Below are 72,089 nucleotides of genomic sequence, written 5' to 3' on the forward strand. Positions count from 1 at the left end.
ATATATTGCAAATAGGGCCAAATAGAATAGCAAAAAGATTTACTTAGTATATTAAATTAAAGTACATATTACATAAATAATGCTTAATTATTATGCACATATATAAATGTGTGTCTATATGGAAATAAGAAAATATATCTTTATAAATATATAGATGTATATACACACTTAAATAGTTTTGCTATATTAATTGCCTTTAAAATTAATAATTTTTTATACTTTATAATTCCTGTTACTGAATTCCTTGACTATTCAAAACAAATGTGTATATGTATATTATATTCTGAAATTTTTAAATGCATGTTTTTATTTTATGTACTTTTCAACTGCAAAAGATTTTTCACCTTTGTTATATTCTTTTTACCGTTAACTTCATTTTTTTCACTATATATCTATTTACTACTTGCAATGTCATACACTGACAATATTTCACGTGATTTATTTTAGATGGTTTTTGCTATCCAAAATAATTTTGTCTTTCATTTTTATTGGGAGCAATCTGAGATCTGAGGTAAAATGACCTTCTCTGATTCCTCCAGCTCACTGCATCCCACAAACAATATGATCAGTTCTGTTGCTCTGATATACCAGCTCATCAATCTTAAGAAAGTATGAATTATGATGAACTAAAGAGTTCTTTAAGTCAAAATATGTAATTATTTTTATATAGCAGATAAAACATAATCTAAGGGGTAGAAGAGGAGTCTCACTAGAGACCATAGCTCTTCTGCATATATGCTGCTCCCAGCATCTAAACACTTTTATTTCTTCCCTTAGTTCTTCCTACTCTCTCTCACTCAACACTCAGTGTTGATTTTCAAACACTGATATTCAGAATTCCTTCACTATTAGCCATTTGCTTTCAAATAATGGTGTTCAACTATGGGAAAGTTAAAAAAAAGTGTTTATGGTGGTTAATTTTAGGTGTCAACCTGACTGTATTAAAAAATATCTAGATTATTGGTAAAGCATTATTTTGGTGGGGTGTGTCTGTGAGGGTGTTACCAGAAGATATTTTGTGTAAGTATGGGTGGATTACGTAGGGACCATCTGCCCTCAATGTGAGTGTGTAACATTCAATAGCTGGAGAGCCAAAAAGAGCAAAAACAGGGGAAAGGTGAACTGTGTTCTCTCTGTCTCCTGGAGCTTGAGTACTCTCTTCTCCTACCATTGGACATCAGAGATCTAGGCTCTCTGGCCTTTGGACTCCAGGACTAATATCAGTGTCCTGCCAGCTTCTCAGGCATTCAGCCTTAAACCGAGCCATGCTACCAGTGTCCTAGGGTCTCTGGCTTGCAGATGGCCTGTAGTGAAACTTCTCAGTCTCCATAATCGCATTAGTAATTCCCCTAAAAAAAACCCAGCTGTATCTCTACATCTATCTATCTATCTATCTATCTATCTATCTATCTATCTATCTATCTACCTACCTACCTATTTATCATCTATCATCTATCTATCTATGTCTATCTATCTATTTATCCTATTGGTTCTGTCTCTCTAGGGACCTCTGACTGATACAGTACTTAAGGAGAATATTTAGAGACATATTTGAGTTGATTCCTGACTTTTAATACTGAAATAAGTTTTGCAAGTTATTTTAGATAATTTATAAAAGGGATTAACACTGCCTATGATAAGGAGTAAATGCTATCATTATACTTATGTGTTTTTTTGTTTATTTTGTGTTTGATTATTGTATATTAAAGACAATCATTACATTTGAGGATAGTGTTGATTTAAAATATTTGTAACCATTTAATAATAAAGAGCAAGCCATAAATTACCAGATATTTCTAATTTTTAATTATTTTCTGAAATGAAAGAGTATAGAAGGTAGGTATAAAACATACATATGTCTACATTTTTAATAGTTTTAGGTGATTTTGAAGAAAATATTTTTCAAAACAAAAGCATTATATCAAATCTGCTATCTTCTACTTTACACATATTAGAGAGTAATGAAAGAAACAGAGAATAAACATGTGAGACTGAACAAATAGGGAACTGCTTATCATTGCAGTTTTAGTAGGATCATCAATGAAAATTTTTCTTCTATTTTTCAGTTCTGGCTGAGGCCACATACTGGAAAGAAAAGCCCAATTTTTAAAAACACTTAAAAAGGGAGAGAGAGAGAGATCCATTCCCTTTCTAAAAAGGAGATGAAATAAAGAATGCAAACTTTTCTCATCTTCGAACTCTTGGCATTGTAATAGTACAATAACTTAAATGTTACTTAATGCAAAGGGAAACTAGTTTAGATAAAAATTCACAGGTCTAAATAACACACTGGGAAAACTACACTTGATACATTGTGAATAAAGTGTCTCAGATCAATTCTTTCATGAAAGATAATTCTAAAAGTTGAGGAATTTATTATAAATATTTCTAAAGGTATCAAAATACTATCAAGAAAATTGATGATTCCAAAGAAAGAAGAGTTTTAGAATTTGAATCAAAGAGCAAAAGAGTTCCAGAGGGCAAGGCTGGTGTTCGGTATTGTATTTCTGTTGGAAATATTTGTCCATCTCAAAACTGTGAGACAGATACAGAGAAGTTGAGTAAACTCAACCTACACACAGAACTGGGGTGTGGGGGGGAATCATTCAAAAAACGTAAAGCTTAAAGCCAAGTAAAAATGAAGTGCTTTGATAACAACTCCAAGCTTTCCCAATGGAACTGATATTAAGATGAACCAAACATAGACCAGCTTTTTCAGGACTAAAGCCAGCTTCAAATTATTTCAATTATTGAGTAAGAAAATGTGATCTATAATTACTAGTGCTTTTTGACAAGAGCAAAACTAAATTTTCTCTTGAGAAATAAAACAGAGAAAGCCTCAAATTGTTTCAACACTTTTCTAAATAAAAAGATTTGGCCAAAAGTAAATACAGAAGATAGGCAGTGGAAACACAGTCATAGCATATTCAGAAAATAAATGTATTACATAATAAATTCAAAATAATGTTTAATACATTTAACATGAATTAAAGATAAGGTGGAGAAATTCAACAGAGTATATAAAATTATGAAAAAGTAATTAAATAAAAACTCTGCAACTTAGAGTAACTGAAACTTTGATCTCAATAAATGAGTTTAATAGCTGAATAGAAACAGATACAATCAAAACAAATGAATTAGAATAAAATCATTAATCTGCATTAATCCAGGATATAGTCAAAATGATACTAAGAAATTCTGTTGCTTAAAAAGAGAGGAATGAGAAAATGGAGTAGAAATTTAATTTTAAGACTCAAAATTCAATTTGATTTTTCAAAATTGAAAAATGAAATCAAGTCACAGATAAGAGAAGCACTATAAATGCTTTTAAGTTAGCTAAGTGGCAGTTTAAACAAAACAAAACAAAAGCTAGCCTAATCACAATAAAACTATGAGAACTAAACAACGTACTGAAATCTTAAAAGTAGAGATTTAAAAAAATAACCTTTAAAGTACAAGAAAAACTCAAGAGCTAATTCTTCCCCATAAATAATAAAAGTCAGGATACAAAGTAATAACATCTTCAATAGGTTAAAAAGCAACTGTCATGTACAAGAATAATAAAATAATACAGCTAATGATATAAATAAAAGAAAAATGAAGATAGATGTTGTAGCTAATTGTCAAGAATGACTCTAAGTAGTTCCTCACATCAAGAGACGAAGTCTTTTCCCCTTTTCCATGAATTGAAGCTATCTCTGAAGTTGCTTTAACCAATAGAATATAGTAGACACCATGGGTTGAAAATTCTCCCCGGGCACAGTGACTCATACCTGTAATACCAGCATTTTCAGAGGCTAAGGTGGGCATATCACTTGAGGTCAGAAGTTTGAGACCACTCTGGACAACATGGTGAAATCCTATCTCTACTAAAATACATAAATTAGCCAGGAGTGTTGTTGCGTGCCTGTAGTCCCAGCTACTTGGAAGGCTGAGGCAGGAAAATTGCTTAAGCCTGGGAGGTGGAGGTTGCAGTGATCTGAGATGGCACTACTCCACTCCAGCTTGGATGACACAGTGAGACTCCATCTCAAAAAATATTCTGAACCCAGACCTTAAGATGATTGTCATCTTTCACTGTCCTTCCTTTTGAATCAGTCACAACTGTGGTGCCTTCTCCTGGAACCTAGCCACAATATTGCAAGAAGCTCCAGCCATGTGGATGAGTAGTTTGTAGAAAACTACAGTGTTCCACTTAAAAGCCCTAGCTGAGTTACCAGGTGACATTGAATATCAACTCCCAGCCATGTGAGTGAACCATCATGGATATTCCAGGCCATACAAGACTTCACATGATTGGCACCAATGCTTCAGTTGACACCACAAAGAACCAGCTACTAGGCTTAGTTCACAGGCCTTGAAAATTCAAAGGAAAGATATGATGGTTGTTGCTTTACAATATTATTGTGTAGAATTACCTGTACTGCTGTAGGTAATTGAAACAGCAAGAGAGTAGAGGAAAAACTGGAGATTTACAGGGATAAATAGAAAAAAACAACTTTGTAGATTTGAATGCAAATGTGTCAGTAATAATATGAAATGCAGATAAACTAATTATTCCAATTAGAAGATAAACACTGTAAGATTGGATTAAAATAAAACAATATATGTTTCTTACAAGAGACACACTTTAAATAAAAGGATATAGAAAGGTTGAAAGTAAAATGATGAGAAAAAAGAGATTTAGTATGCAAAAACTAACAATAATGCTCATATAATTGTACCGATATTTGTCCATGTAGATGTTAAAGCAAGAAACATTAGTTAGTATGCAAACTAATACTGCATAATGACGAAGGCTGAGTCCACTAAGAAGATAAAAACAATTTTAAATGTGCATACTCCTTTGCTGCATGATAATCTGAAGCTTGATGGTCTCTAGGCCAGAGGAAATGAATTTGGTTAAAAGATGTAATGGGAATTTCAAGGGGTGGATACCTATGCTGTCAAAGATGATTGTTATAGAGATTTGCAGCAGAAAAAATAAAACCTAGTCTGTTTTAGGTTATGTGTTTCCTTAAAGTCTTAGCATGAGAGACTCCATTTTGGTTTGGTTTGGTTTGTTGGGGCCTAGGGCACAAGCCTAATCTAAAACAATGTCTTCCCATAAACTTGTTTGAAAAACATTCGCCTCTTCATTTAGGCTCTCACTTAGGTGAGAATGTAACCACAACTTAGGGCCTTAGTGCCACTCTCAGTTACCATCATTTTGTGGTTTCCAGTCTCAACACAACAATTATAGGTTATGATGTCCTCATGGTTGCACATTTATTTCAGCTTCTGTTATTCGAGTTGGAGAGAGACCATATGACAATCTAGTGATGGCTGCATGTAAGCATTTAAAACTTTTGAGAGAATACAGTGCACCAGGGAGACTATTATAATTACTATTGGGAGGATAATGCCAGAGTTCAGATTATGCCCTTTACCCAAGGTCCCCACAAACAAAACCTCCTAAAATCAAACAGATCAAAAAATGAGCTAGATAGAATTTACTCACTTAACTAGGTAATGTCTTTATTAATCCCTTACCACTACATTTCTGTAATCTTCATTTGATGTATTTTTCCACAGGCCACAAGTGCCAGCAGTGGCACGGATACTTCTTTCTTTAGCCAACTCTATCGTAATTTTCACAAGTGAATTTAGAGTCTGTGGTGTAACTGTAGCCTTTGCAGTATAATTTGCTATACAAGCTATTATGAGGGATGCATTTCTAATCATTGCTTCTTTTACTTTAACCCATGAAAAAAGGACCTAACAAATTATGTCCTTTTAGAAGAGAGAAGGCCTTCTGGCAGTGTGCTCTGTAGCCCATGATCTGGGTTAAAATGAGTGAACTAATGTTTTGTTTCAACTGCTTATGAGGTAACATATTTACCATTAAATTTTATTACCTACATTGAGCTTTCATCTTTTATCTATCAAATTATAAGGTTATCCATCTATAAGATTGGCTACACACTGCTTCACAAATACAACCACACCCCATTAGTATACATAAAAGACACCTCTTCCAATTCTGTTGTTCATAGAGGCATAAGCAAAAAAAAATGCAATGGTAAGAGTTTCATGACAATGAAAACTTTAATCTGTGATCTTGGGCTAGCTCTTCACACCAAGGATGCCACCTTCTTCTTGGGAGAAATTTCCCTGGTTAGCTTTATCTCAAGGGTTCCAATGGGTACAAAGTTCCAAATGTGTGGAGGGACCCTTCTCAGCTGCAAGACCATGAACCCAAAGCCCAAAGTCCTGAAGATTTGTTGTACTGTGGATGGCAAAGACAATATTTCTCTGATGTTTTCAGAACTTTCAAACCATAAAAAACTTTATTTATGTGATGAAAATATACCATAGCATAATAATCTACTGTTATATCATCAGCCCTTTGGCATGGGAAGCTTTTATATGACCAGAAAAGGCATTGAAAATAACAATCGAATGAAATCCCTTTATAAAATACTTACATGGCCCATCAGGTAATCAAATATACCTGAAGCTTTAATTGTTTTTCCAGGAATATAAGATCAAGCATTGGTTATAAACTATTTAAGTATTAGCTGGTTTAACATAAAAGTATATTTAATTTATTTTTTTCAGTTTTACTTGAGTTAGTAGCTTTATACAATGAAATTTGGTTATTTCTGTGGTTTACGATAACAACAAATAACTATAATTGTGATTGGTAGTATATACTTAGACATTAGAATTTTAGAGATTTCATACAATTTTGGAATCTATATTAGTATTATTCACAAAATATAACCTAAAGAAGATTGAACAAAATTTTTGCAATCCCATATACCTAAACACATCAAATCATCTGTTTACCTCTTTTCTGGATGTTTTCAGGGGCCCTCTCATCCATCCAGAAGACCGGGCATTAGGAAAGACAATTTTGAAACTGAAGCTTGATTTTGGAATTTCAGATTACTATATATTATTTATTTTGCCAAAATGATGACTCGAAAGTTGTAAAGAGGCAACAACCTGTTACAACCTTTAAAAAAGTTAAAAAACACATTCTGCTGTTTTTATATACCTTGCATGTAAAACTGTTTTCAGTATTCTTAATTGCATGTTACAGTGGTGACTGTTAGCAATTTTAATTTTAATGTAAAATCTGGTAAGTTATGTTCTGATAAGATTTGACTGTTTCCAGCATAGCTAGGACATAGCCAACTCCACATGTCCCCAGGCCTTACCTAGCTGGAAGGCAGGCAAGTTAAACAATTTTCAAAATCCAAAGATGAAGTTTATGACCTTAAAGCATTTAGCAAACCTAATATTTGAACATAATTTAGACCACATGTTTACAATTTGAAGACAATTGTATTTTACTAATAATCTTTAAAACTCCCCTATTTCCCAAAGATTGCCAAAGTCACATGAACAAAAGGCATTACACTTTCTACTTTACTGACAAAATATTTGATTAATCAGTTTACACAGAGAGAAAGAGGCCAGGGACTGACCGGTAGTGTTAGAAGCAAATTTTTGGTACCACAAAAGAAATAGCATTCAAAGATAAATTTTCTCAGCAAGGCAATTTTTACTTCTCTAGAAGGATGCATGTTGCAGATGGAGCAATGGCAAAAGGGCACACCTGACCAAGTGAGAAGAAAGGGTACTTATCCCTGATGCAGGTAGCCCCTACTGCTGTGTGGTTTCCCTATTGGTTAGGTTTGGACTGCCCAGTCTAAGCTGATTCCAATAGGCTATTTTAAAGAGAGCAGGGGTATGAGCCAGAAAGGCAGAATAAGCAGTTGGCAGGAAATATGTTTATGGAACAGGTGACTAAAGGTTTCTCAGGACAAAGCAGGTGACCAGGAGAACAGATACGAATTACTGATTAGAGCTAGTGGGAAGGTTGTGTACTGAAACTAGAGGCAAGGAAAGGAAGAGAATGAGGATGTTATACTTTATAATGGAGAACAAAGAACAAAGAAACTGAACATACTGGCATATTGATTCTTTGGAGAGAAACTTGGAGCTCACTGTACACAACAATTTCCTCCTCTTGAATTTCACAGTTCTTTCTCTTCAGGCTTCATTAACATGTCTTGGCTTAGTTGTTCTGCTTAATTCTCTAAAAGAAGAAGCTTCTCTGAATAAGGAGGAGGATAGTTAAGGGAGGTGTTAATAAGTGCTGCTTCTATGAGTCTTTGCACCAGCCCACAGATGAATGGTATGACACAACACCTGACAAGAATGAGTACACCTGCTATAGCTGCGAGAGAAGTAAGAATTGAGGGTATAATTTCTTTCCATTTTCCAAACCACTTTTTTAGCCAACCTGTGAAGGGATCATTGACCCCTGAGTTTTTGGCTATCTTAATGGACAGAGAAGTTAGACCTTGCAATGCCTTTGTTATACTTCCATCAGGGTCAGTATTGTTTGGGATGAAGGTACAACATTGAGTTTTAATCATGATACAAACCCCTCGTTGTACTGCTAATATCATGTCTAAGGCTATTCTATTTCCCAAGACATCTGGCAAGTAGCCCCTAATTGCTCAGCTATTCTGTTAACAGCATCTCTAATGTAGTTAATAAACTGCTGTTGATTGTAATAGGTGTAATTTATCCCATCTATGTTTTTGTTAACTGTCACCCACTAGAATATGACTCAAATCCTGAAGCTATTTGATCTCAGGCTTTAAATTCATCTGGTACTCCTCTGGGACTCCAATTGCATCTAAATAGATGTGAGAGTCTGAAGACCCATAAGGGGCTTTTCTTGCTTTATGATGTTGTATTTTTTCTTTCTCTGGTTGATAAAATGCCAGGGTGAAAGGGATAGCCAATTGGACTAGAGCACAAGTGCTGCTCCAGTCAGTTACTTGGAAAAGTGTCTAGTAAAGGTCCACCATAATACTACCACACATCTGGTTGGGAATGAACAAGCACTGACTAAAGCTCTTGAAAAGTCTTAAGCTCACTGAATCCATTCAGGTCTCCAGGAAACACTGTTTCCTCCTTGTCATGAGAGACACGAAGTGAACTTAGTGTTGGGAGATGAAGCTGGATGGCCCTCATCAGCTGACCCACAAGGTGTTGAACTTCAGGATACAGCAGAGAGAGAGCTTGGTCTGACTTGTTACCCCAGGCTGTAGAATCCTGGAAAGGAGCTACCATATAGCCCATGTCTGGTCGACTGGAGGGCCATCCCAGTGGAAAGGGGACAGTCTGAGCCTCTGGCTTGATGTGAACACAAGTATAACAATTTATTTGTTTAATGTGTGAACAGAATATTTGATCCATTCCAACCAGGCATTTGCATCTTGATATCCTGTCTCTATTGTTAAAGTTTTTAAAAATCATTTACTTTTACAATGTGTACTTTGGTCCTATCACTGAGTATGGAACGGATGATAGTGTGATCAGAATAAGGTCCAAAAAGAGAAGAGGGGGAAGTGAGCAAAGAGGATGAGGAATTAGGAGAATGCATTTTGAAAGACTCTATGATGTCGGTACTGATCAAGTTTGCTCCTATGCTATAGAAATGACCTAAGGTGGGGTCAGGATTGATAGAGGTAGAGGTAAGAATAGAGGGTTGCAGTGGATTACATTGGTGCTGTTGACAATTAGAAGGAAGACTTTCTTTGGTGAAATGGAGGTATGGCTTTAGAGAGGTGCAGCCCTTTGAGGAAGTCTGCCCTTTTTTCTCAGTGGTCCATAGGGCATCACCCCAGGAGGGACAGTACCATATCCTGAAAACTCATCCTTGTTTAGTTCCCCGAATTTGAGAAATGTGGGGGCTTGGTTTCTATGAAGCAAGGATTGTGGAGATCACAAGTTACTTTGGAAGGAGAGAGAGATTTTTCTGAGGAGGTCAGTTGCCTTTGGTTTTGGAGATCTCTGCAAGGTATGATGAGACAGGCATCAGCTGTGATTGTCTGAGGAAAAGGTGACCTGGTTACATTAATAACGAAGTAGTCATCAGTAGAACAAGGAAAGTAGGCGTAACAAAATAAATGAAGGAGGGTTAACTTTTTCTTATCTTTAGTTTGGTAGTTTGTCCTTCCCGGGCCAGTTAGAGCTTTTCCTCTTTCCAGCTTTTGAGGAAGACGTAATCCCCCAGGTTGATATTGATCCACCAGGAACTCCAGGGCAGTTCAGATTCTGAACCAGGCAATAGGAAGCCATTTGGCCTATGGTAACTAAATCTCTAAAACTACTTTGGTTAATTGGTTTTTTAAAGTCTTTCTACTCTCCCTACTGAGGGTGGATGCCAGGGAGTATGGTACTCACATCTAATGTCTAATGTTTAGGACAACTTTTTAATGATGTATGTGGTGAAATGGGTTCCATTGTCTGAGTCAATAATTTCTATTAGTCCAAACCTGGGTACCATATTTTAAATTAGGGCTTTGACTATATTATTAGCTGTTGCATTTGAAAAGAGGATGGGGGAGTTTGGAGAAAGCTAAAAAATAAAAATAAAAATAAATAAATAAAAGAAAAGGGAATATCTTCAACCCAGTGATTGAGGCGATCTACTTTCACTGGTAAATAGAAAACCTATTGGAGGCATTTCTGTGTAACCAGCTTGGATACTTTGGTATGGCCTTAAGCCTGGATTCCTTCTCCAGAGGGGTAATCATTTTATAGTTTATTGGTTTTCTTACATACTAAGCAACTATCTGTAACCTGTTTGGTCAGTGTATAAATTCCTATACATCCATAAACTCTTAGAACTGCATCATACATGGCCTGGGGCCCCCAGTTGGTACCTTGATCTAGCTGGGATAAGATTCCCTTATAAGGGGTTTAGACAGCATTTCTCTCTGGTCTGGCAATTTCCATTTTCCTTGTGAACTCTCTTTAGCACCTATTCATTAATTTTGTTTCAGTGGAAGAGAAAATGGGGATTATGATAAGAGGAGGAAGGTGGGGAGTTAAGTGAAAAATAGGGGTTTTAGAAAAAATGGCATCCTGTTTGGCTGTCTGATCTGCTGGGTTATATTCTCGACTTTCAAACGAAAGACTTTTCTGGTGTCTGGAAATATAGAGAATAGCTATTTCTTCCAGAAACTGAAGGTTATTCAATACTTGGGTGATTAGCTCCTTGTGAACAAGGTCTTGACTTTTACTATTAATGAGACCTCGTTCAGTCCAAATTTTTCCAAGTGTATTAGCCACTCCAAAGGTGTACTTGGAATCAGTATAGATAGTTCCTTCCTGGTTCTATAAGTACTTTAAGGCTTGTCTGAGTGCAAATAGCTCACGTTTGAGCAGACCAACTGTTAGGAAATTTTCCTGACTCTATTTCTACAAGGTTCCTTCATCAATTACTGAACACCCATTGTGTCTTTTTCCCTCCATCACCCAGGAGAAATCATCTATAAATAAGTGTTGTCCAGTCCGGAAGGGAGTTTCTCCTAGGTCTGGTCTAACCTTTGTACGATAACAAATTATATCTAAACATGTGTGCTCTCTTGTGATGAGTTAAGAATATTCATACATAGTTTATAAATTTTGGAGAAACTAAGCAGAGAGAGAAATATGACTTAAATTCTATTTGTGAGAGTATACTTAACACACGTAAAGAATCAGGAAGTCTAAAATCCAAAAGTTAGTTTAAGGATGAAAAGCTTGTGTGTTCCATTAATTCCTGTAGGCCAACAAAGGTAGCTTAGGAATTCCAGAAAAATGAAACAAATGACTCCTTACAAATGCATAGGGAAGAAAATAACTCTTTACAAAACCAAATAAAAGCCTTCCACTAGAAACTAAAAAGGATCATGGTGTTATATATATGCATACACAAGCAAAGCCAGGGGAAAATAAACAGCAAATGAATGAAAACTAGAAGTCAAACCAAATAAACAGAAAACCAATCCCAAATTTTTCTACTCAATTTACCCTAGAGGCTACAGTGTAAATATGAAATGTGTATCAGGTTTTTTCCCATAACCCTACATATTGAATATATTATCCCTGATACACAATTCAATATCTTTAAGTTTACCAATATCTTTATACATTATGTCCAATCAAGAAATTCACCTTAGGTGTATGACCAAGTACTTTAGCACTATCTACACAAAACACATAGTTTGAAGCAGTGCAAGCATGTATGCAAAATTTGACTCCACACTAAATCCAGTTCCATGCTTACCTATATTAAAAAATATTGTCAAACGGATGCATTTTTACAGTAGTTCTTACTTTAATTAAGACTAAGCTTTAACTGTGAAAATGTTAATTAAGCAAGTGTTTCCAATTCTTCATCAGTTTTTAATGAATATTTTATTTAAGCTTTTTCCACATCTTTCTCCCCTGCTTAATGATTCCTTACTACATTGTTTCATAAATAACCTTTTCAAATCTGGAATTTGAACTAATTTTAGATAATTTTTGAATTAGACAAAATTATTTTTTTCTACTAATAACATAACCCTTTCTGGCACATTTTGTATACAGAACCACGTGTTAACTAGGATTTTATCCTTACTAACTTAAAACTTTATTGAGACCCTAAAAAGCAAGAAATCCTGAACTATTAGATATGGGTATGTATAGATAAGAACAATTCCACAATTTTAGAAATATTTCCCCTGTCACAACCCTTTCTTAATTGGCAATGACCCAGATATTAAATAAGTATTAAAAATAACTAATATTTTAGTTTATAAGAAAGTTTACATAAAACATTTATCCCAATCACTGTACTTACTTTTTTTACTTTTAGCAAGGGAAACATGAGACATCAATCAACATATGTAAAATAAAAATTGGTTTGGCCCAGAAAGGTGGGATAACTTGAGGTGTGGAGGGGGCTTGGAGGCTCTCAGATCATAGGTGAGAGACAAACAGTTGTATTTCTTTGAGTTTCTGATGGGCCTTTCTTCAAAGGAAGCAATCAGATATGCATTTATCTCAGTGAGATTTTAAATAGCACAGGAGGCAAGCTCACCCCAAGCAGTACCCAGCTTGAATTAACACTGACATTTAAAAATATCTAGCAAAGACAAACATAAAATTCAGACAAAATGTATGCTGACAATATTAAAGGCCTTTCTATTTTACTTCCAACAATAATTTTAAAGCTAGCCTTGTTTAGTAAAGTTATACTTAGGCCACGTGACCTTGAAAATTGCTTAGACTTATTTGCTTAATTTATGAGTACTCTTATAAGTGAGTTTGGTAGACCAAACATATGACGTTAAATGTACATACAAATAAACACATTTAGACATTTATACACATCCGTAAATGAAGATCCAATAGTTTGAAACCTTAGCCGTGAGACAGCAATATAAGCTTGCTAGTTTTACTTTACCCCAATACATAATCCATGGAAGCCTGTAAACCGAAATTTCAGCTAGAGCAGTCTCCATGGCAGTTTAGTTAAAAGTTAAACCTCCCCAGACTCCTAGGAGCACTGGGTCCAAACAGTATCAAAGGAGGGCATCAAACATCAACCAGGTCCCAGGCTTACAACAGCAGCCCAAAAGCCTGGAAGCATGGAACACCATCCCATTAGACAGCAAACTTCAGAATATAAACAATTTGGGGGTCAAGCAGCATTGCTACTGAAAGAGAAAAATTCTAAGGAGAGCTTAATAGTAGACCTCAGAACCTCTGCCAAGGATGTCCCCTTTGGTCAGGTTGAGGTACGCAGGACCCACAGAGCATCCTCCTATTGCAGTCCAGTCTTAGAGCTCCAGATGTCTCTGGCCTTAGTTAGGTAGGCACCAGTGCCACTTTGCATGCATTTCCTCCATAGCCTGCTCTGAGCTTTCCTTCAGTACCTAGGTGTAGTCCTCAACTTTGAGCATCCTTATAATTTAATAAGGTCATGCTTTCCCATGCTTTCTGTTTGATGAATTTTAATGATAGGAACTGGAGGTTAGGTGGGCTTCCTTTGCCATTAGCCAGTTGAAAGGGGAAGTGAAGAATTTAGCATAAGAAAAAAAGGTTTATGTCACCTGAAACATGTGCAAATTTGCTTCAGCTGCATCACATGCCGAAAAGATTAAAATCAAAAAGGCCTTCCCATTTTGGGGCAGGGCAATTATTCCCATTCATTCCTAGGACTTCAGGTAGTACTGGGAAGTGGCCCCAGCCAGTTGTGCTCAATTTTCAAAGAGCTACTAGGAAACAGCTGCTGAAAGACTGAAAAAGAAAGAAAAAAAAAATGAAAAAGATCTGGGTTCCCTAAGTGAACAGGGTGGTAGTGGTCAGGCTTCTCCACATGGGAACCCCTGAGTTTCACTGGCTATGGCCAAAACCTGCAGTTGCTTCCATGTTTAGACACTGCTCACCAAGAGTTTGTTAGAGGCAAATCTTTGTTACTACAAAGGAAATAGCAATTGAACGTAAATTTTCTCAGCATGGAAATGTTTACTTCTATAGAAGGGTGCATCTCACGGATAGAGCAAAGGCAAGAAGACACCTGAATAGGGGAGAGGAAGGAGTTCTTATCCCTGATGCAGGTGGCCCCTACTGCAGTGTAACTGCCCAATTGGCTAGGATTGGACAGCACAGTCTAAGCTAATTCTGATAGGCTAAAGAGAGTAGGGGTATGAGCCAGAGTGGCAGAGTGAGTTTCTTTGGTAGGAAGGATGGTTACAGAGCAGGTGACTAAAGGTGACTCAGGTCAGAGCAGGTGACTAGTGGTGAGTCAGGACAGAACAGGTAACCAGAGGTACAAATATGAACTACTAATTAGAGCTGGTGGGGAAGTTGTTTACTGAAACTAGAGGCAAGGAGAGAAAGATTAAAGAAGTTATCTTTAAAATAGCAAACAAAGAACACAGAAACTGAACATACTGGCATACTGATTCTTTGAAGAGAAATTTGGAACTCACTGGATTCAACAGGTCTCAGGTTGGCAAGGGAAAGAGATTCCCTGTATGGAGAAGAATTAAAAAAAGAGATAGAAGAATAAATTTCAAATTTTGGGTTTACCTCATCCTCCTGTCTGGCTTGCCAAAATATGCTAACTGTAGAAGGGTGGCCAGTTCCTTGAAGAAAGAATTGGACAAAATGGACAAACAAAGGAAGGAAGGAAAAGGGATTTACTGAAAATAAAAGTGCCCTCCACGGTGTGGGGTTGGGCCTGAGCATAGAGGCCCCAAGCCCTTGTTCCAAAATTTTGGGGAGTTGAAATACTCTATAGAGGATTCCATTGGTTATTTGGGGTAGGCTTTATGTAAAAGGAGAGGATGAAGTAAAGTCACAAAGTCATTTACTTGGCCTACGCCCTATGGAGAGGATATTTCCTGTTATAGCTGACGTGTGAATCGGCTTTATGTTCTTTGCCTCCAGATCCTATTTTCCTGCCTCATTGGGAAATCATATTATAAAAAACAACTCAATTTGGTGAGGGAAAAAATGTGTTTATAATTCAGTTAAATTATGGTGCCATCTATTTGGGACTAGAGCCCAATTAGAGCTTGAAAAGAAATTAGAGAGTTTTGGTATTACCAATTATTCTATGTGATGACAATGTTTGAAAATTTTTCACTGTGATTTCATAGTCATCTAGAGAATATCTGCCATGAGTTGATCTTCTTTTTAATAAAATACTTACAATTCCTGGATACTTTATTAGGCTTCCCAAATCATTTGCTTTTTGCTTCTTATTTTAGCTATGGAACTCATTATTAAGAGACCCAAAGCCTCCTTGTGCTTTGGACTATTTGTGTTCAAACTCTACAGATTCTTATGCCTTAAATAAGTCTATGTTCCCTTATTTTTCAGTCAGAATAGATACTGCATATAAAGAAATAAAAACATGTCAGCATCTTTATGCCTTTTTGATGCATAATTAAATCTAAGCAATTTTAACTTCAATTAAAAAAATCAAGTTGCCACACTTTCAATCTGTGCTTTAATATTGGGAAAGAAATTCCAATTCTGCCCGTACTTTTGAATCAAATAAAGGGCCCTTGTGCTTGGACTCCACATAAACATGTTTTTGACACCTTTCATTGCACTGTGATTGTCTATAATTTATTATTCAGGCCAGTTATTTTGCTATCATTCCATGGGTTTCAATTAAGCCAGGTGTTTAAAAACATACAAATTTAATGTGTTATTTCAGTGAATGCAACACTAGACTGTAAAGATGACAAAGAACTCCTGAGCCCAAATTACCCAAGCTTTAGGTAATGTGTTCTGTATTAATAGAGCAGCTCTTGCAGCAATAATTTATTCTGAATAGTGTAATAAAAGGTAGCTGGCATCATCAACTAGCAAGTTATTGTGAATTTGAAAAGAGTTTTGGAACCTCGAGCTAGAGAGCAACCGCAATTTCATTAAAATAAGGCATTGAATCAGAGATGTTCCCATCACAAGTACATTGATATAACAGAATGAAACACTGTGCTATTTATTCCTATTAGTTCCATGATGAATGGCAAAACTGATATATTTCTAGAAACTAGAAACATGTACATCACATATGATTTAACCAAATAGACAATGTATATGGTTAAAAAGTTTTGCTTCAACTTTGAAACAAAATAATTTAGACAACAAACATACTGTATATACAGTATGCAGATGACATATTTGTATTCATAAATAATTATCTGTATTAGGGCTATTATTCAGAAAATATCTATGTCCTAGCACATATTGGTTGGCTGAATAATTATGAGTTTTGTAAGATAATTCAGAGCTTATGTTTTAAAATATCACACCAAACAAATGAATCCCTCTTCACTTCCTAAAACCCAACTGGAACCATACTAATTGGATACAAATTTAACAAGTGGAGATCCTCAATGACAAGAAAATGAGAAAGAGATGGCAACAATATTTGAAAGCTGGAAGAAAGATGGGCAAATGTTGTCTGCAATAGTAAATCTGAGAGACATGAAGGTTAAGGCACTAAAGACTAAAAATTTGATCTTGAGATCAAATCTTTGAAGGGCTTAGGAGTTGGTAACCATGGGAAGCTTTTAATGTGGGGGGTAGGGTACTGGAAGTAGGAATATTCAGATTTCTTTTCTCAGTCATCTAAGGTAGAGGAAAACTTGTCTTCTCCCGAAACAAGAGTGAAAGCTCATTCCGGAGAAAGTTAATCACAGTGACTGACAGTGCTGCAGGCACATCTGAAGATTTTGGAGTTGTGCTACAAAGTGCCCTTGCACACTTTATTGGGAGACTACATGAGGTTGTCTTTTGCTAACACAAAAATAAACCAAGTAATATAACACATGAGACATAAGAAGCACAAAATTCACCATAGAAGACAGAAAAAGGACATTCCAGGTTGATGTGAAAATGAAATGGTGGAATAGCATTTGTTCACTAACTCAGGAGGGAAGTCATTCTCTACTGGAGCATAAAGAGAAGGGCGCTAGGAGAGAGTCCCCCAGGTTTAGGTGTTTGAATACCTTGAGAGAAGGATTACGGGCCTAGCAATGAACTGTGTGATAATTAATCATAGGCACATGGATAACTAAACACTACAGAAAACGACATTAATAATTCATTTCAAGGGAAAAAAAATGTTGCACAAGAAAATGTAAATTTATAATGCAAAGTTTAGCTGCAACTTATATTTTAGCCATTATAGTGTAAAGAATTATATTAATACTAGTTTTCTATTGCCATAAAACAAATTATCACAAAACTTAGCATCTTAAAAACATACACATGTATGACTTACATTATTGTTGTCAGGATTCGGTTCTTTGTGTTTGTATTACTAAGAGTCCTGGCTTCTTACTGTGTGTTGTCATCTTCTAGAAGCCACCTGCAGTTCCCTGTCATGAGGTCCTCTCCACTTCCTGTAAAACATTCCTGAGTTCAAGAAAGAAGCACTAAAAACATTGGTTGTTTTCTTCTTCCAGGACAGAAGGAGTGTTTCTATCTCCAGTCTGCTAATAAAGTCTCATATACGGTAATCAAATCAAGGGGCTGACAGCCAATCACCTTTCTAAACATTGCTTTGGCTAGAAGTAACTTACAGGTTCTACTTACATTCAAGGGGAGATGATTTTACATGATGTAGCACTAGGGGGCAAACATCTTGGGGACCAACTTAAAATTTTGTTTAACACAATATTAAATAGGAATTTTAAAAATAGCTCAAAATGGGAATATTGGAAAATTAGAGGAAAATACTGAAATAATGAAATTTCTTTAAAATCTGCCCATCATGACAGGATAGGAGGATGAGAGCAGAGGAAGGGGAGAGAAAAAAAGAAATATAGAAATTGAGCTAGAAAGAATATTCATTCCATCCACTACTGTAGTAAAATTCAAAATTCTAAAAATAACCCATCAGAAATTATAAAATCCTGCACTGATGTCCTCAATAATTACAAGAGATAAGAAAATGGAGCTGAAAATACTGGTCTAAACAAAACAAACAAACACTGATACAATAAAAGAAAATAAAACTCATTTGGCTTTTCAGAAAAACAAAACAAAACAGGGACAATAACAATGGCAGTGTGGTCCAGTAAGTATGTGCCCAAGGCATGAAAGAGAAGGAGGAGCACAATTTCCTTGACAGAGCAGAGACTGTATTCTGCTTACTTCTGTGGGAATCCGGGGGTAGGAGTGCAACTGTTAAATGATACATGATATTTACTCTAATAAAATAAAATGTTATGCATTAAGACTACATTTCATATCAGCACTACATATAGACATCATCTAATGGTGAAATGAACCTAAGCAAGCAATGTATCTGCTTTTGTTTTTCTATATTTTAATAATAGAAAAATTTGTTAAACTGTGTTATAATTTATAATTATGTGACTTGAAAGTAGATATTTTCATTTCATGTTTTACACCTAACTTTCTTTTGTGTCTTTTTGGTCGATCATGCTTCTTCTTAACTTGAATGAATTCTAGTTTTCAAGCTTACTATAGTCTAAATTGTGACTATTCAAAATAAGATTAAGTTCTGTTAATAAATAATATTAAATATGAAAATAAAATTTTGTTATACACAGGAAAATATTACTGACCAATTCCAAGAGGGTTTTAATATAAAATAGAACAATCTTTGCTAGTCTGAATAGATTCAGATGATCATAAACTATGACACTCTGAGTAGCATGCTTTCATACACCACTAACGATCTATCAACAAACTAAATAGTATTATCCAGAACTTGAAGTATAGTAAAAAAAAAAAAAAAGCACAAATCATCTGAAGAAATCTTTCTTTGAAGATATACAAGTGGCAAAGAAAAAGAAAAAGAATATTTAAAGTAACTGAAAAGTTAGCAGACTCTGGTAATTTTGCAATTGATTTTATTTAAATGGTTTATAAGAAATAGCATAAGACTCCCATTACTTTCTGAGTTTAAAGACTAAAAGCAGAAGTGTAACAAAGAGAAGCGCTGAGGATGTTGGAGTTAAAATGGAACTCAGAAGTGGTTCCTCCAGAAGACAGTGGAGTTAAAGAATTCAGCCAATTGTGAACCCCTCAGCACAGAAGGCCAAAGCTACCTGAAGTTAATTCTGTATTCTGAAGTACTGCAATGTGAAGATGAAGACATGCTGCTCCCAAATGACTTAGGATCAGCAAGTATTTGTTTACTATCTTGTTTAATAAATGTTAAAGTTTTACCGCAGAACAGGCTTGAACATCATCATGATATCATGAACATAATCCATTAATATTAATATCAATTATTAATGCTATGCACAGGTTTGAAAGATGCACATTCATTATTTTCTGAGATGCTGGTCAGTTTCTAATAGTAAGGATGTACCACATAGGTTACTACTTTGAATAAAAATGTGATATTTATGAAACAGTGAGAAGACATCTTTAGTACTAAGAGTGATAAAAGCAAGTTTTCAGAATTTTTCATAAATTTTTATTACAACCCAATTAAACCCAATAAAATAGTTATTATAATCTCTGCAGCATGAAAGTATATCAAAGTTGGCATATTTGCAATATTTTCATTTAAACTTCAAAAATATGTTTTTTCTTTGTTGTTATAAACTAAGTAAAAATAAATCATCTAAATGCTTAATGTTCATATACCAATATATTAATTTTAAGTAAAACAAAGTGAGTGAAAGAACATTCATAATTAATAAAAATAACTGACTATCCAATTTTAGAGCAATTTAAAAATCCAACTCAAATATGGAATACCAACTCTATCAGTAACGTAGTAAACTAGTGAAACGTAAACAAGTGAAATTAACTTCATGAGTATTTTCAAAAATTAAGAAAACGATGAAATAAGAATAGATGTCTTTATGGCTACTCATTCCTGGGATGCATCAGCTTTTGATCATCATGAATATGCAATTAGAATCTTATTTGATTCCATGGAACTTAAAATGAGAGTTATTTCACTAAAATTGAAAGCATCTTAGGAGCTTTCACCATGTTTGTTACTTTAACTTGATTACAAAATTTTTCAGGTGAACACAAATATTTTTAAACCACATTGACAATAAAAAAACTAGAATTAAATTGTGTGTAAATTATATTAATCTAGCCTCTAAAATAAAAGATAATGCATTTTTATTTAGAAAAATTGGATTTTATATTTTCGTGAAATTTAACACTGTGATAAAAATAACTGTATATAATTTCTGATCATGAATTTACTTTATCCACTTTTACAATACTTGTTTTTTTATAATTCACAATGTCAGTAAATAAATTTTTTCATAAAAATAACTTCATATGAAATGACTACTAATAGTTAAATCAAGGAAGCATAAGTTGTCGTTTCAACTAACAGAGTATAATTAAAAAACCCATGTAAAATAAAAAGACTACTCCTTTGGAAAATGTGTTTGGAATTAGCAAAATAGCTTTACAAGCTGCGGGTGAACATACCATTCCCTGAGTTGTATCCTGTAGTGTGCTGCACTAGCTAACCGATCGATTTAAATTGACATTTTGCTACAACAGGAGTATTTGGGGAATAAAAGATGAACACCCTTTCATCCTTACTCATAAATCAGTTCTGTTCTGTGCACAAAATGTAGAAAATCTGTTAGCTCAAGTTATTAAAATACAATCCTAGTAAAATAGCTGCATTTTTTCTTGCCCAGTGTAAAGTAGTCATAAATAAGTGAGCATAAAGTATAAACCAAGAATGTTACTGTAATCACAATTGCTATAAAATACCAATTTATTACAAAAACCCCATAATTTTAATGTATGTCCTTTATGTTGTAAACAGAATGGGAGGTTGACTAGTAGGAAATTTACAATGAAAGCACATATAATTTTACTTGGCACTTATTTTAATCTTAAGGAATCTAACCAGTCCTTGTGAAAACAATCCAGGAAATATATTATATGGAGGGAAAGTGATAGGGTTTCCCTTATCTTGATAGTGATTGTGTCTGCTAAGAAGAAGGGTAATGCATGCTAAATCTTGACAAGCTATTTGTGTTTGGCCTTAAGTTTTGACCCATTTTCAGTAATTCATTCTGAGTACATCATTCCTTACTAAAAGACATTCTTGACCTTAAATAGCTTTAGCTGTGTCTGTAGATGACCTCTCATTTGGACTTTCTAGCGGGATGATGTGGTGGTTTTAAAAGATGCCCACAGCCGGGCAGGTTGGCTCATGCCAGTAATCTCAGCACTTTGGGAGGCCAAAGCGGGCAGATCACATGGTCAGGAGTTCGAGACCAGCCATGGCCAATATGGTGAAACTCCGTCTCCTCTAAAAGTACAAAGTTAGCCAGGCGTGGTGGTGGGCACCTGTAGTCCCAGCTACTCAGGAGCCTGAGGCAGGAGAATTGCTTGAACGTGGGAGGCAGAGTTTGCAGTGAGCTGAGATATCATCATTGCACTCCAATCTGGGTGACAGAGCAAGACCCTGTCTCAAAAAATAAAAAATAAAAAAACTGCCACTTAGGCTGGGTGTGGTGGCTCACGCCTGTAATCCCAGCACTTTGGGAAGCAGAAGTGGGCAAATCACAAGGTCAGGCATTCGAGACCAGCCTGGATAACATGGTGAAACCCTGTCTCTACAAAAAATACAAAAAAAAAAAAAAAAAATCAGCTGGGCGTGGTGCTGTGCATCTGTGGTCCCAGCTACTTAGAAGGCTGAGGCAGGAGAATCACTTCAACCTGGGAGGCGGAGGTTGAAGTGAGCCAAGATTGCTCCACTGCACTCCAGCCTGGGAGACAGAGCAAGACTCCATCTCAGAAAAAATAAAAAAATAAAAAAAAAAGATGTCCACATTTTTTATAGTAGCCTTCCCCTTCCAAAGGCGGAACCCAATTCCTCTTCCTATGATAGTATATGATTCACTTCTAACCAATACAATACAGTACAATATAGTAGAAATGACTATATGGTGTCTGAGATTCAAAAATAAAAGACATTCTTACTTCTCCCTTATGTTTTCTATTGGATTTTTTGTGTGTCCCAAGTAAGTATCTTCAGTGTACTGAGGACATCTAAGCAGTCCTATGGTCAGTCCTGCAGCCTGCAGCCACAGCCATATGAATGAGCCATCTTAGAAATTGAAAACTCCAGCCCCAGTTACACTTCCAGAGGTGCAGCCCAGCCATCCTCATGAAAGACCCAAATTCAGAACCACCCAGATGACCTCTTGGATTCTGAACTCTCATGTGAATTAGATATTTGTTGGTTTAAGTTTAGGGATCATTTGTTACACCCAAAATCACTTATTACAGCCATGCAACCCATAGGATATTTCAGTCAAGACTGACCACCTATATGACAGCATTCCCATAATAATATGATACTGTATTTTCAAGGTACTTTTTCTATGTTTAAATACACAAATACTTACCATTGTGTTACAACTGTAGACAGCAGTCAGTACAGTAATATACTGAAGAGGTTTGCAGCAGAGGCACAAAAGGCTGCACCATGCCGTCTCAGTGTGTAGTGGGTGACAGTATCTGGATCTGTGGAAGTACATGCTTTGATGTGGACAGAATGACAAAATTGCCTAACCACACATTTCCCAGAACATAGCTTCATCATTACAGAATGAATGACTGTATTTTATTCAATCAACACTTGGAGATGAAAAAATGAATTTTTCTTAGCTTATCAAAGTCGAATTCAAATAAGAATTATTAGATCTTCTCAGACAATAAAAAGACCATACATCATTTTAACTGGTTACTACTTTCTTGAATTGCTTGCTATTTTTTCTGTGTATTTTGGTTCTGTATATTTCTAAGTCTCACTAGATATTATTATTGTCTTTGTTGCTGTTGTTGGGTTGTTGCTATATACAATCAATATTTGTAAAGTCTCTCTCTTTCTTCCCCTGAAAATGCTTTCACTTCATCTTTATTCTTGCAAGGTACCTATATCAGGTATACAATTAATGATTGCCAATTGTTTGTGTTTAGTACTTCAGAACACCATTCCATTGTCATTTGTCTTCCTGTTTTTTGCTTCAGTCTATTATCATTCTAATTTTAGTTCCATTGCAAATAATAACCTTATTTCTTAGCTGTCCTAAATTTTTTCTCTTTGTTTGGATTCCATGTAGTTTTACTATAATATGTCTAATAAGAGTTTATTGCATTCGTCCTACTTTGGTTTCTTATGCTTTTTGAATTTCAGCCATTTTCTCTTCAAACATTACATCTGCTCAATCACATTATTTTCCTCTCCCCATACTTAACTCAGGTATTTTATTTAACTTGTCTTCCAGATTATTCATCGTCTCTACACCTGTCTTATCTACTATAAAATTTATCCATTGAATTTTTAACTTCAATTATGTTAACATGATTAGCTAACATAACTTCAATTATGTTAACTCTTCTCAAAAGTTATCATTTTACTTAGGGTGTCTTGAATTATTTTATGTTTAAGCAAACTCATCAAGTTTTATAATCCGAAGTGTTTCCATGGTGTTAAAAAAAAACACACTAGCATAAAGACATCAATATTATTTGAGATTTTGTGTGAATATTTAATTTCCTAATCTGTGTAGAATGTGTTTAATATATGAGGTGAAGTAGGGGATTGATTTCATTTTATATGAATAATTATGTTTTATTCCATAAACCCTTTTTGTGGTCAGTGATATGGCTTGCCAGTTATATTATGTATCAATATTTTGTCCATGCAGATATCCATTTCTGGACTCATTCTACTTCATTGATAATTTACTACACCATGTTTCAGAGAAACCCATTAAGAATTATGTACCCCAATACCTGATAGCTAACATTCCCAGCCCTTATTGTTCTTCAGAAGGCTTTTTCTTACTCTTAGCTTTTTAGATATTCATATGCACTTTAAAATTGCTTTACAATTATAGATCAATTTGGAGAGAATTTCAGCATGTACAATATTTTCCCTTTCCATAAACATGGCTGGCATATGTCTCCATTTACTTATTTAGGTTTTACCCAGTTCCTTTAAAATTATTTTTTAATTTACTCTCTTTGTAAAATAAATGTAAAAATTAAAAAAAATCATTGTAGAATAGCAGATGTACACAGATTTTTTTCATTTCATTACACTTATGTATACACTTAACATTTAAAACATATTTTTAGGGATATTCTGCTAAAAATTTACGACTAAATACAGTTTAGCAAAATATAGTTTCTGTCATAAATATGTTGTTCTCTAGTAGGGGAATTCCTGCCTGGAAATATATAATTGCAATTAACATTTACAGTTGCTTTATTTCTTCAAGGTAGTTTTTAATAATTATCAACTTTTTCTATATTGAGATCTTTAATTTAAACTTTTTTGGTTATTTGGAACAATTATTTTATATTTAATGAATAATAAGTTGGTAGATTGTGTATTTACTGACAATATTTCTTTAATGTCTTTATAAGTTACAAACAACTTCACTGGAAATCACACTTTGGAAATTATCTTTTCAATTTCCTCAATTTAATTTCATATGATTTTTATCCTGTTGCATGACTTTTCTCCTTGCTTCAACCCTTTTCAAAATATTTCACACCATATATCTTTACATTAATTTGTTTGACTATTCAATGCATTCTCTAACTCTAGATTTGCTTTTTTGTTTGTTTTATATTTGTTCAATGGCTGATGGATGCTTTCCGTATGTCTAAAATGCTTTTCGTTTAGTTTCCTTTTTAAAATCATGGCCTTATGCTTATTATCTCTTTTCTTCATGAAGATACTAATTATTCAACCAATATTGGTTGGCTCCAGGTGTACTCTATTCTATCTGTAACTATTTTTGATTTTTACAAATTTGATTAACTTCCTGTGCATTCTAGAAGCCTTTCTTAGTTTTTAAATTATTGTTTTATGCATTAGTAATTTAATCACCTTCCCTATTTTATGCCCACAATGAAGATTTTACACCCATAGCCATTTGCGTTTGGTTTTGTTGCTTTGCCTTCTCATGGTAGCCTTATGTTTGGTTAACGACAGCTGCCTCCTTGAAGATTTTCTAAAAATAAATACACCAGTTTCTAAAAATGGTCTTTGTAAGGCAGCATTCCTAATACACCTTAATTGTCACTCAGTTTTGTTTCTGTAGTAGTAGCAGTTGATTTTACCCATTTGGTATGGACCAAAGAATCTGACCTAAATTTAATGCTACATATGTGTTTCAGGTAATAAAATACCCTGGCTTCTTTCTGATAATGTTCTCCTACAGAATCCTTTAAAAACATGACTAGAACTTGTTTTGTAGTTGTCATTTAATCAGGAGATTGATATTGAAAAAAATCTATTTGAGTCCAACCTACACTTTTGTAGAAAGCTACTATTAGATCCAATTCTTATAGTATATACTCTTTCCACTAATCAAATTTGAAAATTCTCACATTTTTTACTGTACCTTGGTTAATACTGTTTCTTCTTAAGGTCTACTAAAAATTAGTAGGCTTTAAATAACAAATATTCATGCTCTGAGGACCAATTTTTTTTACTTCTTCTTGTTTGGTGATACTTTTTATCAGCTTATGCCTCTTTTTTAACTTCCTTAATGCTTTATGTCTTAATAAGACCTAAATCATCTTGGCTGCTACCATATCTTTGCAAATTAGTCAAAGAATTATGAGAACATACAGTATTAAATACTAAAAAACACTATGTAAGAGGATGACTGTCTTACCTCTATAAAATGCTAGGCTATGATAGCCTATGCTGAGCTTCTATGGCTTGAAATAATATAACATGCATTTATGCAAATTACATACATATTTTTAAAAATATTCATAGAAAACATATAATTTCCACTTAAAAGCCAAAATACAAAATTTTATAAATGCTTGTCATAAAATGTTGGCTAGTATAAATATAACTGTATAATAATTCCCTACTCTAAAATATAAGCATCAGTGAACTGTCCAGCTCTGTCTTATGGATGCATTTTTTTCAATTTAATTGGACATGACAAATTTTAACTCTGGTAAACCATGAAAACACAAATTATTTCATGCATTGTCAGTTAGAAAATTATAAAATTAAGGCAGTTGTTTTATCTTTTTCTCCCATCAAGTTTTAAAGTTAATTCTGGCATATCAACAAGAAGGCTTTCTTTTAAACATCTAAAATAATAAACATAGGGATTACTACTAATTATAACACCTTCTAGAGTCACTTAATCTGTTATATTTGCTATCATAAACTAAATATAATCTTTCTCACTTTTGTTTCTTTGGAAACCTTGTCATTTGAAGCAGATATTAAACTATAAATATTACTTTATTTCCTGGAAAAGTTGTACAGTCAATTTTACTACTTTGACCTTTTTAATATTCTCCATTTTTACTGGTTGTCTGTTCCAATCACACTTCCTAGAATAGTAAACAGGGAAAGGTGGGTATGGCAGGCAAATCAAATTACAGAATACTGAAAAGGTCATGGTGAGATGGTTTTAGCTTCACATAACAGAGAAAGAGGAAAAATATTTATAATGTTTGAAAAATGAGTAAATATGATTTTGTGCATGTGTTAACAAGTAACTAGTAAAAGCCAAAGATAAGTGTCTGCTTCCTTATCCCAAAGTAAATTATTTTGGGGCTTTATCTGAAAAGTTACAAGGCATATTCTCACAGTGAATTTAATATAATTCATTCTAATTCCCTTACATTTAATTACAAATCACATCACCTCAAACAGGAAATCTTCAGTTTATTAGTACAGATAGTATTTAATAAAATAACAACTGTATGATAGTGTAAATTTCCATCTTTCCTTTCCATCCAGAAAATGGCTTAAAATATTGATGAGTAGACACAGATGGAAGATGAACTTTATTTGGTTTATTTAGCCTTCCTTAAATTTCCCACAGCTCCATTTATTTTCCCCTTGCTACATGAAACTCAGAAGACCAATCTTTTCAATGTGCTGTTACTTTCATAGCTGGATAGCTTCTCAAATGTTAAATACACTTAAACAAAAATCAGATGTACACGTTAACCAGAGGTGAAGATTTTTCAAAACACAAATAGAGGCATGGGCTGAATGTTGGCAGTGAAATGTAAGCATACAGATATAAACTGATAGGTACATCCTTGCTGTGAGTAGTCACCTTAAGATGAAAACTCTGCTTGTCTTATCAAACTATGGAAAAATATGGTAGAATTTAGTGACTTACTGGTCATTAAAAACACTCCCTAAAGTTTCACCATTAAATGAAAGATTCAGTTACCTAATACTGAAGTTAGCTGTCAGCTCAGCCCATCATCATCCTCCCTTAAGGACACCAAGCACTGTTGGTGTCCATGGCAAAGTTGGGGGAGAAGAAACATGGTCAAGGAAGACCAAGAAGCATGTCACGTTTACTCACAATTCTTTAGCCAGAACTCGCTGATATATTCACCTGTATTACAGATGCCAGGACATGAAATCTCACCATGTGGATAGAGCCAAGAAGTAGCAAATATTTCTTAGCTGTGTTAATAACTATGTAAAAGGGTAATAAGCACTTGGAAAAATTCATTACATACTTAAATATAGGTCCACATTTTCATACCAAATATTAAAGATACTTGTTATCTTTCATACCAAATATTAAAGATACTTGTTATGAAATATTCTTTTATTTTCTTTTGGATTTTAGCAAGAGCTGAAGGACTTGTAATCATCTCCCCAAGTGTGGCCTTTGTGACTTACTAATAGATGAACACACCTGCAGTGGGTATGTCTGACTAGGGCACTGATTTTCCCAGAGAGGTAACTTGAATAAATGTTCAGACCTAATATCCCATCATTTATGGAAACTTCCTGAAGTGCATAACAAATATAACACTAGTTATTAGCACATGTGACCTACATTATTTAAGAATTAATTCATTGCAAGTTACAGAAAAGGAACTCAAGATGTTTTTCAGCAAAAAATAAATTAAATTATTAAGATGATATTAGTGTGGTTTGTAGAAAACAAAGATGATAATGAGTCTGGAGCTTAGAAAAAAGTTGTAGCTAAGAAAGAAAATGTCATCAATATTAGTTTTTTGTTGGTTCTTCCGTAGGTATGCTTTTCCCCTGCTCCTCTCTTCTCCTTTCTTCCTTCTTCTCCTCCTCTTTCTCCTCTTTATTCTTCTTTCTCCAATTGCACACAGATCTCTTTTTCTTAATTGATCAATATGGTTGGATAATTTTTAAAAGAAAGTTTAAAAAACTTTTTTAACATTCTGCACATGAGGAAGCAATTTCAAATTCAGTTTTGGGGGGGCAATGTTCTAAATTAGATCTTCTCCAGAAGACCATGCCGTCTCAAAAGAGAATAAGTCGGTGGACATACCCAGAATTCCACTCATGATGGCCATGTGCAAAAGGGTCAGAAAGTAATATGCATACACCTCCTGCAGTGAGTTCACCAAAGAAGGTTTAGGTCACAGACTATTGTAGTACCCACCCTATTACTCTGTTGTGCACATTTTCTACTCTCCGTGCTATACTACATGTGTTACGTTATTTATCTTTACATTTTCAATATCTATAAGTGCCCAACACTTATTAAGCAGTAAAATATATTTATTGAATATGTAATAAAAACAAATATTTCTGAGAACATGTAAGTATTTGCAAATGTCAGAAAGTTACTAAATTTGTTTGTTTCCAACTGAACATTTTTAAGTATTTGCTTTAATGTGAAGAAATAAATCCCTTCTGTAGTAGATATAATTGGTTGTTTACCTAATACTAGTTACTTCTTACCCCATTTTGTTCATCTGACACCTTGTGTCCTACAGAGACTTTGTAAATAAGAGGAAGCTACCTTTATCATCCTGTCCAGAGGTGAGTTCTGACCAATCTAAATAATCATGTTTGTCTGTCATTGATACAGAAACAGGCTAAGTTGAATCAGGACATAAAAGAGAATATTCTCGAGATAAATGTCAGTAGTTAAAGGTAGGCACAAGTCTTATACTGATCCACATAGAGATACAACTTTAGTCTCCGCTATAAGAGAGAAGTTTTCCTTTTTTCCACAGCAGATATGAAGAAAAGGCCAATTGTCCTAGGTTCTGCTAATAACCATCTTGCAAACATGAAAACAGTAAGACTGAAGGAAGATTGGCATGTCAAATAAGGTGAAAATCTAAGAAACAGAGCTAGGACTCAGATTCACCATATCTGGTACTGGCCCTTCCTTTGACTATCATGCTATATGAGATAATGTTGCCATTTTTCTCTGAGCCAATTTGAAAAAGGCTATCTGTTACTCATAGCTGAAGGCAAGCAAATGAATACATTATCCCTAAATGTATCTTTGCCTTTAACTGTGAGCTATTTTAAAAATAAGATGGTCCCTTAACACCTGTCTTAAAATATATATTAGACTCCAAATGTAAATTTATTCTACTTAGCTTTATTCACAGCTTTCAGAGTGGTTGTTCATTAATAGTATAACAAGAAAAAAAAAAAAAGAAAGAAAGAAAAGGGGAAAAAATGCATATTTGCCTACCATTTTCCACCAAAAATGTTGGACTAGCCCAATTGTAAATGATCCTTGCCTCTTAATGTAATCAATGTGTATTCACTTAGTTAGTCTTTGACTCAGATTACTATATGTATTTCAAAGTAATTGAATGGGGTTTTACAAGCCTTATAATTCAGACTTTTATTGTGTCAGGCATCTGTTCTATCTAATTATTTTATCTCAATTGTTTTTGAATAGTCCACTCTTCTCTAGAAAACTATGCATCTTTTAGGCATTTTTACTCTTTCAGGATGACCATCAAAAGTGCACTTTATGACTTCTGTTTCTAAAAATATCTACAGTGAAATCGACTATGTAGAAAAATTTCATTTAGTAAGGTGTAAAATAGGTAAAAATACAAGAGGAAAAGTACAGATTTACTGTCATCTGAACAGCCTATAGAGTTGTCATTAAAATGGGCTTTGGTGGTATGCACTCTTCCATCAATTGGCAGGCCAGAAGTGTGAAGCAAAGCATTGTTTAGTACAGTATATATGCCTAATCACTGTGAAGTATACAGCAATGAAAATCTTTATCTTAAAACATGTGGTTGCACCCTAAAACTGAAAGGAAAAGTTTACTGGTAAATACTTTAATATTGCAATGCAGAAACATTACAGGGAAATTCTAAATGCTGTACAAGATGGCAGGGCAGAATGGGCAGCTTTAAAAAAACATGAATGGAAATGGCAGAAAGAACTGAGGCAGGCAGAAAGCACTTGTCCAGAGTAGAAGGCAGCCAGGATCCTGAGGTTATGGCCCACATGTCAGACCTTGGATGTCTCAAGTGATTTGGGTAACACCTTACTTCCCTTAAGATAGATAACTTCCATAATTAAAAGAGACTAATAATTGTGTTCTAAAATACTGACTTAATTCAGGTGCAAAGTGAAGAATGACTAACATTTCTTCAGGAGTAACCACTTGCCTGAACCTCATAAACAACCAGATAATCATTTGAAAAAGTGTTTAAACAGGATTTGTAAGTATGGGAAACTTTAGTTAAATTTAGACCTTTGAAAAAAACAACTAGATATATGAAATAATCTAATATGAATATTTTTATGTTTTAAAATACTAAAATAAAGCCATATATTTATGTTTAAAGTTTTAGACAACCACTTTATTACCATCTTAGCTACTTAAAACATAATCTTGATGCTTAAATTGCATGCTTTAATAAAATGTTTTTTAAAAATACTATTTAATGAATTATTATTTTGTAAGATCTTGTACTAAGGGGAATTTTCTAGACAAAATATTTATATTTTCATAATAAAGACGACTCATCATTATGTATTTATTGTGCAATGCATTCTTCATATTTGGCCAGGCAGAAGAAAAACACAATGGGGACTAATAGAATAGCTGGAATCATCTTGCCTTTTGTACAAAGAACTTTTAATCTTACCACTTACAAATAAGTTGGCCACAAGTTTTATCAGACAAGAATGTTGCTCCCAAACTCTTTTGTCTTTTACTCAAATACTCATCAAAATCCAATTGTATTATGTTGACTATTACTTACTTCTTCTTTAGAACAAGCAAGTGTTCAAAAGAGAAAACAGTATAATGGAGTGTGCATATGCTTTCCAAATGTGGACAAGTAATAATGTGTAATGTAAAATTTGATGCACGGTCAGTTTAATCATATTAGGAACACTTCTGATATCCTCATATTACTTATTTTTTTAATGTTGAGCTTTTATTATGTCTGTATATTTAGCAATCTGGTTCTATTGCCAAGGGAAAAATCTTATTTATGAAAAAAAAATTAGCTTAGCATAAGCATAATTAATTTTATTCTACAAAGTCAACACATATTTTAATTCTGATTCAGACATGGCCACCTGTAAAACTTCTTATTTCTTGAAACTGTTTGATACTCAAGAATGTTGAGTTTCCCTTTCTGACAAGAATCTCTGATCTTCTCATTCTCTACTGCCTTATTCTATTGTATTTTCTCTTCATCATTAAGTTGAATATCTTTGATTTTCTCCTATCTCCTCCTTTAAACTTTTAAAGATTGTCAGTTGCTTTCATTTGCATTATTTCTAGTGCTACACTATTCTATTTGTAATGTATTCTGGACTCTACTGTTAGATTCAACTTTCTAATGAAAAACCTATGCTTATCCTGCTTTCTGTGAAAAAACTATCACTGTCTCCCCATTTCCAATGGAATTAGTTTAGTTTCTTTAAAGTAATATTTATGGTACTCTATCATCAAGTTCCCCTTCAGTTCAACTTTGTTTTGGACAAATCTAAGCTCCAGACAGCCTTGCCAATCTTACCCTACATTAATCTCTTCATTTACACTTTGTTATGAGTATCAAAATTATTCTTATATATGACACAAAACACAAAGGCTACCTTTGAGAAAATATTTTCTAATTTTACATCAAAGGGAGATTTTGCTCTTCTCTAAACTATCTATGATTTACCTGTACTTTCCTTATAATACTTGTCATAGCCTTATTTGTATTACACATCTATGCAATATTATTCCATCATTCATATTAAAATATTACTTTCTTTAGGAAATGAATTAGACCTGGTTTTTTCATCTTGGGAAATCCTATAATACTAACATAACATACATATCATGTGATTAATGTTAATATTTTAATATACCCTGAGAGTTACTAAAATTATTTTATATTTAAAAAGTTTGCGGAGAGGGGACTCAAGATGGCGCTGTGAGAACAACCCAGGATTGGAGCCCGCGTTGAATTCGCAAACGGTGAGTCAGTGCTGCATTTCCAGACTGATCTTTGTTGCCCACAGAACAGGGAAACTCCCAAGTATAAAAAGACACGGGACGCCAGGCAGTAGGTCTGCCTGGCGAAGCCGGCAGCCGGGGCGGCGGCGGCCGGCCCTACCCAGCAATCCCCACAGGGCGCGCTTGTCCGGGTGCCTTGTTGAACCGGCAACCTGAGACTTGAGAGGGCTGGACTTGAGACTGAATGAGACTTGCACAGTAGCCCAGCCCAGGGGATTGCAGGGACAGATCGCTTGGGATACCCAGTGGGACGAACAAAACCGCGATTTCAAACTATCCCGGGCAGACGGTCCGAGACGCTCTGTGGGGGAGGGGCGTCCACCACTACGGAGGCAACCTGCCCCAATTGATATACACGCCCACTGCTGAGGCAGCCAGCCGTTGCCGAGGCAACCCGCCCCAACTGAGATACACGCCCACTGCTGACGCAGCCAGCCGTTGCCGAGGCAACCCGTCCCAACTGAGATACACGCCCACTGCTGACGCAGCCTGCCGTTGCTGAGGCAACACGCTACAACGAAGAGACTCCGCCGCAGGGTTGAAATAAAGGAGAGAATACTAAGGGCAGCCAGAGAGAAAGGTCGGGTCACCCACAAAGGGAAGCCCATCAGACTCTCAGCAGATCTCTCGGCAGAAACACTACAAGCCAGAAGAGAGTGGGGGCCAATATTCAGCATCCTTAAAGAAAAGAACTTTCAACCCAGAATTTCATATCCAGCCAAACTGAGCTTCAGAAGTGAAGGAAGAATAAAATCCTTTGCGAACAAGCAAGTACTCAGAGATTTTGTCACCACCAGGCCTGCTTTACAAGAGCTCCTAAAAGAGGCACTACACATAGAAAGGATCAGTCAGTACCAGCCATTCCAAAATCACACTGAATGCTAAAGAGCTTCAACATAATGAAGAATCTACAACAACTAACAGGCAAAACAGCCACTTAGCATCAAAATGGCAGTATCAAATTCACACATAACAATATTAACCCTAAATGTAAATGGACTAAATGCACCAATCAAAAGACACAGACTGGAAAATTGGATAAAAATCCAAAACCCATCAGTGTGCTGTATCCAGGAAACCCATCTCACATGCAAGGATACACAAAGGCTCAAAATAAAGGGATGGAGGAAGATTTACCAAGCTAATGGAAAGGAAAAAAAAGCAGGAGTTGCAATTCTCATCTCTGATAAAATAGACTTTAAAGCAACAAAGATCAAAAGAGACAAAGAAGGCCATTACATAATGGTAAAAGGATCGATACAACAAGAAGAGCTAACGATCCTAAACATATATGGACCCAACACAGGAGCACCCAGATACATAAGGCAAGTTCTTAATGACTTACAGAAGGACTTAGATTCCCACACAATAATAGTGGGAGACTTTAACACTCCACTGTCAATACTAGACAGATCAACCAGACAGAAAATCAACAAGGATACCCAGGGCTTGAACTCAGACCTGGAGCAAGCAAACCTGGTGGACATTTACAGAACTCTCCACCCCAAATCCACAGAATACACATTCTTCTCAGCACCACATCACACATACTCTAAAATTGACCACATAATTGGAAGTAAAGCACTGCTCAACAAATGCAAAACAACTGAAATCATAACAAACAGCCTCTCAGACCATAGTGCAATCAAGTTAGAACTCAGAATTCAGAAACCAACCCAGAACCGCACAGCTTCATGGAAACTGAACAACTGGCTCTTGAATGTTGACTGGGTAAACAACGAAATGAAGGCAGAAATAAAGAAGTTCTTCGAAACCAATGAGAACGAAGACACAACGTGCCAGAACCTCTGGGACACATTTAAAGCAGTCTCTAGAGGAAAGTATATAGCAGTAAGTGCCCATATGAGGAGAATGGAGAGATCAAAAATTGACACCCTATCGTCAAAATTGAAAGAGCTAGAGGAGCAAGATCAAAAAAACTCAAAACCCAGCAGAAGACAAGAAATTACTAAGATCAGAGCTGAGCTGAAGGAGATTGAGACACGAAAAACCCTTCAAAAAATCAATAAATCCAAGAGCTGGTTTTTTGAAAAGATCAACAAAATAGACAGACCACTGGCCAGATTGATTAAAAAGAAAAGAGAGAACAACCAAATAGATGGAATAAAAAATGATAAAGGGGAAATCACCACAGATTCCACAGAAATTCAAACCATCATCAGAGAATATTACAAAAAACTCTATGCACATAAACTAGTAAACCTGGAAGAAATGGATAAATTCCTGGACTCCTGTGTCCTCCCAAGCCTAAACCAGGAGGAAGCTGAAACTATGAATAGACCAATAACAAGGTCTGAAGTTGAGGCAGCAATTAAGAGCCTACCTCACAAAAAAAGTCCAGGTCCAGATGGGTTCACAGCCGAATTCTACCAGACACACAAGGAGGAGCTGGTACCATTCCTTCTAAAACTATTTCAAACAATCCAAAAAGAGGGAATCCTTCCCAAATCATTTTATGAGACCAACATCATCCTGATACCAAAACCCGGCAGAGACCCAACGAGAAAAGAAAACTTCAGGCCAATATCCATGATGAACATAGATGCAAAAATCTTCAATAAAATATTGGCAAGCCGATTGCAACAGCAAATCAAAAAACTTATTCATCATGATCAAGTAGGATTCATCCCAGGGATGCAAGGCTGGTTCAACATACGCAAGTCTATCAACGTAATTCACCACATAAACAGAACCAAAAACAAAAACCACATGATTATCTCAATTGACGCAGAGAAGGCATTTGACAAAATTCAACAGCCCTTTATGCTAAAAACCCTCAATAAACTCAGTATCGATGGAACGTATCTCAAAGTAATAAAAGCTATTTATGACAATCCAACAGCCAATATCATACTGAATGGGCAAAAACTGGAATCATTCCCTTTGAAATCTGGTACTAGACAAGGATGTCCTCTCTCACCACTCCTATTCAATATAGTACTGGAAGTTCTAGCCAGAGCAATCAGGCAAGAAAAAGAAATAAAGGGTATTCAAATAGGAAAGGTGGAAGCCAAATTGTCTCTATTTGCAGACGACATGATAGTATACCTAGAAGACCCCATCGCCTCAGCCCAAAAACTCCTGAAACTGATAAACAACTTCAGCAAAGTCTCAGGATATAAAATCAATGTGCAAAAATCACAAGCATTCGTCTACACCAATAACAGACTTAAAGAAAGCCAAATCAAGAGCGAACTGCCATTCGCAATTGCTACAAAAAGAATAAAATACCTTGGAATACAACTCACAAGGAACGTAAGGGACCTCTTCAAGGAGAACTACAAACCACTGCTCAACGAAATCAGAGAGGACACAAACAGATGGAGAAACATTCCATGTTCATGGTTAGGAAGAATTAATATCGTGAAAATGGCTATACTGCCCAAAGTAATTTACAGAATCAACGCTATCCCCATCAAGCTACCATTGACTTTCTTCACAGAACTGGAAAAAACCACCATGAACTTCATATGGAACCAAAAGAGAGCCCGCATAGCCAAGTCAATTCTAAGCAAAAAGAACACAGCGGGGGGCATCACACTACCGGATTTTAAACTATACTACAAGGCTACAGTAATCAAAACAGCATGGTACTGGTACCAAAACAGAGATATAGACCAATGGAACAAAACAGAGGCACCGGAGGCAACACAACATACATACAACTATACAATCTTTGATAAACCTGACAAAAACAAGCAATGGGGCAAGGATTCCATGTTTAACAAATGGTGTTGGGAAAACTGGCTAGCCATGTGCAGAAAGCAGAAACTGGACCCCTTCCTGACACCTTACACTAAAATTCACTCCAGATGGATTAAAGACTTAAACATAAGACCTGGCACCATAAAAACCCTAGAAGGAAATCTAGGCAAAACTATCCAGGACATAGGAGTAGGCAAGGACTTCATGAACAAAACACCAAGAGCATTGGCAACAAAAGCCAAAATAGACAAATGGGACCTAATGAAACTCCACAGCTTCTGCACGGCAAAAGAAACAGTCACTAGAGTGGATCGGCAACCAACAGAATGGGAAAAAATTTTCGCAGTCTACCCATCTGACAAAGGGCTGATATCCAGAATTTACAAACAACTCAAGCAGATTTACAGGAAAAAAACAAACAAGCCCATTCAAAAGTGGGCAAAGGATATGAACAGATACTTTATGAAAGAAGACATATATGAGGCCAACAATCATATGAAAAAATGCTCATCGTCACTGGTCATCAGAGAGATGCAAATCAAAACCACATTGAGATACCATCTCACGCCAGTTAGAATGGCGATCATTAAAAAATCTGGAGACAACAGATGCTGGAGAGGATGTGGAGAAAAAGGAACACTTTTACACTGTTGGTGGGAGTGTAAATTAGTTCAACCATTGTGGAAGACAGTGTGGCGATTCCTCAAGGCCTTAGAAATAGAAATTCCATTTGACCCAGCAATCCCATTACTGGGTATATATCCAAAAGACTATAAATCGTTCTACTATAAGGACACATGTACACGAATGTTCATTGCAGCACTGTTTACAATAGCAAAGACCTGGAATCAACCCAAATGCCCATTGATAATAGACTGGATTGGAAAAATGTGGCACATATACACCATGGAATATTATGCAGCAATCAGAAATGATGAGTTCGTGTCGTTTGTAGGGACATGGATGAATCTGGAAAATATCATCCTCAGCAAACTGACACAAGAACAGAAAATGAAACACCGCATATTCTCACTCATAGGTGGGTGATGAAAAATGAGAACACATGGACACAGGGAGGGGAGTACTAAACACTGGGGTCTATTGGGGGGAAAAGGGGAGGGCCAGTGGGAGGGGGAGGTGGGGAGGGATAGCCTGGGGAGAAATGCCAAATGTGGGTGAAGGGGAGAAGAAAAGCAAAGCACACTGCCATGTGTGTACCTACGCAACTGTCTTGCATGCTCTGCTCATGTACCCCAAAACCTATAATCCAATAAAAAATTAAAAAAAAAAAAAAAAAGTTTGCTTACTGAAAAATGTGATTTCCAAAATGATTCAAGGGAAAACATTTTATTTAAGATATTTACTGCCAGGCATGGTGGCTCACACCTGTAATCCCAGAACTTTGGGAAGCCAAGGTGAGTTGATCACGAGGTCAGGAGATTGAGACCATCTTGGTTAATACAGTGAAACACCGTCTCTACTAAAAACACAAAAAATTAGCTGGGCATGTAGGTGGGCACTTGTAGTCCCAGCTACACTGGAGGCTGAGACAGGAGAATCCCTTGAGCCTGGGAGGCAGAGGTTGCAGTGAGCCAAGGTTGCACCACTGGACTCCAGCTTGAGCAACAAATTGAGACTCTGTCTCCAAAAAAAAAGAAAAGGAAAACTAAAAAACTTCACTAGTATTATTTAGGTTATATAATCTATTAGTTAATGTGTTTCTAATAGACCTAAAAGTAAATAAATGCTATTGTGTTTATATTATGATGTCCTTTCTGAATATTTTAGTACATATTTTTATTCTGGTCTAATCTTAATTAGCCTAAAATGCTAGTTTTGCTTTCTTTTAATTGTCTGAAGTTCTTAGAATGTGGAATACACATAACTAGAGTTACTGCTTATTAATTTAATGACAGTTGCCAGGAGAAAGACTTCCAAACAGGTCTGTGTGCTTTTTGCTGATGCTTTCTAAATAGTTAGCATAGTCCTTGGCACATAATAAACATTTGACAAACATTCACTGATTAAATGGGGGAATGAATGAATGGCTAAATGAATGAAATGTATAAACACATAATGGTCTAGATGTTTCTAAGAGTGCTTTAGTGATTTCACTGGCTATAATTTCATCTGGCACTGCAGAGTTTTGAACATTTTATGTAGCATTATAGTTGCTCCTCTGAATAAAGGTCACATTGAACTTATTTCAATGACATTTTACTTCTCCAAGAAGAAGAAAAAGGATTTCATTATTAATATAATCTCCACAGTTTAAAATTCATTTTCCAAATCTTAGAATTATGTCACAATGACATTTAGCATATGGATACAGTTGGAATTATAAAAGGATTTATTTTCTAAATTTAAAAATGCTTTTTATAGCTATGCCCTGTGTCCTAATATCTGAATTTCTTCTCTAGAACTATAATGCTACATAAAATGTTCAAAACTCTAGAATATATATATAACTATTTCTAAAACATTGCATGTATCACTGGATTAATATTGAATAGGCAAGTTGGCTTTCCATTTAAATGATATATATATATTTTTCTGCCATGCCCAAAGCCTACTCTGAGATATTCGTGATGACCAGATCATCATGTCTGTTGCTACCTGAAATTTCTTTGCTGGACATAGATGACTAAATGAGGATAGCTGTATGACTAAAAAGTAATATATAGGCTGACTATCAACCCATAAGTTGGTACAACAGCTCCATCCAAGATGAATTTCTTAGACTAATGCTAGGCAACAAATCTTATAACTTACTTTTTTGTTGTTGTTTTTTGAGATGGAGTCTAGCTTGTTGCCTAGTCTGGAGTGCAGTGGTATGATCTTGTCTCACTGCTAACTCTGCCTCCCCGGCTTAAGCAATTTTTCTGCCTCAGTCTCCGGAGTAGCTGGGATTACAGGTGCAAGCCACAACACCCAGCTAATTTTTTTGTTTTGTTTTATATTTTTCATAGAGTTGGGGGTCACCATGGTGGCCAGGCTAGTCTCAAATTCCTGACCTCATGATCCACCCACCTCAGCCTCCCAAGTGCTGATGTAATAGGTGTGAGCCACCATGCTCGGCCATCTTATAATTTCTTTATCAGAATGTACTATATTATTCTATGATAGAAAAATTACCATAAAATCTCAGTGGTGTAAAATAACAATCGGAAGTGTCTTACTCATGGTGCATATCCATTGTGGGTGACTGTAGATTTGTTCCAAGTGTTTTCAGTTCAGGAGACAGATTGATAGAGAAGCCTCTATTTGAACATTGTCCATCTCTTGGTTCGACATAGTAAACAACAATCTGACTTATTGCAGCACCTACTTGGGTGTGACACATACCACTTCTGCTCATATTACATTGGCCAAGCAAGAGGTCTAGAGAGCAGGCATGTGCTGGTTTTCCTTAGAGAGGCCCACAGAAGAGACATGGCAGGTCGTGATAGTGAATATTTAGAACAATAATACAGTCAACTGCCTTATCCCTTTAGAGTTTGAACTAGAGCAAGTCAGCATCACAAACATAAAGCTTCAGAAGCATAAGGAGGAGACAGCTGAGCCACAAAAGTAGCAGAGCAGGAAAGGAGGAAGCAAAGCATGCCTGGGGCCATGAGGTATCTCACCTCTGCAGCCAGAGAAGGCCTGGACTGTTCTCTCTTACACAGGGAAAGCTGACTCTGTTTTCACTGAAGGTGTGCTCTTCAAACTATGTCCTAGATTTTGTAATGCCTTCAATGATAAAAATAAACTTCCCTTGCTTAATGTTCATTCAGTGGCCATTTCTTCAAACATAAAAGAGTCTATCATCTAACAAAAAAAGTAGTGAAGTTTTGTGGTTTTCTTTCTCTTCCTTTAAAGAAAATAACTCTCAAATAATTAGAAGGAACTCAAATTAATTCAATAGTTTATATGAGTATATGTTTTTTAATTTTTAGGATGTATGCATAGTTTATTTAAATAAACTAAAGAAAAATTTAAACTAAGTTAAGCAGTCTGATGACAGAAAACATAGAAAAGGCATAACTGTTGAAGGGTTCAATTTAACTAACTCAGACTTGGACTTTAGAATGTGAAATCAGTTTATCCACCAGTTTCCTAATGGGCATGTTATAGGCATCAGGTTAATATAAATCTGAAAGATGTGTATGTATGTAGGGGAGTGTGAGGGGGAATTGGCTTATTTGTTTTTCATTTTTTGTTCTTTTCCACAGATGGTGACATAAGAATTGGCTTGTTTAACAGACAGGTAGAACCATCTTATATAGCTTTATGTATATTACAAATTGTAATCACCAAAATAAACTTATAAAACAAAAATATTTTGCATTTTTATTTTGTTGCTACTTTCCTCTTCACATCACATTGTCTTAAGAACCAAATCTCAACTTACAATTTTACTTTTTACTTTTTCTGCCATTTTCAGCTTTTCAATATTTGCAAGATATTATAATCTTCTTATATTGGTGAATTTTTACGAATCACCGTTTTATAAAAGTATGCATAAAAAACATAACCATGATAAATAATGGCTAGAAGCTTATCTGAATTAAATATTGACATGAATGTTTACATTTAGTTAAAAACCTTTGCAAATATTTCATATGATACTTTATATATCTAGTTACATAGGATTATATAATTATCTGAAATAAAGTCATGCCATGTGATTCAATGGAATTTTAGTGAAATAAGCTCATTTTATCCTAAGGCAGAGTAGACTGTCTCCCAAAAAGACTGGGGTTAATGACAAAATGGCAAGCATTTGTGGGTCTATAGCTTTATACTTGGTCATTTATGAGAAAAACTTCAGATTTGATTTTGTTGTTTTTATACACTTATGCATTGCACACTCAACAAATATTTCCATGGGCTTGACACTGTAAGGCACCTTGAGCATGAAAGTGAATAAGAGCTTATCTCTGCATTACATGAACTCAGTCTACTGGAGAAATGTTCCCAACACCAGGACCAGTCACAGAAAGTTATACTGAATACTATGGTACCTACTGTTTTACCACTGTCACTTGTATTCATGTGTCTATGGCCTGGCTCATTTAATAAAAGGAAGAGCATGTTGAAAGTAGAACTCAAAAAGACAATGAAAATAAATTGTTGTTATAGCACTTTTTTTTTTTTGAGAAGGAATCTTGCTTTGTTTCCGGGCTATAGTCCAGTGGCACAATCTTGGCTCACTGCAACCTCTGCCTCCCGAGTTCAAGTGATTCTTCTGCCTCAGTCTCCCAAGCACCTGGTACTACAGGAATCTGTCACCATTCCTGGCTAATTTTTGTATTTTTAGTAGAGACAGGGTTTCACTATGTTGGCCAGGCTGGTCTTGAACTCCTGACTTTGTGATCTGCCCACCTTGGCCTCCCAAAGTGCTGGGATTCAGGCTTGAGCCACCGCGCCTGGCCTCCCCCTTACTTCTTAAGACCCCAGAAATCTGTTTTCTGTTCCTATCCTTCCAAAGGAATTATTTATTCTAAGGACATGAAAGAAATCCAAATGTCTAATTTGTTAGCTATTATCCTTGCTAATATGAATAAATTTTGATATTTACTGTCTCTTTATTCTTAACAGAATTTATTCCATTGCTTTGACAGTATTGTCATCTATCTTTAGGTCAGTTATGGAGTTACTAAGCAAAGTTAAATGAATTACTTCTGAAATATTGATAGAAAGCAAAACACTTTGAATGTCAGGAGTAAAGAAGAAATAGTAGCGATATGAAGAGGCTGTTGTGATAGAAATGGAAAGAGGTCTAATTTCAGCTCAGTATATTCTATTTCCTCCAAATACCCAATGAAAGTTGATATCACACCACACACGATATATAGAGCTCATAATGCACTGCTATCCAATGCCAGATCTACTAGTAATAAGAACCATATATTTCTATTTCCATACTATTGTTTCTGGAACAATTCCCAAAATAAGATACTTGTACTTAATCTTCATATCACAGTTAGTTTTTGAGGGAACCTAAACTAAACTTTATATAAGTTAGGAAAAAAAGATTGGCTATTTTCCAATCTTTGGTATGTGGTTTTATTTCTTTGAAAATATTTGTATTTATTTTGAATTTTAATTTACTTGATTTTGATGTCTAATTTACTAGTCATTATAGGGGCATAAATTAAGCAATACATGCAAATTATATAATGCACTTAAAAATAACATACTTATCAAAATGATCACCACCGTGAGCTGTATTCAAATGAGTCACAGATTCAATGATAATGGATTCATTAAGACCATTGCTGATGACTTCTTATGACAAATAACACAAGTGGTCTTTGTCTTCTATGTTCCTTTTTCTTCTACGAGGAAACGTTTAAATATAATTTTATTTCTACACTAAAAACAGCATAAAGCTTTAATACATTTGTAAAACATGAACTACATGGTATAGGATCTTCAATCCGTCATTTGGGAAATATGAACCTTAAAGGATGAGTCTACAAGTGAGGAACAGGAATATATTTGAGGCAAAACACGTTCAATTAGGTATTAACTTCATGACTTGGCCAATTCTAACTTGAGCTTCTCAACTGCAAAATAGTCACAATAATAGTGTGCATTTTGAAGGGTTATTAGGAGATATAAATGAGATAATATATAAAGTACTTAATAAATACTTGCTTTGGCAAACTCTCAATAAATCTTAGCTATAGCTACTGCTGCTATTATTCTACTAATTATTACTTGTAATGTCATTATTAATAAAGTATAGCTTAGAAATCAGGAGGAAATTTAATCATTCTCATGATTGTGGAATATTAAAAAATAGAAGCCAAAGCTATGTCTTTTGTCCTTAAACCAATGCTAACTTGAGAATTACAATTTAGATCTGGACAACCTTGTCTCAGTCAGCTGGAGCTACCATAACAACCTACCATAGACTCAGTGGTTCATATACAACACATCCATTTCCCACAGTTTTGGAGGCTGAAAGTTCCAGATCACGGTACCAGCACTGTAGGGTTCTAGTGAGAGTCCAGTTCTGTGTGCAGACTGATAATTTCTTATTGCATGGCCACATGGTGAAGGGCAGCAAAGGAGGCTTTCTTTTGGGCTTTTATAAGAAGAACACTCACAATCCCAATCATGAGAGCTCCACCCTCATGACCTCACCTAATCCTAATTACCTTCCAGAGGCCATACGCATATATACTGCCACATTATGGAGAAAGCTTTCAACATATAAATTAGGGGGAAAATTTTCAGTCTCTTGCATTATACGAAACACTGGATGGTCACAGATAAATTCAGGATATTTCCCAAAGCAAAGTAACTGACATCATCTTACTAGGTCCTAGTAAATATATATTGCAATTTTATGTGTCACAAGCTATTGAAAAATATAAATATATTTTGGAACATGTGTGTCCATAAATACAAAGACAGTTTGTCTTAAAATTTTCTTGTGCATTTTAATATGCAATATCTTATTGACATAAAAATGTCTCCTATTGTTTAAAATTGTTCAAAGGTCATTAAATATAGTCACATAAGAACTGCTGCTATATACCAGAATCACTGATACGTATAATAGATATAAGATATTTACATCTACTATGTATATATTAGACATAGATCTCATATAAATCTTAATACATACGATATTTATATATTTTTACTTATTTTGTATACATGAAATAAATAAGTTTTCATATCTGGACAAGAGAACTAGGAGGGTGCCACCATAATGCTCTTCAGCTAACATACTAGTGCACTGTCAGTGGCTTCCAAGAATCTTTATTTATTTATTCATTTATTTTTGAGACAGAGTTTTGCTTTTGTTGCCCAGGCTGTAGTGCAATGGAGCAAACTGGGCTCACTGCAACCTCTGCTTCCTGGGTTTAAGTGACTTTCTTGCCTTGGCCTCCAGGGTAGCCGGGATTTCAGGGGCAAGCCATCATGCCCGGCTCATTTTTTTTTTTTTGTATTTTTAGTAGAGAAGGGGTATCACCATGTTGGCGAGGCACATTTTGAACTCCTGACCTCAGGTGATCGACCCGCCTCAGCCTCCCAAAGTGCTGGAATTACAGGCGTGAACTGCCACACCCAGCCCCAAGAATCCTTAATAGTGACCCTGAATTATTTCTAAAATCTGAATATCATTTTTCTTTAAGATGAGAAAGGACTTTCCAAATAATGTCCCACTTTTAAAACAATACTTTGTACTTCAACAGCCTAGGTTCAAATTTTTGTTTATTTATTAGTTCAGTACAACTGTTTTCTTGACCATGGTAATATTATTTCACTCTGCTGAGCTTTGTTTTTCCTTCTCTAAAGTGGAAATGACAATATTATTTACTATTAAAGACCATTATGCTAATTTTACATATATATGTATATATGTGTGTGGATAGATATACATATATATACATTGAAACTGGAAAGCTTCCCTTGTCACTTTTGCAGGGTGTGCTATGGGCGTGTACTCTTCACCTGTGCTTCCCCTAACATCCTCTAAATGTCCAGCCATTTGTTGTCTTCCGCCGATGTGTTCATCTCGACGTCCAGCAGCTTCTGTCTCTGCCTTACTAGGGTCTCCGGTTTTTATAGGCCCAGGATGGAGGTGTGGCAGGCCAGGGTGGTCTTGGAAAATGCAACCTTTGGTATGGAAAGTGGGAATGTCTGTCCTCATGTAGGTCCGTGGGGGTGGAGCCCTAGGCAGGGATCACACACTCCTCTACCCAGCACTTCCCTTCCCGGCTTCCCTATCATTTAAAGGGACCCTGTTCTTCCCTTCCCAGCTCTCCGGTATCAATATGTAAAATGAGAGATCTACATAGATAGATACGTAGGTGTATAGACAGAAAGACAGAGATAGAGGTGGAAGGGACACCGACTCAGTAAACATATTTTTATTTGATGTTTTATTTGATATATTAATCAGTTTATAAATATAGTTAACGTGTATATTTCAATCAGTCACTACTCTAGAGATTATGAATAACATTTTTTTCTTTTTGTTAGTGCTTAGCTATATAACCCAGGCAGAAACTCTAGAGCCCAGGAAAAACTACATTATTAAAAATAAAATAATAGGGAAAGATTTTCTATCCTTTTTAAAAAATATTTATTAAGAAGAATATTGAATCCATGTATAATCAAAACTCAGTGATTTACTGTGTATGAAAGTATGTATTACATTTTGTGCTTTAGTATATCAAACTCGGAGTAAGCCTCTTCATATGGGGTTGGGACATTGGCTTCAAAAATCAAAAATCCATTACCCTGCATGTGGATGTAATTTATCAGAGTTTGCCAACTTGAATTTATTTAGTAATTTTTAAATTTTAAATTCTCTTCTTTTATTTATTTATTTTTTAATACAGAGCTCTGTCCCACAGGCTGGAGTGCAATGGCAGGATATTTGTTCACTGCAACCTCAGCCTCCTGGATTCAAGCTATTCTCATGCCTCAGCCTCCTGAGTAGCAGGGATTACAGGTCTGTGCCACCATGTCAAGATAATTTTTTTACTTTTAGTATACATGGTGTTTCACCATGTTGAATCAGGCTGGTCTCGAATTCCTGGCCTCAAGTAATCCACCTGCCTCAACCTCCTAAAGTGCTGGGATTACAGGCATGAGCCACTGTACCCAGCCAGAATTTAGTTTTTAGAAGTTAGGGGCTCTCTTGTTGAAAAGAGTGCTTAATTTTATTACTCAAACTTCCAAAAAGAGTGAAAATATTTTCATTGGATTCTATTGGAGTACGAAATTCTCATCTCAATGTCTCATTGTGGAAAGCATTTAATGTTTATTTGTATCATTATTCCACTACACAGCATGCCAAGCACTCTTCCTGTTTCCCCTCAAATAGTTCTCCAGTTGTCTTGATAAAGCAAATTCCAGAAGTCATGAGTCAATGTCTAGAAATGTTTTACAATGAGTGATTACCAATTTCACACAATGAATTTTGTGGGGTTAGCGAAAAGGTGTTCAGCAAAACATGTCATTAGGACATTTTTTAATAATAAGTTCAATCTAGGTCTCTTTACTCCAAGTTATGTGAACCAACACATGCATGTGTTTATGTGCTTTCCCTGGTAAAGACTGCCTGTGCTGACAAAAATTTGGATACCCAAACCAACAATTACAATCAATGGCTCTATATTATGACTCCAAATGTCTTCTATTCCATTGACACTGCTACCTAAACCTTGATCAATTAAAATGCATTTTATTTAGACTAGTGCTAAGAAGAGAAACAACTGGATAATTTCTGTGACAGAACAGAACTTGACAAGTAAGAGAGCAGATCTCCTTCCTAAGCTCTAAGAACAGAATGCATAAAAGCAGAAGGGCAGAGATCATGTGACCAGCAGAATGTCTATAAAAATGGAAATGGTGCAATTAAACCAGATCCCTCAGGCTTCTGGTCATTTTTATAAAATGTCCTTTGGGTCTCTGACATTAGTCATCTTACTGGACATTTTAAGTCACCAATAACTTTTATCCCAACAGGAAATGTAGTTTCTACCAAAATACACCATCCCCTGAGTGTAATATGATGCTTTTCTTCAACACAACAAAATAAATACAACTTCAAAAGACAGTAACTAAAGCTGACAAATATTGGCTACGTTGTCACATACAATCACCTAGTTCCTCAAACTGATTTTTATTTTCCTGAGGACTGTGCCAACAGATGTTAATGTGGTATAAATGAACATGTCAATTTTCTCATAACTATGTTGACAAGTGTTAAAGAATTCAGCTTAAGAGGGACATGCTTTCTGACTATTACCTGTCTTCCTCTTTAATATCAAGTTATTGTGTTGCCTGTCCTGGGTTTGATGTCTTATCACAGGGTAGCATATGGCACATGAAAAAGCCGGAAATATTATTTTATCCACACTAACTGATACATTGAGCCTTGCTCGCTTTTTGGATGAAGATTAGCAGACCAATGAACACCTCTGCCTAAGGACCTAAGGGAAGGAGGCAGGAGGCATTTGTTCCAGGGGCCTGGTTGTTGTGTATTTTGATTTAGCAGAAGAAATTCTTTCTTTACTGCTTTTGTACTTTATTATTACCTTGCAGGAAGCTTTTCAGAAATAAGGCATAATGAAAGCTGTTAAAATATCACCGTTGCAGGCCAGGTGCAGTGGCTCATGCCTGTAATCCCAGCACTTTGGGAGGCTGACTTGAGTGGATTGTTTGAGCCCAAGAGTTCAAGAGCAGCCTGGGCAACATGGTGAAAGCCCGTCTATACCAAAAATACAAAAATTAGCTAGGCTGTTGTCCAACCTACTTGCGAGGGAGGATTGTTTGATCTCCGAAGACAGAGGTTGGTTGCAGTGTTTAAGATCCTTCCATGGCACTGCAGCCTGAGGAGCAGAGTGTGACTTTCTAAACAAACAAACATACAACAAACAACAACAAATACACACACACACACACACACACACACACACACCACATCTTAATTCACAGCCTGCCTTTAAGTTGATTTTAGTCAGTTACATATGCTGTATGCCTAAGTGACCCTCACCGAACAGCATCACAAGGTGACCATTCCATCAGATTGTTTTCTGAGGTAACTGGCATGGAAGCTGAACTATATATTTGGAATTAACATTAAGAAAATAAAATTATTAGTATTCAAATTCCAGTATCATCATACTACTATTATTCCTATGTAGTAGTTCAACACACTTTGAAAACCACCTGACCTTGAGATAACATAGGTAATATATCAGGTTGGTATAACTCACCATATAATTGATTTTTCCTTGTGGACTTTAGTATTTATAGGATATCATTGTTTATCATGGGATATATAAATATTTCTGTAGTGTTTTGATCTTAGAATATAATACACAATAATATTTTTGGATCTTTGAATACATTATATTTTTAATAAAATCTCTCTGAGTTACTCCTGATTCGTGCAGTTAAATTCACCTGAAAAAAATGTGAGATGTTTTGTTTACATAATACTCAGTTGCTCTCCAGAAACCAAATTTGAGTGTCACTGGTAAAACTTGCCAACCTTGGTTTTTAACACTTTTATTTGTTTTGGCTACTTTAATGAAATCTGAAATTGTGCTAGAGAGTTCTTTTAATTTCATTTCTATAAATGTTACTAAGTCTACGCATTTACCTAATTTTAAATCTATAATTTTCAATATAATATCCAGCTATTTCCTTCTCTTTCTCCCCATAAAATATTTGCACAATATTATATATTTGCCTAACCCCTTATCTTTTAGAATATAGAATTTGGCCGGGCGCGGTGGCTCAAGCCTGTAATCCCAGCATTTTGGGAGGCCGAGGCGGGTGGATCACGAGGTCAAGACATCGAGACCATCTTGGTCAACATGGTGAAACCCCGTCTCTGCTAAAAATACAAAAAATTAGCTGGGCATGGTGGTGCGTGCCTGTAATCCCAGCTACTCAGGAGGCTGAGGCAGGAGAATTGCCTGAAGCCAGGAGGCGGAGGTTGCGGTGAGCCGAGATCGCGACATTGCACTCCAGCCTGGGTAACAAGAGCGAAACTCTGTCTCAAAAAAAAAAAAAAAGAATATAGAATTTAACCAGATTGTACTAGTCTTTGGACACAAATAGGAACATATTAACTCAGTTAATAACACACATTTTACTGTTGTGTTGAATCTAAATGAATAACAAAGGACGTTACTGTCACTTTGTCCCCTATAAATTTCTTTCTCAGAGAAATAATGGCTGATAGTCACCAAGGGTGTCTTACCAATGCTTTCTAAGGTGCACTGCAGTTGCATGGGGACCTTGGTCTCCAATGCTCCCATATCACTTATCACTGGGTGCAGAGTACCAGGTGTGTAATGGACCCTGGCCAAGTAGAACGTTAGTAGAGGTAATTTTATATTTTAACTTCAGTTGAATTTATACTCACTATGCTACATATGAGACTAAGCCAAGGTTTCAAAAGAATCTGAATGACATGCAGTCCCTTCCATTAAAAACATATTATTACTGAATTAGAGACACCATGCTGCCCTCTGAAGAATGAAATGTACTAAGAGGTTCCTCAGGCTACATGTAAATAGTTATTTACCGGGTAGTACAGAGAATCCTTCTGATTAGCTTGAAAGTCATATCCAAACATATGTAATGCTTATTTGAATGGAAAACTGCTATGAAGAATATCATATACAGGTTAGAACTTTGTCAAACATATTACTTGGTTTTGTAGCTTTTTAATCTATATATTTAGCGTATATTAAATATATAAACTTTATTTGTGCATATTTGTATATATTTGGTGTTCCTAATGATCAAACGCACCACTTTTTCTATTTCTATCTCTATGCCCGGATAACTGTTATATTCTGTGATCTCAGGTATATTTAAAATAATATTTTCATAAATGTTTGATTTATCTAAAATTGAGTGTATGGAGAGGAGTAAAAGTTCATCTTTTATGCAGCCATTTTATTTTTTAACAATATTTATTAAATAATTATTATATGCTCACAGTTTTGTTGATTTTGACATATTCTTAGTTCTTCCAATATTTAGCAATATTTAATAACGTGTTTATTTAATCTATTATGTTTTGTTTAAATTTTATAATATATTAGATGTTATAGTTTACCCTTTAGAATTGTGGCAAATATGTTTTTATTTAACAATTATAGCAATTCTCTAAGGTGGTAATTTATTTTTCTGTTTTACAATTGAGACAACTGAGACCTGGAAAGTTTAGATTACAGGTGGCAAACTGTATTTTTAGGATTTCAATTCCTGTGTTTTTAGCCTTTATTTTATCCTGCCTTCCTTTGTTAAATTGCTATTAAATGTATTGCATATCATACAATTTTGCAAATTTTTATTTTGTAATATGACACAATATTTAGTAAATCACACACAACAGTCTATCCCTTCATAACACACACATACACATACACACATATACACAGAAACAGGTATTGCTCTTTGTGTGATTTGCTAATTAGTTAATTCTTTCAGTTGTACCTGATTATGAGCCTGTCAAGTTTTAATAAAGTGTTCTAAGATGGACCTGTTGCTATTTGAATACATTTCTATATTCACTCTGGAATTTTATTGTCTCTACTTTTGAAAATGAAGTAAAAATTTCTCATTGTTTAATTTTACTATCTTATTTCTATTTATTTCAATTAACAAGTAATTGCTGTATATATAAGGTACAATGTGATATTTATATGCATGTACATTATAGAATAATTAAATCAATCTAATTAATGTACTTATCACTTCTCATACTTTTTTGTAGTGAGAGCATTTACTGTCTATTATTTTAACAATTTTCAAATATACAATACATTCTTAACTGTAGTCACCATGCTGTGCAATAGCTCTCCAAACTTATTCCTTCTGTGCAACAGAATCTTGTAACCTTTGAAAAACTCTTCCCATTCCCTCTCCCCTGCCCCAGCCTCTGATAATCAACTTCTGTGAGTCTGATATTTTTAGATATCATGCATAAGTGAGACCATGCAGTATATGGCACCTGGCTTATTTCATTTAATGTCTTTCAGTTTTATCTATATTGTTACAAGTATCAGAATTTCCTTCTTTCTTTAAGCTTAATAATATTTTGTTGTGTGTGTGTGTGTGTGTGTGTGTGTGTGTATCACATTTTATTTACACAACAATCCACTGAGGGAAATTTAGTTTGATTCCATATCTTGGCTATTATTAATAATACAGCAATAAACATGGGAGTGTAGATAGCTCCTTGACATACTGATTTTATTTCCTTTCTGTATATTCAAAGAAGAGAGATGCTGGATCATATGGTAGTTCTTTTAGCTCTTTGAGAATCCATTTTGAAAACCACAGTGAATTCTACAATGCCTGTATTAATTTGCATTCCAAAAGACTCTGAATACCCAAGGTAATCTGGAGAAAAAAAATACAAAGACAGAGGCATTATACCTTCTGAATTCAGAAAATATTATAAAGCTATGGTAATCACAGCTCCATGGTGCTGCCATAAAAACAGACACACTGAGCAATGGAAGAGATTGAAGAGCTCAGATAAAATTACGTGCATTTGTGATCAATTGATTCTTGACAAAGGTGCCAAAACATACAATGTAGAAAGAATAGTCTCTTCAATTAATTGTGTTGGGAAAACTGGAAATCCACATACAGAAAAATGAAATTGAACTTAAACTTAAGACCTAAAATTTTTAAACTGTTAGAAGAAAACACTGAAGAAAATCTCCATGATATTGATCAGAACAGTGACTTCGCTGTCTAGTATATAGCCCCAAAAGCACAGGCATTAAAAGCCAAAATAGAGAACAATCTTGCATGTTCTTCACATGTACCCCAAAACCTAAAATGCAACAAAAAAATTGAGAAAAAGAAAAAGAAAAAAAAATTATGTAATGGGTAACAGACCAAAAAAAAAAAAAAGAGAGAGAGAGATTGCATCACAAACGAACGTTTTCTTAAGAAAAAAGTATTTAAAGTATTTTGAATAAGTTATATTTTATGTTTGTTTAGCTTTCATAGTACACAAAGTGATTTATGGTATTTTAAAATTATTTACATTTATTTGATTAATTATACAGTGAAAATTACATTGAAATGAACAAAAAGAATTTGGAATGTCCTATGTAGTAAAACATCGTGGTAATATAACATTTTCTTTGATTTCAGCTATGTGTCAGCTCTAAAATTTGTTAAAATCTGTTTATCAATATCACTGCTATTCCCAAAATGTAAATTAATTGTGTGTAATAGAATTGAATTGCCTATTGTCCAGTGGTAAGATACATTATGCAACCATTTGTAAATTCATTTTAGCATTTCTTCTTCACCTTGTAAGTGTGTGGTTCTTTACATTTTACTGTGACATTGTTGCAACAGCTTACTTGTTCACTTAATTAAGTAAAATCTAGGACATATGTTTATTTTAGACTTCTATAAAGTAATAATGTTACCTTACATTCAAATTTATTATATAACAAAAGTGTTGAAAATGTTCTTACACAAAGCTAGATGCAATTTCTATAATAACATACATATTCACCACACTTTAAATAATCACATAAAATATCATTTCAATTACTAATATTTAGAAATTTTATTTGTTTTTAATACAATTACCATAAATATACATATATGCACACTATATATTTGAAACAAAACCACATTTTGCTGTCCTGGCTATAGGTTGAGCATTGAACAGCTACATCTAGTTTTATTTCCTCCTGAATCCCCATTACAATGATAGTAAAATACATTTCAGAAACATTAAAATATAGGGATAAGTAAAGTGGAAGAAGAGAACTAATAAAATTTTATAAGGTGAAAAGCTGATGGATAGCTGATTTAGAGAAGATCCAAAAAAGATGAATCCACTAAGTCATCATTGTTGAAAGCTATGAAGTAACAGTTTGATTCCCTGAAAATTGAATTGAAAAATGATAGCACAATGTGCCTCTGTCAGTGGAATGAGAGACAATGGGGACTCAGAAAGGTGTGAGAGTGAAGGGGGGTGAGTTGGGAGGATGACAAACAATTAATTACTCAATACCATGTACATTATTCAGGTGGTAGATTCCCTAAAAGCCCTGACTTGATCACTACACAACCTATGTATAAAACACAATTGCTCATGTACCCCAGAAATTTTTACAAATGAATTTAAAAAACAATGTTTCGCTTTATTTTAAAAAGGTGGGAATAAAGGTAGAACTAAAAGACTTCTAAATCCTCTTCCTCACTCTAAAGTAGACAAAAGATTTATTATTTTAAGAGAAAAGACCTGAAATTAATAAACCTGAGGGTTTCCCAAGGAAGTAGTTCAGTCACATCAACTATAATAAAGTACAATGTTGACTAACACAACCTGTGAAGTAAGAGATAACAATGAGCATTTCAGTGGCCCAGTCTTAAAAATCAGGGTGTGGTAAAAAAATTTTCAGATAGTCACAGATGTTGCATATTCTGAAAGATAGAATTTAAAACAAACTGAAGACTACATAAAGCAAATGTGGTATATATACACCACGGAATACTATGCAGCCATAAAAGGAACAAGATCATGTTCTTTTCAGGAACATGGATAGAGCTGGAAGTCATCATCCTCACCAAACTAATACAGGAACAAAAAAACACTGCATGTTCTCACAATATAAGAGGGAGCTGAACGATGAGAACACAAAGACTCAGTGAGGGGAATATACATGGGTCTGCCTGGAGGGTGGTGGTGAGGGGGAAGGGAGAGTATCAGAAGAAACAGCTAATGCATGTAGGACTTAATACCTAAGCGATGGGTGGATAGGTGTGGCAAACCACCATGGCACATGTTTACCTATATAACACACCTGCACATCCCAAATATGTAGTCTGGAACTTAAAATTTTTAAAAATAGAAAATGAAAATCGAAAAGTGGCAGAAAAGAAAAAGAGAAGCCCAAGAGATCTAGATAAATTATTAGAAAATAAAATTTAGATTTGATTAAAAAAAATAAAATCTTAAAAGAAGTAGCATCTTAATATCCTGTCCTCCACAACTGATTTATGTTTCACAGGACAGATCAAAGTTAACAGAAATCTAATTATAAAATAATTAAAAATTTATAATATAAAATATTCTTTAAAACTCAAAATTTAGAAATATTACATAAAATTATAAAAATAACATTCAAACAATAATTTAGGAGAACTTAGTTATCTTGCATAACTGAAACTTTGTACCCACTGAGCCAAATTTCCTCCTTTCTCTCTTTCCAGCCCCTACCAATGACTATTCTATTATCTGCTTTTCAACTACTTTGGATATATAGTATTTGTCCTTCTGTGACTAACTTATTCCACTTAGCATAACATGCTCTAGGTCTATCCATCTTGTGGAAAATGATAGAATGGCCTTTTTAAGACTTAATAATATTATTTGTATGTATATACCATATTTGTATGGATTTTTGGTTCTCAATATCATTCAGTTCTGCTCTAATTTTAGTTATTTCTTCTGCTAGATTTATAGCTAATTTATTCTTGTTTTTCTTGTTTCTCTAGGTGTGATGTTAGATTATTAATTTGAGATATAACTATTTAAGGTATGTATTAAGTGCTATAAACTTTCCTCTTAATACTGCTTTTGCTGCATTTCAGAAATTTTAGTATATTGTGTCTCTTTTCACTTATTTTAAGGATTTGTTTGATTTCTGCCTTAATGTCATTGTTTAATCAGAAATTACTCAGGGAGAAGTTGTTTAATCTTCAATTAATTGTGTGGTTTGGGGAGATCTTCTTGGTTTCTATTCCACTGTGGTCTGAGAGTATGGTTTGTATGATTTCAATTTCTTGAATTTATTGCTATTTTCTTTATGGCCAAGCATGTGGTTGATCTTGGAGTATGTTCAGATCTTAACATTCTTGTTTGATAACCAGTTACAAAATTCTTAGAAAATAGCACTTCTAAAAGGGTGACTATTATTTGCATCAACTTGTCAAATATCTCCTTATATTGAAATTATAACATAAAAATCATAAACATGCTTGTGAGAAATAGTATAAAAACATAAACATGTTTGTGAGAAATTTCTAAATGTATATATATCTATACACACACACATATATAAAATATGCTGTGACATGGATGAACCTTAAAAATGAGATAAGTGAAGGAAAACAAATACAAAAATGTAATACATTATATGATTCCATTTATAAACAGTGTTCACTATATGTAAATACATATAATCAGAAAGTAGCTAACTATTTTCCAGGGACTTGGGAAAGACATAAATGAAAAGTGACTGAAATTTTCTATGGGGTTTCTTTTTAGAGTGATGAAAATATTCAGCAATTAAATTATGCTGATGATTATACAAATCTGCGGATATACTCAAATGACTGAGTTGTGCATGTAAAATGAGAGTTTGAAAGTTATGCTAATTACATATCAAAAGAGTTGTTATTCAAAAAGATAAATTTAAGAATGAGTGGTTTTGTGTTTTTATACTTTATCAAAAATAAATTTTTTAATTGTCCTTTGAATATTAAAAATGCCACTCTCATATATTGTGAAAAGTTCTTAATACATAGATTCTTGTTGACTCAACTTTTGACTCTTTATGTTTGAGGATAATCAGTGTCCTTTCAGCAAAAATCTCTGCAGATAGATAGATAGATAGATAGATAAATAGATAGATGACAAAACAGTGAGAAAAATCTGGACTCTTTGGATCTAGGGGGAAAACTTCTCAACTGTACTGCCAGAAGGGAAGGCATTGGAAAGTCCTTCTGACTGAAAGTCATCATATCTGGAATGTAATCTTCTATATTGTATATCTACATGGTCTCCATGGTAACAGTATATGTAGATATTAGTAGTCATAAAAGAATAGCTATTTCTGATATGAGGTTTATAATACTCAGCTGCTCTAATCAGCCTTACAGAATTAATTTCTTATAATGAAACATTAAGACGATCACCCACTTACCAAATTATGTGCATTCTCTAGGCAAATGTGACATATATCATCTGCATTCCCAATTTATAATGTGCATTTAATTTAGGGTTGATAGAAAAATAAGGATTTTAGGTGATCATCTAATCTGAGCTCTGTAGATTACATATAAAGAAATTAGAAACAAAGTCATGAAGTGATTTACCCACATTTTAAATCTATTTAGACTATATATCAGGTAGGAATATTAGGTTTCTGAGTTTCTTTCCTTCCAACCTTATCCTAAAGCAGTGTTTTGTTTTTCAGCAATTCCCTCTACTCCAATTATTTTTAAACAACTAGATTTTGATACAAGTTACATTCATAATAATAATTTTGTTATTGAGATAAATAATTTGAGAGCTATCTATATTCTCCATGTTTGGTGTATAATACCACACTTAAATTACTAAGAATATTAAATTATATTTTTTATAAATTAGAACAAAGATACTCAAAGAAACTAGGTATTTTACAAATAAAATATTGGCTCTCAAAAATATTACCTAATGTGTTTAAAGTTACTTGGCTTTTAGTGTTTCTAGCTCTTGGTTTCTAGTTCCAAGAGCAGAAACTGCAGCCCATCATTCAAGCTGTAGTCAGAGACCTAGTTAGTATACTCTATTATCTCCTGAGGCCTAGAAAAATGCCATGCCTAGAGTAATTTACTACAGGTATGGAAAGACTGGTTTTGTGTGTTTGATGATGTTAGTTACAATTAAAAACAAGCTCCAAGGCATAAAAGCAGCTCTCATATGACTATTGCAGAGTCAAGTTGTTACAATTATGAGAAAGAAAATCATGCACAACTTGACCTTACGACATTGAGTATTCCTGGTTGATTGACTCTGAAACATCAAAAATAATCATAGAAAAATATTGTCACAGTAGGTACTTGTTTATGAAAATGTCACCATATGTACTATATTGCTTTGCATAATTGTTGCATTTCAGATTTGTTCACTGAACAAGCTAATTCAACAGACAAGTTGTCATTAAATTCTACTGGTGGGAGGTAGATAAGATTTTCAGGCTTTAAATAGTTCAAACATTTTGTCAGCCATAATTGAAAGAAACTTTACGGCATATAGTTAGTTGCCTTTTACAATATAGGAGCAAAATCACAACAAATATTTTGACATATATTCCTTAACTCTTTATTCACAAAAATTTAGGGAAATATTTTGATAGTATTTCCATGGTGTTTTTGGATATTACTAGAACATTTTCTCTATAATATACTTAATTCTAGTAGACATTCAATAAAAACTGAGTAAAGATAATTCTATTAACACCATGCATTTAAGGATTTGGAGTCAAAGCAAAATAAATAACAGAATAAAGCACTGTTTTGATGTTATCTAACTAATTAAAACCTACAATAAAATGTGTATATTATTTAATTTTCCAAAATGTATATTTTTGCCTTTTATTTGATACTCTAATTTCTACTGAAATACATTCTCTTTAACTCACATATTTTCTAGAAATAATTAGCAATTATTCCCATAATTTAGAAAGGATGTGATATAAAGTGTACTAGTTTGTTTTCATGCTGCTGACAAAGATGTACCTGAGATTAGGCAATTTAAGAAAGAAAGGGATTTAACTGGACTCAGTTTTATGTGGCTGGAGAAGCCTCACAATCATGGAGGGAGGCAAGAAGGAGCAAGTGACCTCTTACATGGATGGTGCCAGGCAAAAAGAGAGCTCGTGCAGGGAAACTTCCAGTTTTAAAACCATCAGATATTGTGAGATCCATTCACTATCATCAGAGTAGCATGGGAAAGACCTGCCCCCATGATTCAATCATCTCCCACCAGGAACCTCCCACAACACGTGGGGATTATGGAAGCTTTAAGATGAGATTTGGGTGGGGACACAGAGCCCACCCTAAGAGTTCTACATTACTTTCTTCTTTCTGCTAATTTTTAGTTTGGTTCATTTTTGCTTTTATAGTTATTTTGATGTGCATCATTAGGTTGTTTATTAAAAATAATTCTACTTTTTTGATGGAGTCATTTGTGGTTATAAACTACCCTCTTAACCCAGTATTTACTGAAATTTCTCAACCAAAACAAATTAAGTAGTTTGTAGTCTATATCAGACCTCTCACAAAATGTACTTTTGAAATCTTTGGATATATTTTTAACAGATATGTAGATATTAGATTATTAATATCCGCATACAGGGAAAACAACTTAATTCAGTTTTTATTGAATAAAATTAAGTATCACTTAATGTTCATACTTCACAATTCAGAGGATTTTCTCTAAAAACATTAAATAAAGTGAATAAAGGATCTGCTTTAATCTTTTTCAGAGAGCTTTTTTTATATCATCGAATATAGTTAGCAATTACATATTTTTTTGCATTTATCAGTTTTAATTTCCATTATATGCCTTCTACTGGACCATAAAACCTTTCAAAGAAGATAATGTGTGTAATCAGTTTACATTTGTATCCTCAGAGTCTAGAATGGAGTATAACATTGTTCATCAGAGATTCAATAAACAGATTATAATACCAAAAAATAGAAAACAAAATGTTTCTGCCATTTATATTTTAAGTGGAATGAATTGTTTTTATGTTTTTGTTTCAATTTAAAATGATTCCGTGCCAAAGACTATAACATTTTGGTGAAAAATTCGATACAATAATAAAATATATTCCAAATAGAAAAAAAAGTAAAACCAATATTCTTATAGATTGCCCAAAGCTTTCATTGAATTATTTCTTTTATCTTTATTAAGTATTTTTATCCAAAGAAATAAAGTCCAAAAGGCAAAATACAAATATGCTTTTTAATAGTGTTCTAATGATAGCAATGTTTTATGACAGAGGTGCTAAATCTATTTCTGCTTCTCATGTTGGCCTATTTCTCCCTCTTTGGTTAAATTCAGCCTTTTCAAATTTCAGTAATTGTTTCATTAACACATTTAATTATCCCAAGATAAAAAGTGTAGGGAATATTATCACTTAAAAGTTTATACAATCATATCTCAACATGTTAATATTATAACCCAATATTTTAACTGTGATAATTTTAGATTAAGTTTTAGCAAAATAACTTGTATTTTTCATTGAAGTCTGATTTCATAGCCTGTTGCCTAAAGAACTGTGTGCAAATAAAGAATTCTATCTTTGTGTGCTAAGGACAACATGATATATAGGAGACTGAGCTTAGTTCAAGAGTCAAAATGCTGGGCAGGTTTTTAACTAGGTTATTTAATATTTATCTCTTTTCATAATATTGACATATTGTTTATTTATATATCACATGTTAATGAGTCATACATTTACCCAATACTATACATAACTAATAATTCAAAAGAGACAAGCAATACCTAGGTCAGAAGAAATACTGTTTTCTTACAGTTGTCTGAGACTACTCAAAACTGCACCTTCTTCCCCAGATTCAGAACTATTTTTATTTTAGTTTTAAGAGATGTTTCTCTTGAGAAACGTATGGAGAGGGATTGCTCCCACAGAGGGAGTGCTTAAGGTTTTGGAACATTCCTGTTCTGTAATTCTATAATCTAATCCATTAATTACATAGTGTACATTTTTTTTTTCCTTTTTTATTTTTTTGGGTGATAGGGTCTTGCTCTGTCACCCAGGTTCCAGTGCAATGGTGTGATCATGACTCACTGAAACTTCAACCTCCTGAATTCAGGTTATGCTCCTTCCGCAGCCTCCCTAGTATCTGGGGCCACAGTCATGCCCAACCATGCCCAACTAATACGTATGTTACTTGAGTAGCTTCTAGGCTCCAGCCAGCCATTCCCTACAAACCCCTAAGTTTCAATTGACTGCTAAAGGCTGCTTAAAACATTTAACAGATTGTAACTCTGATAATTGTCCTGTGTTTGCTAGTAAATAATATTGGCACTTTGACCAGAAGGTCTAGTGGGAAAAGGCAGGATGGGAGGTCTTTATATTAGTATGTTTATAAGGAGAGGCAGTTGAGGCTCTTCATTTCTTTTGGTTGTCCAGTGCCAGATACAGAGTAAATGGTTTATGGGACTGCAGTTAACTCTTTCCTTCCCATTGAGGAAAGCACTGGCAACTATCTAATGCCAGATATGAGTACTTTTCCCCCTAAATTTCTTAAAACAGCTAATATATAGTGTGGCTAGGAATTACCTACTTTTCTTGGTTGCTCTGTAAAAGTACATTTTCCTTTTCTTGAAAATGAATAATTATTAATTTTAAACCTGTCATATTTAAAAAGGGAAACTAAGACTTTCTCTATTATAATAAAACAATAATTTAAATATCAGTCCCTAATCTGTTCTGCCTACACAATACTAAATAATCTGAGTTTATTGGACTACTCGATTTAAGCTATATACATATGGCTTAAATGCCTCCACCAGTGTATCTTTATATAATCTTTGAGGAAAATATAAATGTTAAATATTTAAAGGATTCAGAATCAGGCTATTGAGAATAGTGTTAGGGCTTCTGTAGGATTTCAAACAAAAAAATACAGCCTTTGTGTCACTTTATCCCTCTGATCATTCAGAATCTTTCACATGAAAGCTAAGATGCCAACTATACCATCTCTCCCTATGCTATTGTTACTATAAATAGGTAAATGATATATCACAAATGAGCATTGTCTGTTGCTATTTTTTTGTTTAGTTTGCAAGGACTCCTTTTCATGTAATCTCTTACCTCTCAGTGCATGGGCAGGTTCAACCAGAGAAGTTAATACAACGTTGCCATCTTGATTTAATATCAAATTACTTTAGTGCCATTTCATTTTTTTTTAAAACAACAACAGCAAAGAAATGCAGTGCCACCTTTTCTATATGCATTATTTCTAGTGTACCAGAAACTCACATAAAAAACAACCCTAGGGGGTTGACTGCAGAGATGCTTGTTTCCTCCTTGTGATGGTTTGGGTGACCGAATGTGTCAATCTTAGCACCAAGTGACATTTTGCTACTGTAGACGTTTTCAAGGGTACCCTTGAAGGAAGGCTTGTGTAACAAGTTTAAAGAAGAGACAGTTTTAGAAGGTTTTATTTTATTTTATTTTTGTTTGTCTTTTGATCTCACCGTGATTGCTGGCTGGTGACTGGAACAAAAAAAATTACTAGAATAAATTGATTTACATAAGAATTTTTATACATAATTCTTACTCATTTGAAAACATTAGTCACGTAGACACAGAGTTCCTGTATGATAATTTCAGTGGATTCAGTCTTATTACTTTTAACTCAGAATTAACTCCCTGCTTACATTTTTACTGTGAACGTTATTATTGGAGTCAAGGCTCACCAGTAGTTTTCTTTGGCATTATGAGCATTGAGGTATAATGGTAGCTCTTCATTATCCTGAAAAATATTGTTAATAAAGCAAAAAATAGAGAGAGACAAGGGAAATCAGAGACCTCTCAGATACCAAACAACAGCTTTGTATGTTTTTATTTACTTAGGGTTTTCTTTTTAAATGACTATCAGATTTGTGTGATGAATATTCAAAACTTCTACTCAATTATCAATTTGATTATAAAAATATTTAATTATACACCTAAGCTAATAATTTTAGAAAATTTCTAAACAATTTTAGAAATTTAGAAGTATAGAGTTTATACTTTAAGTTTACAACACACTGTTGGGTTCATTTTTATTAATTTGACTGGTCATATACAGATGATCTCATGCTCTATTAGAAATTCACATAGCTTATTTAATTCAATTAGTCATATGTTATGAAATGACTACTAAATGCTGACTATGCCCAAGACCTCTTTATACATCTTCTTAATTTGTGTAGTAGTTTTAAAATTTGTGTAAAAATTCTTTGACATTTCTCACAGTGAAAACTGAGGTGGTCTTTGTCACCTCCCCTTGAAAGAATTGGATCTTGTAACTTTTTCTACAAATGAAACATTTTTGTTTATGATGTAACTGAAATTATATGATTTCTGAGAGTCGGTCACAAAAGGTAATGTTCACACTAATTTTCCTTTTTGAAGTCTTCAGCCAGCATATACACACCCCACTGACCTGAGGCCACCATGCTGTGAAGATGCCCAAAATAGTCCACTAGAAAAGACTAGACTGGAATCACGAAGACTAAGAGAGAGAGTGAGAGAGATGCTTGCAAGTTTGCAGCCGCTCTGGCAGCTTTCAGTCCAGATACAGTCACTGTGTTATTACAGAGAGCATAAAATCCTAGTAAGGCCCTTTCTAAATTCCTGACCCACAAAAGTTGTAAGAAATATAAAGTGATTATTTTGATTTTATGGTATTAGGTTTTGTAGTGATTTTCTATTCAGGTTTAGAAAATCAGTTTTTCCCAGCATACTTATGAAGGAGACATTAGCTATCTGAAAAAGCTAGGATTATTTTGTGTAACAGTTGCACATTGAATCTATTAAATGAGTCATTATTAAGTACCTACAATGTGCCAAACACAATTAATATTTGAGAATAGAGCAGTAAGTAGACACACATTTTCTGCATCATGAAACCTATCCATCTATTAGACATATAATCTCTTACTTCTTAGTGCATATGCAGAAAAGCAACATGGAGATCAGGTAAAGGAGAGGATCTACCATTTCCTTTAAGGTGCCAATTATAGCACACTGCAAGATAAGATACTGATTTAATAGTGACTTCAAAAACACGTTAAATACAAAAATAATTACAAATACTAAAATTATAATTTAAGTTTAAATTCTCTAACTCATACAACTTCTCTATGCGGCTGATTTTCTTTATTGCACAGGTTCTTATATTTACAAAGAAATATATTTTGGACAATGCATTGTTTTGCTTTGTTTTGTTGGAGACAGAGTCTTGCTCTGTCATCCAGAGCAAGGATGTACATTGGCATGATCTCAGCTGAATGCAACCTCCGCTCCTGGGTTCAGATGTTTCTCCTGCCTCAGCCTCTTGAGCAGATGAGATTACAGGCCCATGCCACCACACCTGGCTAATTTTTGTATTTTTAGTAGAGAGGAGGTTTTATCATGTTGGCCAGACTGGTCTCAAACTCCTGACTTCAAGTGATCTGCCTGCCTCAGTCTCCCAAAGTTCTGGGATTACAGGCATGAGCCATCATGCCTGGTCAACAATGGATTTTTTAAATCATATTTTTTCCCTGAAGGCCAGGTGCTGTTGATCTTATATTGCCCAATGTTCTTTCAAAAATATAAGTACAGTAAATTCTTTATGTATTCTTCAGTCCTGAATAGGAAACAAAATTATCCATGGTACCACACGTGCTACACTTTTCTGCTCAGGTAGCAAATCAAGAGTCAGTGATTAAAAATTAAGTGCAAAAGAGATGGCAATAGTTCAAATGGAACACTGACAATCTTCTTAATATATCTGGCAATCTACTTGCATTAATGTAGAGTAAGATTGTGTACTTATCTTGAACTTAAATCACAAAAAGCACATTCAAATCATTCTAAAGACAATAATTGCATGCACAACACTTGAGTTACATGCGAACTTTCCTCCTCTCATTCAGAAAATTGTTACCATTTGCCACTTTTGCTTTTCCATCTCTCCCACTCATTATACTTTATGAAGCTGCAACTGATGGTTAAAATGATTTCCGTATATCAGCTCCAATTTCAATAGATTAAATGCTGAGGATAAGAGAGTGGAATATTCTGATTAGGTGTACTTACAAGACTCTTTTAGGAACTTAAAAACTAGAGACTGATATATGTGTTTACTTTTATACCTGTAGTATCAGATAGTGGATCCTGATTCTAAAGGGAAATGGTTTATATTGCTGCCTAACAAACAAACTAAAAACTTTCTTCGTTATTTTTGTTTTCAAAATCAGCTCCATTAATTGAAGACAATCTATGAAATGAGTTAGATTGTATTTTGTCTTGAAAGTCATGGCCCAGTGGAGAATACATATGCACTTACAAAAATCTATAACTGAAGGACTTCAGCAACCCGAAATGACTAGAGAAGTGGCAAGGAAATATCTCCTAAGACAAAGCACATATATATCCACAGAATATCAAGTACTCTGTTGAATATGGTGTTGGGCAGAGAATGATTCCCATGGAATATGGGGTTAGAAAAGTATAAATAGTATCTGTTTGCAGTTGACTTAATGGTGAAGCTTTCTTCATCTCTAAAGAGTGGGTATCTGACTGCTTAACCATGGCTAAGTAAAGGGCCACGGGCATTATAAGGTCCTGATTACAGTCTAAAGTTCTCTTGGTGATCTGAGGTTCAGTTTCCAAGCTGATGGGTTTATACCTGGAATAATTAGTTAGCCCGCCTGGCATGGCTGAAGGCCAGAGGGGCATACAACCTCCAGATCTCTTTGGCAGTCATGGGAATGTGCCACTGAGATTGTGCTTAAAGGGAGAAACTGCTAGAAGAATGATGACCCAAAATACTCCAGTGGCTGCACCTTCAAGGTATGCTGCAGAGTTTACATTGTCCTCACATATATACTGGGCTGCTCCCAGCCAATGGCTAAGCAAGCCGGGAAATTGGAGCTGGGCCATTCCTGACAAATGAAGGGCTTAGTCAATGGGCAGTCTTTGCTTTGTGGTTCCTCATTAGCCTGGCTGAAATTCTCTGAGCACTGCAGTCTAATACTATGCAGCCCTCATTCCTCCCCTGTCTACTTTCAAAGGGGTCAAGCTTGCATTGTGGTCTGAAGTCTCAACATCTACCTCTGCTTTCTACCCTTTGTTCACAGGCATTTCCTCCAACAACTGTTCTGTGTGTCTTGTTCCTTCTTGATATCTGCTTTTTGGAAGAGTGGAAGGTCCCGCCCCCCCAACACACACACATTCTAAATATAATTACAGGCATATCTCAGATATATTACAAGTTTGTTTCCATGCAAACCACAATGAAACAACTATCACAATAAACTGAGTCACACACAGTTTATGGTTTCCCAATACATATAAAAGTTATGTTCACAATATGCAGTAGTCTCTTAAGTGTGTAATACTATTATGTCTACAAAACAATGTGTAATCTTAATTTAAAAATGCCGACAATCACCAGAGCCTTCAGTGATTTACAGTATTTTTGCTGGTAGAGGGTCTTCCCTCAGAGTTGATGGCTGGTGACTTATCTGGGTGGTGGTTGCTGAAGCTTGGATGAATATGCCAATTTATTTACATAAAACAACAATAAAATTTGCTGTGTCACTTTACTATTCCTTTTGTATATACTTCTCTGTAGCATGTGATGCTGTTTGTTAGCATTTTAACCACAGTAGAATTTATTTCAAAATTGGATTCGAACATTTCAAACTCTCCTGCTGCTTTATCAACTATTATGTAATATTCTAAATCTTTTGTTGTCAGTTCAACAGTGTTTACATGATCTTTACAAGAAATAGTTTCCATATTAATAAATCACTTTCTTGGCTCCTCTGTAAGAAGCAACTTCTCATCCATTCAAATCTGATCCATGAGATTGCAGCAGTTCAGTCACATCTTCAGGCTTCACTCTATTTCTCGTGCTACTTCTGTATATCTGCAAGTACTTCCTTCACTGAAGTCTTAAATCTCTCAGAGTTATAACTTATCCATAAAAGTTGGAATCAAGGTTTTCCTAGCTCTCATTAACATTAATATTTTGACCTCCTTCCTGAATTACAAATGTTTTTAATGGCATCCACAATGGTGAAGGCTTCACAGAAAATTTTCAATTCACTTTGCCTACATCCATCAGATGAATCACTGCTCATGAAAACTATACTCTTACAAAATATATTTCTTAAGTTATAAGACTTGAAAGTCAAAAATACTCTTTGACTCATGGGCAGCAGAAGGAATGTGTTAGCAGGCATGGAAACAACATTCATCTCTTTGTGCATCTCCATCAGAACTCTTACTTGACTAGGTTTATTTTCAATGAGCAGGAATATTTTGGAAAGAATCTCTCTCTCTCTCTCTCTCTCTCTCTCTCTCTCTCTCTCTCTCTCTCTCTCTCTCTCTAGCAATAGGTCTTGACAGAGAATTTAAAGTGTTTAATAATACATGTTGTAAACAGAGGTGCTGTCATCCAAGTTTTGTTTTCCATTTATAGAATGCAGAGTAGATTGAGCATCATTCCAAAGGGTCCTAGGATTTTTGAAATGGTGAATGAGCATTGGCTTCAACTTAATATAGCCAGCTACTTTAACCTCTAACATGAGAGTTAGCCTGTTCCTGGACCTTTGAAGTTAGGCACTGACTTCTCTCTATCTATGAACATCCCAGTTGGCATCTTTCAATAAAAAAGTTTTCTTTAAATTTACTTTGAACATCTGTTGTTTAAAGGAGCCACCTTCATCAATGATCTTAGCTAGATCCTCTGGATGACTTAGTACTCTTCTATGTTAGCTCTTGATGCTTCGACTTGTCCTTTTATGTCATGGAGACGGCTTCTTGAACCAACTTCTGGTAGCTTCAAACTTTTTTTTTGAAGTTTCCTTACTTCTCTCAGCCTTCATAGAATTAAAGAAAATTGGGGCCTTGCTCTGGATCAGGCTCTGGCTTAAGGGACTGTGGTGTCTATTTTCATCTTCTATCCAGACCACCAAAGCATTCTCAATATCAGCAATAAGACAGTTTCACTTCCTTAATATTAGAGTAGCGCTTTCAATTTTCTTCAAGAACTTTGTCATTGCTCTTTCACAACGTGGATCACTGTTTGGCACTAGAGGCCTATGTGTTGGCCTATCTTGGTTTTTGACATGCATTCCTTATCAAACTTATTTCTACTTCTTTCTTTAAAGTGATACATGTGCAACTCTTCTTTCACTTGAACACACAGCAGCCAATTTAGGACTATTAATTGACTTAATCTCAATGTTGTTGTGTTCCAGGGAACACAGAAGCCAAAGCAGAAGGATAAAGATGGAGAAAGAGACAGTTGGTGATTAAGGTGGCCTTCTTATATGGGCACAGTTTGTGATACGCAAAACAATTGTAATAGTAATATCAAATATTACTGATTACATATCACCATAACAGATACAATAATAATTTTAAAGTTTAATAGTGAGAAAATTAGACCAAAATGTGACACAGTGACATAAAGTGAGCACATGCTGTTGGAAAACAATGTTGCTGACAGATTTGCTCAACACAGGGATGGCAGAAACCTTCACTTTTTAGGAAATGCAATATCTGTGAAGCTCAGTAAAGCTAAGAACAGTAAAACAAGATGTGCCTGCATATCATTGATCAAATAGAGATATTTATAGTTGGTACCTTCATTAAAAAAATTCTGAAATAATTTAAAGTATGTTTAAAGTAAAAATATTTTTTACTTTAAAGCAGTTTTAAATATTTCTGCTAGTCTTTTTCTTCCTTTTGATGGAATTCATTCTTGTCGCCAAGGCTGGAGTACAGTGGTGCGATCTCAGCTCACTGCAACCTCCATCTCTCCCAGTAGACTTTTTGTAATACAGAGGAAAAATAAATTTCTGTATAGATCTGAGCAAATGTCAACTAATTTTGAAAAAATGTCATGCCCATTTTTTCATCAGTATGTAGTGAATCCTGGGATCAAGCTCTAGAAATATAAGGCAAGGTTGATCAAAACTTGTTCTCAAATTACACAGTCTTTTGGAAGATATAAATAAATATTATACATGTAGAAATATGTGCTAAATTAGGAGAAGTATGAAGTTTTATAAGCTAAATTGTGTTTTCCCAAAAATTCATATGTTGAAGTCCTAAGCATGCCTCAGAATGTAACTATATTTGAAAATAGAGTCTTTAAAGAAGTAAATAAGTTAAAATAAAGTCATTAAAATAAGACATAATCCAATATGACCAGGGAATTTGAATATAAATTTGAACACAAATGAGTACAAAGGGAAGAACATGTAAAGGCAGAAGCCAAAAAGAGCAGCCTTGGGAAAAAAACAACACTTTCAATAGCTTATATCAGAGGTCTAGCATCCAGACTGTGATAAGATAAATTTTTTTAAAGCCACCTAGTCTGTGGTACGTTTATTGTGGCAACCCTGAGAAATACTAGAAAAGGCATTTAACACACGTATGGATGAACTGGGATGGTCTTTCTGGCATAGATGAAAAATTCTGTGTAGAGAAAAAAGAAATGCATGAAAGACCAGAGTCCAAAGAAGAAATAATGATGTTGAGGGCATAAAACAAGTAACTTGTTTGAAATGACAAGTATAATTTGTTATTGACAAAAGTTGAAGCTGGAAGAAAAAGCAGCCTCATATTCCAGAGCCTTATATAGGGTGTAAGGACCCACAGAGTGAAGAAGAAGCCATTGAGGGATATCAAGAAGTTGATATATTTAGATTTATTCTTAATTTTAACATATTGTTGCTGCAGTGTGAAAATGGATTCAGAGCCCCATATTGGGAAATACCAATAAAAAATATCCCTAAAAGGATTTTCTGTTAGAAAAATCAATAATTCCCCTGAACAATATGTAATAAACATATTTTAAATACATAGCTTAGCAGGAACCATGAATGAATGTGCAAAATTTTAAATATCAATAATTACAAAAGCAAGCTTAAAAAAAATCCAGGTATCTGATGTTTACAAAAAATACATAAATAATAAATGTAAACAAAATAAATTAGAAGCTCATTAAAGAGAATTCAAAGAAATTTGGGGTACTTATGAACTAGGTACCTACAAATAACTAAAAAAATGCATAACAAATTGTACAATATGCTGGGCAGATAAAATTAGGTTTGTACAAATCAATTAAAATAGTCTTGATGTATATCAAGCAAAACTGAACTGCACTACAAGGAAAAATGAAAAAATCCATAATAATTGCAGAATAACTTAGTATTTCTAGTCTAATAATTAATAGATCAATGAAACAAAAATGCTAAGTGTTCAAAAATTTATTGGCATAATTAACTCACTAAAGCAATGAAAAACTCATTTGTGTATAAAAGTTTGTATCCAATACTAATGAGTCACATTATTTTAAAACCCACAGATTGGGCAGGAACAATGGCTCACACCTATTATCCCAGCACTTTCAGAGGCCAAGACAGGTGGATCACTTGAGGTTAAAAGTTCGAGACCAGCCTGGCCAACATGACAAAACCCTGTCTCTAATAAAGATACAGAAATTATTCATGCATGGTGTGGGTGCCTATAGTCTCAGATACACAGGAGGGCGAAGGAGGAGAATTGGTTGACTCCAGAAGTGGAGGTTGCAGTCAACCAAAATCACACCACTGCACTTCAGCCTAGGTGACAGAGTGACTCTTAGTCTCAAAAATAAATGAATGAATAAATAAGTACATAAATAAATATAAAATGAAGCTGACAGACAACATGAATAATTTGATAATGTATTGGATTGCAAATAAATTTCAACAAACTTCAAAAAATACAACATAATACTGATACTATTTTCATTTTCAATGCAATTTAGAATCATCAAATTACTAGTTTAAAATTGAGTTAAAATTAGAAAATGCACATGTAAATAATTCAAAGGTCAAAAACAAAATAATAAATATATACAGATGAAGAACATTGAAAATACTGCTAATATAAGAAATGACATAAAGCTTAAGCAATGCTTAGAGGATAATAAATTAAATGTCCTTGCTTTTATAGGCAAACCAGAAGAATTAGTAAATATTGAGCCAAGCATCTAATATAAGAAATTAGAAAACGAATACAACCAAATAAAGGTGAAAATAATTGAATTGTAGATAAAATGTCTCTAATTTTAAATGTTAAAAGACAAAGAAAAAAGAAACAGAACAAGTTGACTTTTTGAAAAAAATACACACACATTTTGTGTAAGATTCATTGAGAGAAAAAATGAAAATGATTGGAGGATAGATATTAGTCTAGATACAACAGATATTAAAACTACTAAAAATACCATGAAAAACTTTATGCTAAAATATTGTAAATTTTTCAAAAATAACAATTATTTGGAAGCATATTGTACACAAGCTACCTTTAAAAATAACAGCATTTCTGAATTATCATTAATAAATTAATTTAGTTGTTAAAAATCTTGCCATTTGTTGAGAGTGGTTGCTCATGCCTATAATCCCAGCACTTCAGAAAGCAAAGGCTAGATCACTTAAGGCCAGGAGATTGAGACCAGCATATGCAACATAGTGAGGCACTGTCTCTGCAAAAAATTATAAAATTAGCCAAGCATGGTACCACACACATGTAGTCCCAGTTACTCGAGGCTGAGGCAGAAGGACTTCCTAAGCCCAGGAGTGTGAGGCTGCAGAGGGCTGGGATCAGATCAGTACATTCCAGCCTGGGTGACAAATTGAGATCCTGTATCAAAAACAAAATTTTTTTTAAAAACCACAATTAAACCATGAGTCTGTGAGTTTTATGATTTATATCTATCAAATACTTCATGAACATATACATTTAATTTTCTATACCAGAAAGTTTCTGGTAAAGTTAGTTATATACTTGCCATACAGTCAGGCATATCTACTCATAGGTATTTTCACAAGAAATATGAAAACACATGGTCATACAAAATATTTTACTCAGATCTTCAAAGCACCTTTATAATAGTTGAAAACTGGAAACAACCCAAACTTTCATCAATTGCTAAATGGACAAAGAGACTGTAGAATAATCATGCAATGACATACTACTCAACAATATAGCATAACTACTGATACATTCAACAACATAGATGTTTGACAAAACCATTTTGTGAATTAAAAAAGTAGAAACAAGGCTACATACTGTATGATACTCTCTGTGTAACATTTTAGAATATATAAAACAAATTATGCCACAGACAAATTAGTAATTGAAAGCGGCCGAGAACTGAGGGAGGAACTAACCAACAAGGAACATGAAGGAATTTCTGATTGATGGCTATTTTTTGCATCATAATTGTGGTGGCCATTATATTTGGCGTACATTTGTCATAATTCCTCTAATTGTACATGTAAAATTACTGAAATTTTTGTATGTAAATCATTCCTTAGAAGGCTGATTTGTTTAAATCTCTATTTGGAGGTATAAAATCCTAATCTCTCCCATTACTTTATGTTTATTTTTTTGTATTTTTATTTTTTATTTTTTTTTATTGCATTTTAGGTTTTGGGGTATATGTGAAGAACATGCAAGATAGTTGCATAGGTACACATATGGCAGTGTGTTTTGCTGCCTTCCTTCCCCTCACCCACATTTGGCATTTCTCCCCATGCTATCCCTCCCCCGCTGTCCTTCCCCTATTCCCCCCAATAGACCCCAGTGTGTAGTACTCCCTTCCCTGTGTCCATGTGTTCTCATTTTTCATCACCTGCCTATGAGTGAGAATATGTGGTATTTCATTTTCTGTTCTTGTGTCAGTTTGCTGAGAATGATGTTCTCCAGATTCATCCATGTCCCTACAAACGACACGAACTCATCATTTTTGATTGCTGCATAATTATCCATGGTGTATATGTGCCACATTTTCCCAATCCAGTCTATCATCGATGGGCATTTGGGTTGGTTCCAGGTCTTTGCTATTGTAAACAGTGCTGCAATGAACATTCGTGTGCATGTGTCATTATAGTAGAAGGATTAATAGTCCTTTGGATATATACCCAGTAATGGGATTGCTGGGTCAAATGGAATTTCTATTTCTAAGGCCTTGAGGAATCGCCACACTGTCTTCCACAATGGTTGAACTAATTTACACTCCCACCAACAGTGTAAAAGTGTTCCTATTTCTCCACATCCTCTCCAGCATCTGTTGTCTCCAGATTTTTTAATCATCGCCATTCTAACTGGCATGAGATGGTATCTCAATGTGGTTTTGATTTGCATCTCTCTAATGACCAGTGATGATGAGCATTTTTCCATATGTTTGTTGGCCTCATGTATGTCTTCTTTTGTAAAGTGTCTGTTCATATCCTTTGCCCATTTTTGAATGGGTTTGTTTGTTTTTTTCCTGTAAATCTGTTAGAGTTCTTTGTAAGTTCTGGATATCAGCCCTTTGTCAGATGGGTAAACTGCAAAAAATTTTTTTCATTCTGTTGGTTGCCGATTCACTCTAGTGACTGTTTCTTTTGCCGTGCAGAAGCTGTGGAGTTTCATTAGGTCCCATTTGTCTATTTTGGCTTTTGTTGGAATGCTTTTGGTGTTTTGGTCATGAAGTCCTTGCCTACTCCCATGTCCTGAATGGTATTGCCTAGATTTCCTTCTAGGGTTTTTATGGTGCCAGGTCTTATGTTTAAGTCTTTAATCCATCTGGATTCGTTCTTGATTTGGCTCTCTTTAAGTCTGTTATTGGTTTATAGGAATGCTTGTGATTTTTGCACATTGATTTTAT

This window comes from Callithrix jacchus, chromosome 13, assembly GCF_049354715.1.
Source record: "Callithrix jacchus isolate 240 chromosome 13, calJac240_pri, whole genome shotgun sequence".
Lineage (NCBI taxonomy): Eukaryota > Metazoa > Chordata > Mammalia > Primates > Cebidae > Callithrix > Callithrix jacchus.